The 72,089-nt window shown below is 36.5% G+C and overlaps 1 protein-coding gene across 15 annotated transcripts; it reads right to left on the reverse strand.

The window, feature by feature from the left end:
- Positions 1-2,326: 2,326 nt before the first annotated feature.
- SLC35B3 (solute carrier family 35 member B3) lies at positions 2,327-24,837 on the reverse strand. Of its 15 annotated transcripts, none has more exons than XM_003827530.5 (11): positions 24,617-24,814; positions 23,660-23,705; positions 19,101-19,394; positions 17,150-17,271; positions 11,680-11,834; positions 9,942-10,049; positions 8,810-8,907; positions 6,636-6,728; positions 6,116-6,227; positions 4,160-4,229; positions 2,327-2,958 (listed from the first exon to the last, which is right to left on the reverse strand). In XM_003827530.5, exons 2-11 carry the CDS (start codon positions 23,660-23,662, stop codon positions 2,808-2,810), a joined length of 1,206 nt encoding a protein of 401 aa, XP_003827578.1. In that variant the 5' UTR covers positions 23,663-23,705; positions 24,617-24,814; the 3' UTR covers positions 2,327-2,807. The 15 variants fall into 15 exon arrangements, with proteins under 15 accessions (XP_003827578.1, XP_003827580.1, XP_008951127.1 ...); XM_003827532.5 differs by having other exon boundaries at positions 24,713-24,804; XM_008952879.5 differs by having other exon boundaries at positions 24,483-24,708.
- Positions 24,838-72,089: the final 47,252 nt, after the last annotated feature.

Raw genomic sequence — 72,089 nt, forward strand, 5'->3', positions numbered from 1 at the left:
TGTTCTTTGATTAGTCTTGCATGACAGGTATTTAGTGAGTACCTACTGACAGGCACCTAATGTAAATACAGCTGAAGAAACAGTTTCTAGCTACATACTGCTTAAAACAAACACATCTACCTATATTTAACTAATGTCTCAATCAAATATCTCACAAATTCTTTACTTAGAAACCCTTCCTCATGCATTGTCTTAGTTTGGGCTGCTCAGGCTGATACAAGAAAGCACCACGGGCTGGGGGTCTAAGACAACAGAAACTTATTTCTCAGTTCCTGGAGACTGGATGTCCAAGATCAGGGTGCCATCATGGTTATGTTCAGGTGAGGGCTCTCTTCTGGGTTGGAGACTACTGACTTCTTGTATCATCACATGGTGTAAAGAGGGCAAGAGAGCTCTCTGGGGTCTATTTTATAAAGGCGCTAATCCCATTCACAAGGCCTCCATTCTCAGTATACTTTCAAATGTTGATTTCTTTACTACGGAAATCATTCCATATTTCAGACTATTCATTACAAATAAGTGAGGTAAAGTTTACTTCCATCTAATGGCAAATGACAAAAGAAATGGAGTTTAAAGGGTACGACTGGCAACTAGTGATTTTTAAACAGTGCTGAATTGTTTAAAATTGGAGGGTGGAATGATGTTGGTAATAGGGAGACAGAGGTAAAATATTAGGAAAGTGTAGAGGCAAAATAAGGCTTTGATAAGTCAAATTTATATTTTATCAAAGATTTGAGAAAGTTGACAAGTTTTTCTTTCAAGTACAAATCCTTTTCTTCTTAAAAGTTTAAGGCAGCATAATGAAGTATGCATTAAGATCCCGTCTATCTTAAGCCAGGAAAAATTTTAAATGATTACCACTTGGGAAAAAACAACAGCTGTATTTTAGCAAATGGGCAAATGGAAACCAGTCCGAATTCCTCATGCTGGACCCCTCCATGATACAGGCTCTGTTGTACCTGCATATGCACATAACAGGTTAAATAGCCATCAGAATACAATGGAATTTTAAGAATGAGATTAACTATTCCAAGTATATTATACTCACAAAATATAAACAGTGTCCCCAAGAGCACTAAGCTTTTTAAACCAGTATTATTTATATTGAAAACGAAGAATAACAGAATTTTTAAAAAATACAATAGAAGCAATTCTAAAAATCACTGCTAAAAATAAGTGCCCAAATCTTTGAATTTAGACTCAAAACTATGCATGCAACATTCCTGTGGTCTGAATGTTTGTGTCCCCCTGAGATTCATATGTTGAAATCCTAACTCCCAAAGTGATTGTATTAAGTGGTGGGGCCTTTTGGGAGGTGATAAGGTCATGAGGGCAGAGTCCTTGAAAATGGGATTAGCACCCAAGGGAGCTTGTTTGGCCCTTCATCATATAAGGACATAATGAGAAGGCTCCTTCTGTGAACCACAAAGCAGGCTCTCACCAAATCTGCCAGCACCTCCATCTTGGACTTCCAGACATCAGAACTGTGGGAAATAAATTTCCATTGTTTATGAGCTACCCACTTATGGTATTTTATATAGCAGCCTGAATGTGCTAAGGCGGAAAATATTGTCCAAATTTGCTAACTCTACTTGTGTTTCTTAAATTTATCCTATTTTGTCCTCAAACTTCCAAATTAAATCTTACTTTTATGGAAAAAACTAGGATAATTTTATAATTATTTTATTATAATTTTGAGACATCAATTACTTTTTCTTCAATTAAAAAAAATCCAATCATGATTCCTTTGGGATTACTCGGGCAAACTGTAGCAAATTTTTCTTACTACACATACTTACATGATGCAGAATGATGTCTGTTTTTACTACCTTGCCTATATTCTACATAAAACTTAAAGCATGTCTTCTCTAAATCAGTGGTCCCCAACCCTTTTGGCAGTAGGGACTAGTTTCGTGGAAGACAATTTTTCCATGGACTGGGACAGGGGATGGTTTCAGGATAAAACTATGAAACTGTTCCACTTCAGATCATCAGGCATTAGATTCTCAAAAGGAGTGTACAACCCAAACCCCTTGCATATGCGGTTCATAACAGGGTTCCCGCTCCTATGAGAATCTAATGCTGCTGCTGATCTGACAGGAAGTGGAGCTCAGATGGTAATGCTCACTTGTCAGCCTCTCACCTCTTGTTGCATGGTCTGGTTCCTAACAGGCCACGGACTGGTACCAGTCCACGGCCTGGGTGGTTGGGAGCTCCTGCTCTAAAGAATAATTTTAAATCAGAGAAAACTCAAGTTTTAAAGTTCATGTTAAGCCTTACTCCAACTTCCATTTCTCTCTTTATAACAAAATTCTATTAACACATCTTGAAAAAAGATCACAGAATAATTTTATTTATAATGAATGTTATTCTCTCCAGACTTCAACTCATCAGTTTACTCTTATAACAGAGAATCAATTTAAATAACACCATCAAAATGGAATGAATATAAAACAATCTGCTATTACGTATCGATTTCTTTGATAGGATATAATTATAGCCAATTAGTCTTGCAACACATGGTCCATTTCCAGTGAAATTCTCAATAAACTGCTAGGAATTACAGTCTTTCATATTGACATTTTATTGTAAAGTCTGCTAGACGTGGCTCTCTTGATTGCTTTGGAAGTCAGTCAAACAAATGCTCTGAAGAAAAGGCTGACACCGCAAAACAACTTCATATGAAATCGGTCCACAAACGGGATAGCAATGCCTCCAGATCCTTTGGTTTTTATCAGTCCCTTTGGAAAGTTAATTAATTGATGACTGTTCCCTTAAAATTCTATTTTAAATAGGACAATCACTGTCTATACAGTTTGTGCCAGCGTCCTTGACTTTCTTGCTTCCACTGATTTGTTTATCAAATCATACAGTGATGGTAGTCTTATTTTATCCATATTTTTGCTGTAAACATTGAGAAATATACCAAGGACAACTAACAAACCAGACCATACATACCTAAGAGAAAGAAATAAGGAAAAAAAATTAAAATTAGCAAAATAACAATTTACTGTTAACCACAGAATTTGGTAATATGTCCATAATAATTCTTCAGTGAAGTAAAATTCTATTAGAAGCCTACAATAATAGCATTAAAATAAAAATAGTATTCTTAGATGAGATTTGATAGAATTCTGTATCTTTTAATAATGCATTGAGTAGATATAAAGAAAGATATTTTATAAAATTTTATATGACATAGTTCATTTGAACTTTGGGGATAACAGTATATTCAAAGTACAGTCCCCTACCAAAAGTCGTAAGAGTACACTTAAAGCATTGGACATGTATATCTACCAAAGGCCATTTTGGTAATTAAACTCAGCTGTCCAACTCGTTGTCTCAGTTGGGTAGAATATAAAGGAATAAAAAAAGAAACATCCCTGAGAAAGTAGGGGAACCATTATATTTATGTATGACGTAACACTATTATGTATTATACCTAGTAGATACAGAAAGAAAAACTAGTTTATAGACAAATAATAATCTGTAATACATTGATGGAAATTAATTTTATGTTTCACTCCAAACTTATAGATTGTTAAGTTCTGGGTTTGAAACTTCACCATCCTGACCAATATAAGTTTAAATGGTGCTAATGTCAAACAAATAGTAAAGACAGTAAATATGATAGTAAACACTTTCACACACACACAAAATAAAAGCTTAGTTTAAAGTCTTTAGGATATAACTTACAGAATACTTCTCTACCTTAAATCCTTTGTGGAAACAGGCATCAAATAAACTAGTATTTTTTTAAAGCATGTGACGTAAATACATAATTTATATATTTGCAGTAGGGCAAAGGGGAATCCCTTAATCTCAACAACGTACACATCACTCATATTCACTCATAATGGAAACAGGTCACATTTGCACTGGACTCTGGTTAGGCAATTTAAGTATACAAAATGATAAATTCAAAATAATAAATTACCAACATTTCCAAAATAGCAGAAGACACACTGATAGTTAAGAGATCAAGATGAAAAGGTTTCTTTATAAAGCATAACAGGAAAAAAAACCCATTAATTTATATAAAAATAAATACACTTACTACAAAAAAGAAAAAGTAGAAAAGTTGAAATTAAGATTAAGAGGAAATGTGAAACACAGTATCTAAAAACTGAGAAAAATTGTTTAATTAAGAAGTACTTACTGAAACGTGAATGGTTTAGCAAAGAATATAAACGAAAGTACAATGGTCATTGCTTTTCTTCCTGTTGTCACTGTAGGAGCAAAAAATTAGTTTAGAATGTGCCTATTATCTTGACGATATTTTAGAAATCACTTATTCAGCAAATATTTAGACCTGACTATATGCCAGAATCTGTTGAGGTGCCAAGGTAACAATGGAAAGTAGAAACCAACCAACCAAACACACGCACAAAAATCACTGTTCCCTGTTACTATGGAGTTTAGTCTTGTAGGGAAACAGACATTAAATAATTAATACAGTTAAATGTTAAAGTACAACTGTAGTAAGCACTTGATGGAGGCTATGGTATTATGAAGCCACAGTTTAAGTCTTAGAGAAAGGCTTTCCTATGGAAGCTATGATTAGCTAGAGGCAGGGGTTATTCTTTAGAAACAGTAATCTAAAGGATATACTCATATCTTAATAGGGGTCATCTCTGGATAAGACTATGAGTAACCATTACAATCTTCTTTACACAACTGTATTAACTTTTCCCTGTCCTTTGAAGTACTACACTTTGAAGTCTGCCGTAACGCTGGAAGCCTTCCTCCCTTCTGTCCCAGGCAGAGTGGGGAGATCTGCATAGATCTCCATGACAGTACTTTCCTCCTCACTGCACTATCGGTTGCCATCTTCCCACTTGACTATGTGCTTTACTTAGTTTCTTGCCTTATTCATCTGTATATTCCAAGACTCTACAGTTCCTGGCACTTAGTAATTTATGCATGAATGAATGAATTCCAAAGGAAGAAAGTGTTCTGGAAACGTGCCAGAGTCAGATTCCCAATGTCTGTTTTTTTCTTTCTATAGTAAAAGGACCCCTATTTTGAGTTGGGTATATGTTCCCTCTTCTCCTGCTACTAGGTGTGGTCACGTGTCTAGGCTATGGTGAAATGTGAGCAGAAGTGCTGTTTCTCAGAGTATGGCTTTTAGGATTTTCATCTTCTCTTACTCCATCCCACTTCATAGCATGAGGATGAAGATGGCAGAGCAGACAGAAAGAACGTGGGTTTCTCATGACCATGGAGTCACCATACCAGCTTAGAGGCAGTATAATGTATGGTGAAGAGCACAGGTGTGCAGCCAGACTGCCATCACTGGAACCTGGCTCTGGTTGACTATGAGACAAGTCACTTAACCTCCCTGTGCCTCAGTTTATCCATCTGTAAAATGGAATAATCATAGTGCCTAATTTATAGGACTGCTGTGAGATTAAAATAATGGTGTCTGGTACATACTAGGGCTATGTATGCATTAGCTATGATTATTGCCAGCTCTGGCTTTCTTTTACGTGAGAGAGGAAAACTCCTGCCTGCACCTCTAAGGCAAAAGCTGTGCCTTAGAGTTTTGGCAGATGACACAGGTGGCACATTGACTCATCTGTTCCCCTCACTAGGCTGTACACTCCTCCAAAGCAGAACAAATACAACTGATTTTTCTACAGGGCCAAGCAAAGACCCTGCACACAGCAGGTGCATAGTGCTTATTGGTGAAGAGGGAAGCTAATCTGGTTGATGTCCTAGAAAATGTACAAATGAAAGGCCTAAAAAGCTTATTTAAAGTGTACCTCTCATACTTGAAATGCAACAAAACTGAAAGTTTCAGTTACAGGTTAAAAGCATATAAAGGCAGTACTTTCTTTGGAGGTCGTCATCTCATCATAATTTTATAGAAAGTTCTTTTAATGCGTTTAAGGGTTACTGTTCTGATAAATGTATATGTTTGATTTTAAAATTAAACCATCAAAATAAGAAACTAAGATCAAGCAACATTTTCTTTACATAAGCCAAAGAATAAATTGGTGAAATATGATAATTTTCTTTTTAATATAGAGATGTTGCCCTTATGTTTTGAAAAAGAGCATCAGAGAAAATGTAAATGCTTATTTTATAATGAAAGCAAGTAAATCCCTCCTACCTGTTACAGCAATAAGTGCACCAAAAATTTTAATCAAAGCCAGAACAAAGGAGATTCCAAAATATCCAGTGAGGGAAAAAAGGAACGCATAACCATAGGTCCGAACTGGATTCTGCAAAAAATAAAAAAGCCTGTTAGAAAAATGTAAAACAAACTCTGAGGTATTACAAATAAAATAAAACTACAGATGTTAATCAACTTCTTGAGCAATAATAAGTTGTTTGACAATGCAGTCAAGCAAAGATTCTTATTTTGATTTAATGAAAAAAAATGTTGAAATTACAGATCCTCAACTTTCCTACATTATGAACAGCTTAAAAATCAACTCATAGGGTATAGCGAGGATAGAATAAATTTAAATATCAGTCATTTCATTTCTGAAATTAATTTCTGATTGGCATGTTATATTAAAGGAGGTATCATTATATCTATGATAGCCTCTTTTGAACAAGGGAAATTAGAAATTTAGAGAAAATTATTTAACAGAAGATTTTTTTTTTTAAATGTGATTAGTGTTTACCTTTGCACAAAATGTTACTGCAGGGCCTAATCCACTAGTGCATGTCAATCCCAGTAAAATGTATACAAAACCAATTGAATACGAATACAATACCTAGAGCAGATAAAAATAAAGCAGAAAAAAGTACTATGAAACTGAAAATGGAAGATTAAGGGTTTTAACTCTATGGCTCAATTAGGTTTGCAGAACAAACATTTTAAAAGAAACATTATCATTTCAATATGGCCTAAATTTCCAGAAATGATATTTGATTCTAATGTTTTATAAGTCTATGCCTCATTTTATGTACAAAATAACACCTAGTAATATTAATCCTTTCATATATGCTTACATATTCATTTCTTTCTAGGCTTAATTATTGAAATCAAATCAGATTTTCATATTAGAGTTCTAAAAAAAATAAATGAAACAAAACAAAAAGCTTTAAAGATACTTATAAAACATAAAAAAATTAAGTTTCTAAAATACATTAAAATATAATGAAAATAAGCAGCATATGGCATATCTACTGCTTAACTTCTCTATTTTCCAACCAAACTTTTAATCCCAATTTACTATGCTTTTCATAAACAGAATCAGCAGCAGCAGCAGCAGCAGCAAACCTAAATATCTGCTGTGTGTCAGGTACTGTGTTGAAGCTCGGTACGGATTATTCCATTTACTTCTCACAACCACCCTAGATATGGGTATTCTTAGTTATCATAATCCAATTTCCAGATGAAGAAACTATAACTTAGAGATATTAAGTAATTTTCCCCAAATGAGTGCTAGTAAAGCCAGGATATGAACTGAGCTATCTTATTCCAGAGCCTACCATCATAAACACTGCATTATATTAACTTTCTAACAACCTACACTCCCTCAATTCTCTCTGTGCCCATCCTTACCTTATCTACAATGAGTAGTGATTATGATGAAGAAAATTCTTAATCAAGTTCCTGTGTTATTAGAGACTACCTAAGTCGCCCCATTCTATGTCAAGAAAATAACAGGAAAGAATAGTCCTGTCTATCCTTAATTCAGTATGCTCTTTCTGTCCAGCAAGGTGGTTGGTTATAAAATTAATGTAAACACACACACACACACACACAAACATAATTTTCCTATATAAAAACCAGTTACAAGATATACAAAAAGACACTACTTGCCAAAAAAAAAAAACAGTTACAAGAGATACAGAAAGGTATTATTTGCAATAACCACAAAAAGATGAAATAACTTTAATAAGTTATTATTAACAATACCTTTAATAAGAAATGTGGTGGATTTACATGAAGAAAACTTTAAACTCTAATGGACATTGAAAAAAAGACCACTTGAGTAAAAGAAAAGTCATACCTTATTCTTGGACTGAAATAATCAAGATGCCATTCTCCCTAAATTAATTTATAATTCAATGCCATACCAATCACAATACCAATGGAATTTTTAGTTTATTTGGGAATATAAACACCCCAGAATAACTACTGGTAGTAATATTCTGCAAAAGAAAAGGAACAATGGTAGCTAGTCCTAACAGATAATAAATGTATGATAAAGCTGCTGTCATTATATGTACTATTGCAAAAATAAATTCAAATACAATTCTGAATGCCACACAGGAGTGTGATATGATAAAGAGGGCATTTAAAATGAGCTGAAAGTGGATTATTCAATAAATGATATTAGAAAAAATGGTAGTCATTTGAAAGAAAAGTTCTTTTAAAAAAGTTTTAGATTGGATCAAGGGCTTAATAAAAAAGGAAATCACAAAACTAGTAGGCAACAGGGATGAAATGTTCTAAATCTCAGGGTTAGGAACGCTCTTTTCAACCATGATACTTAGCCAGAAGCCAGCAAGGAAAAGACAAATTGGGCCATATAAAAATTACAAACTTCTACATGGAAAAATACTACCCACTAGAAAGAGATGAGAGAAAGGACATAACAAAAGATTTTATTTTAATACATAAAAAACTAAATCAATGAGGAAAAAATTTGTCAACTATGCAACAAGCGGTTAGCACTGCTAGTTGTAGTTTTAGTTTTTACCTTCCTATAATGTTTGAATGTATTACTTTTGTAAAAATGAGTTTAAAAATGCAATGCTAGTTATAATAATTATTTCATCAAATTATGTGTATCACCATTTTTTAAATCTGTCTAATTTGAAGAAAAAACACTAGAGTATTTACCATTTCAGAATTAGAAGCATTATGAAGTTTCATAGCTTTCTCTTGAACATTTCCAATGACGGCATCTGCACATAGTGCCAGGGAAATAAGCACCACACCTTCAAGAAGGTATTAAAAAAAACAAACAAAAAAACCCTCCTTATTTAAACATATGAACTATAATCAAGCTTTATCAGAAATTTCATTGGTCTAAAAAACAAAAGCAGATCTTCAACTACATTTGTTCGGTAATCCAGAATATTCTTATTCACAATCGGTTGTAACAAGTACATATGTGATGATATTAAAAAAGATATACTAATAAACTGAGTTCTGTACATATCACATTTCACATTTCAATAGCGTATTAAATAACAGTTCCATAAATATTCTACTAGTCTAATAGTTCCACTAGTTCTGAAAGTGTAGAAGAAACTCTTAGGATATCTATCTATTGGGATTGGTGGCTATTCAGTTAATTAAAAAAAAAAGATGAAGAGAAAAGTCATTTTTGAAAAACCCTATTATTACTAAAATGTTTAATTTAAATCACATAAACGTGCACGCTGCTGTCAGGGCCTTTTTCTTTGAGCATGGGTCCTGAATAGAATTCCATATTTTCTCCTTTGTATAAACACACTCACCACACATTTTCCATGATTTCCAAGGTGTTTTTGTTTAAAAGTGCCCTGCAGAGTACAGAATCCTTTCATATGTTTATGAGCTTCCCTCCAATATTCACAGTGGTTTTACCCACACCTCATTCAATAGTGATTTTATTGCTTGTCAATCAAGTTGTGTCAGTTAACTCAGTTTTCACAAAAACAATTATTTGTTCATATTCATTTTTGAATAACTTAATACTGAGTTACGACATAATTATAATAAAGGTACAACTGACATAAACAAATCTGAGTCAACACTTCATTCCTGAGAAGCATCAAAATGCATGCACACTAAAAAACAAACAAATTGTTTTATCTACAGAGCTGTGATATTTTCACTACATCTTATATGGAAAGTCCAAAAGCTTTATGTTAGATATGAAAATTGCAGCTGTCACACTATCATTTAAAATGCTTACAAAATATTTGAAATTCGTATTCTAAACTAAAAAGCCTATAAAAGCTAGGAATATAAATAAATTACTTACCCGTCAGGTTGAAATTTGGTGCAATCGTGCTGTCAGCGAGGGTAAACCATATCAGGCCAAGGCTCATACATATGGCAGCAGACACATCTGCAACATTATAACGCTTTCCTGTATAAAACAAACGTAAGTCCACTTCATTATGCAAATACCCACCCAGCTTTATATTTGCTCTATGTGTTAAGTAGAACACGGATTTGTTTTTTTATATCCAATGCCAAAAACGTGAACACTTAGGTCAAGGCAGAAGACAGTCACAAGAGGGCTTCTGAAAACTACCAATGGGCAGCAATATGTCCCTGTAAGTTAGAAACGAGAGCTACTTTATCTGGTATAATAGTGACACTAAAATACATACTTTGGCAAAAACTGACAGCAAGAATAATGCACATCCACACACATTTTAAAAATTTCCTGGAAATTTAGTTCCTGTTTTACTTTGTGCATAATAAAAGGTTATGCATTTTCTTGTAGTTTGTAAATTTACGAAGTAACCAGAGTAATGATTCTGGTTACATAACTGTTTAAGTTTGCAAATATCATAATGTGATAACTTCCAGGCAGGTGAAAATTAAATTATTTTCATATATCATTATTTTAAAAATAAAATGTAGTATGACTTTTTTGTAAGGTTTATAACGACAATATTATATATGCCTAGTCAGTTGGGACAATAAATGTGATTTTTAATAGGGATTGAGGTCAATTATTTTTTCCTATATGAAGTTATCCTGAAATGATACGTGAAGTAGTTGACAACACTTTCATTTTTAAAGGCTTATTCTGGGATGGTATCTAATGCATAAATGATATCAGGCTGTATAAGAACTTCAGTGATATAGAAACACCCGACTATTAAAACACGAATATTCCTCGTGACAATTAATGTGAACAACAGAAGCTACTTCCACTGTTTGTTGCTATCACTGCCTCCTCTTTTACTCGTATTTCCACAAAACTTGTCACTTAGCTGGGGCTCTAAACATCACTAAAGCCAGCAGGTTGGTAAAAACGCAGTTCTGCTCAGATTAAACTTTACTTCAATATGAGAACTGCCCATGCACAATGGAAGTGAAGGGTAGACCCCTGGAGAGTAGAAGAATGAAGGAACTGAAAAAAGGGACCTTTCCACGTACTTTTGAACTAGACCTTTAATACGTAAATATAGTATTGCTGGAAATGTGGTAGATTCCAAAATAAAATAATAAAAACAAAGTATTATCTTTTCTTTTCCTTAAGTCCAAATTACTGACTTCAGAAACTAAGGCATATAAGTGTTTTTTTGTTTGTTTGTTTTGAGATGGAGTCTCGCTCTGTCGCCCAGGCTGGAGTGCAGTGGTGTGACCTCGGCTCACTGCAACCTCTGCCTCCTGGGTTCAAGCAATTCTGCCTCAGCTTCCCGAGTAGCTGGGACTACATGGATACACCACCATGCCTGGCTAATTTTTGTATTTTTAGTAGAGACAGGGTTTCACCATATTGGCCAGGCTGGTCTCGAACTCCTGACCTTGTGATCTGCCCACCTTGGCATCCCACAGTGCTGGGATTACAGGCGTGAGCCACTGTGCCTGGCCATCAGTGTTTTTAGAATACCTTATTTTGGTAAGACATAATTCAGAATTGTTACAATATCTAGAATGCTCATTGAAAATGTAATGGAAGTTTAATGTTTTTCCTAATGCTAGATGCCATAACATAGCCTATTAGTTTTAAATAGTATAAAAACATATCATTACTATACCTTGAATAAAAACTCCTCCTAGCATAACAGGAATCAATTTGCAGCACTTGAAGATGACTTGGGTAGGGTAATTCAGGTAGCCCAAGGAAGTGTTTGATAACCCCATAGTACCCACAGTTAGAAAAGCTATTATCATGTAGGTTTTTCCTGGTATTCTGTAAAAGACAATTTTTAAAACCTTCATTTTGGGACCCAATTCATACTACTAAAAGATAATGTGTTCACAATGTGTAAATGTCTAATTACTTTTCTAATTTCTGGTTACTATTTCTGGAAATATCAGTAAAAAAATCACTATTTAAAAACTGTAATGCTCTTGTATAAAAAAGTTTATAAAAATAACAATTTACCTTTATTTAGTCAATCATAAACGAGGCCACTCAATTATGTAAAAAAGAGTTTACATTTTTACTGAAGGTATAAATGTTGACAAAAGGTTTTTTTTTTTTTTTTTTTTAACAGCAGTTCTAGCCACAAATAAAAACCATCTTAACCATCTTAAGTTAGAGAAAAAGAGCTTCTTTTGTTGTTGTTTGCTTGAGATAAGGTCTCGCTCTGTTGCCTAGGCTGGAGTGCAGTGGCATGATCTCAGCTAAGTGCAACCTCTGCCTCACGGGTTCAAGAAATTCTTTTGCCTCAGCCTCCTGAGTAGCTGGGACTACAGGTGTGCGCCACCATGCCCAGCTAATGTTGGCCTCCATAATGGTAAAAGGTACCTTAACATTTTAAAACTAATTTTTAACTCTTGAATTGTTGTTCTGTTTCCTAATGTTTCCATCTAGCATTAGGAAAAATACATCTATCCATTCTGCTAAAATAACCCAAGATTTTCTCTAGGAAAAGTTCATGTGATTTAAAACCCTAGATGTAATTTTTATTATAATATCTTATAGATCATCTCTCTATATTCTATGTTATAATAATCAACTTTTAAGATGAGGTATCTGACTCTCTCCTCATGATTTCAAGTCTTTTAACTTTGGCTCTATCTAAAGTTCCTAAAGGAGATTCTTAATTTAGCATCTTCAGAATTTTGAGCCATTACTGTGAGCATATGCTCACTTTGACTAGACATTTAATGGTCTAAACTAATAATCTTGTCTGCTGGTATGACGAACACAGACACAATCAGGCACTATTCATACTGATAATGCTGGAGAGTTAGATGTAATTTCCATTTTAGAATTTGTGTTCACATTGAAATCAAGGCAACAAAATTTCTCATCTTATATATGGTTAGATATAAGGTAAAATAATTTACTGGAAAAAGTCAATTAAAATGCATCATTTACATTCGATTCTGAGGGGTTTTTTTCTACTTAACTACTAATATAGTAGTTAACCATGAAAATCCATGTGGAAACAACTTGGCATGCCCATATGCATCAGTGTAAACGCGTTCATGCCATCCATGGGGTTTGACCCTCATTGGGATATCATCAGTGATGGTGGAGCACCACTTCGCCAGGTAAAATGATACAAGTCAAGGTGGTCAGATTTTCTCAAAGATAAATGGCAAATCATTGGCAGAAAATAAAAATTCAAGTCAGAAGAATTACAAGGAATGAGTAGAAAAGTAGCACAGTACAGGTAGAAAGAAAACCAGCCTGACAGGGGAACTAAATCCAAAAGTAGTTCCAAAAGGAGCTCAAAAAATTCTGAGCAGTCCTCTAGGTCTTTGTTTTCTCATTGGTATAATGAAGAAATTAGATTTGATCAGCTTGCCTCCAGGATACTATTTCTATTTTATTTAATATGTCAATTGCTTGCTTCCTTAGAAATGGGGAGAAAAATTTTTTTTTGAGACGGAGTCTCGCTCTTTTTGCCCAGGCTGGAGTGCAGTGGCACCATCTTGGCTCACTGCAACCTCCGCCTCCCAGGTTCAAACCATTCTCCTGCCTCAGCCTCCTGACCTCCTGAGTAGCTAGGATTACAAGGGCCCGCCACCATGCCCAGCTAATTTTATATTTTTAGTAGAGACGGGGTTTCACCATGTTGGCCAGGCTGGTCTCGAACTCCTAACCTCAGGTGATCAACCTGCCTCGGCCTCCCAAAGTGCTAGGATTACAGGCGTGAGCCACTGCACCTGGCCGGGGAGAAAATTTTAACTTTAAAAACCTCTTCAAGACAAATCTGAGCACTCTCCTTAATTAGAAACTTATACTATTTAATAATAATGTTACAAGGTATTCTTTGATGAAAAATAATAAGCAGTATATTTAGGATATTACAGTTTATGATGTACTTTAGCACGCATTACCAGATATGAGCCTCAAGATAAAATTTAGAGTATTATAGAAACTTCTCTGAGGTCTTGACAGATGTAATAAGACCCAAGTGCCAAGACCCAAACCCATGTTTCTAACTCCAAATTCTCAACGAGTATTGATGTACTTATTCCAGTATGTCGGTATTCACATAAATGTAGGAAGAAGAAAAAAATAACAACAGCAAAGAGTTTAGCTAATTAAAGGTCTAACGAGTAGCAGTACCATTAAATAAATTCAGATATGGGTGTATTTGCAGAAATAAATTCAGAAAGGTTTCAATTCATAATTACATTTATTATAAATACATAAATTATTCTCCCAAATTATTTCACTTATATTTAAATCAAGTACAAATTATTTTATTTTAAAATATGTTATGGTCACGTGATTTAAAAGTTGGGATAAACATGGCTTGAGGCCCCCTCCCCTCTCATCGGGGTAGCTGATAGGGAGGTGTTTCTTTCTGAAATGTAACAGAACATGCATCATCATTGTATCATTTTTCACCTACAAAGATAGTATTAGTGTCTTTTACCTTAGAAGCAATCTTACCTTAGAAGGCCCAGTAGTTTGTAATAAGTAGTAAATCATCATCAAGCTTCCTTATATATTAGTCTTGACAGATATATTTAATTACATCCTATTCTATCACCTATGGCTATTCCCAGTACTCCTCTAGGTCTTTGTTTTCTCATTGGTAAAATGAGGAAGTTGGATTTCATCAGCTTGCTTCCATGATTCTATCATGGAGAATCATGATAGAACATAAAAATAATGAAGATGATATTCTAAGGTTCAAATATTTTTACAATTGCTACAATAATTTATTGGCAATAAAGACAGGCTGAGAGGCAAAATTAGACCCATGAAGAAACCTGTAATATAGATTTAAATATGTAAAACTGTAGTTACCTTGATACAAACTTCAACACCATTTTATGATTTAAAAAAAAGCTGCACAATTTTTGAAATCTTCACTAAAGGATTAAACATTTGTATCAAGGTATGTCAGTACTACAGTCGTTATTACATTTAAACTGCCCAATAGATACACGATATATACACACATTAGGGTACGACAGAAGGAGCACACTTCTTACATTAACCAAGAACATTTTATATTCAAATTCCTAACCACTTTCTGTTTATAATCAGAGACTAAGTTTTATTGCATATTGTTCTAGATGCCATTAAAGATATATCAAGATATTTCTCAAATCTAGATGGTTGCTACCTGAAATGATATTGTCAAACAAGCACATTTGGTCTTGATGAAAAGGAATGAGATTTGTTTCTCTAATGCTTAAGAAGGCAACCTCAGCTATCGGACATCATATGGCAATGTTAGCTGGGGCATATCCCACAAAATATAACTTCACATTCTAAAAAAGCAGAATAACAACAGATACAGACTTGGTATCCCTCATCCAAAATGCTGGCGACCAGAGTGTTTCAAATTTCGATTTTTTTCAGGTTTTGGAATATTTGCATCTGCATAGTAAGGTATCTTGGGGAATGGGACACAGGTCTTAATATGAGATTTATTTATGTTTCATATATACATTATACACATAACCTGAAGGTAATTTTATAGAACATTTTTGATACGGTTTGGCTCTGTGTCACCACTCAAATCTCATCTTGAATTGTACTCCCATAATTTTCATCTGTTGTGGGAGGGACCCAGTGGGAGGTAATTTGAATCATGGGGGTGGTTTCCCCCATATTGTTCTCATGGTAGTGAATAAGTCTCACAAGATCTGATGGTTTTATCAGGGGTTTCTGCTTTTGCATCTTCCTCATTTTCTCTTGCCACAACCATGTAAGAAGTGACTTTTGACTCCTGCCATGATTCTGAGGCCTCCCAAGCCATGTGGAACTGTAAGTTCAATTAAACTTCTTTTTCTTCCCAGTCTCAGGTATGTCTTTATCAGCAGCATGAAAACGGACTAATAACAGTAAATTGGTACCAGGAGTGAGGTGCTGCTGAAATGAGACCCAAAAATGTGGAAGCAACTTTGGAACTGGGTATCAGGCAGAGGCTGGAAGAGTTTGGAGGGCTCAGAAGAAGACAGGAAAATGTAGGACAGTTTGGAACCACCTAGAGACTTGTTGAATGGCTTTGGCAAAAAAGCTGATAGTGATATGAACAATAAGGTTCAGACTGAGGTGGTCTCAGATGGACATGAGGAACTTGTTGGGAGATAGAGCAAAGGTGACTCTTGTTATGTTTTAGCAAAGAGACTGGTGGCATTTTGCCCCTGCCCTAGAGATCTGTGGAACTTTGAGATGATTTAGTGTATCTGGTGAAAGAAATTTCTAAGCAGCAAAGCCTTCAAAAGGTAATTGGGTGCTGTTGAAAGCATTCCATTTTAAATCGGAAACAGAGGAAAAAGGTTCAGAAAACTTGCAACCTGACGATGCAGTAGAAAAGAAAAACCCATTTTTTGAGGAGAAATTCAAGCTGGGTGCAGAAATTTGCCTAACAAGGATCTGAATGTTAATCCCCAAGACAATGGGGAAAATGTCTCTAGAGCATGTCATGGGTCTTCATGGCAGCCACTCCCATCACAGGCCAGGAAGCCTAGGAGGAAAGAAAGGTTTTGTGGGCTGCGCCCAAGGTCACTATGCTGTGTGCAGCTTAAGAACTTGGTGCCCTGCATCCCAGCTGTCCCAGAGCTGGTCATGGTGCACATTTTATATCATTTTGTGCACAAAACAAAATTTGTGTTAAGTACTTATGTTTGGAAGTTTCCACTTGTGTCACATTGGCACTCAAAACTTTTCTAATTTTGGAGCATTTCTGGATTTAGGATTTTTGGATTAGGATGCTCAACCTGTACTGATATTTCATTTCACCACTGTGATGTTAGTTGTACTACAAATCAGTAACTGCACCTATTTCAGCAGAATTTATACAAATGAAGTATGTACATTGTGTTTTTTATCATGTTTTAAGAACATATAACACTAAGTTGAGCCTAAAGCTAATATTTTTTTATTTTGTAATACTGCATTTAAGACTTTATTTTTTTCAGTGTATAAATGAATAAAATGTATTTAGTATTAAGTTAGTTACACTAAGAGTTCGTGCCTATCACGTTTTGTTAATAGAAGTATAAATTTCATGCATATTCAGTATGCCAAAAAAATTCAACTAATATAAGTGAAATATCAAAAAATAAAAACAAACCACATACCTCCTCCTTTTGTCCTGAATAAGCTGAAGTTCTATTAGGCCAAATATGGAGTAAAAGGCAAACTGCACTAAAGTAAGGTACCAGCCATAGGACTTAAAACCCTCCACTGAAAATATTAATTCCTGTCAAAAGACACATGAACACTGTTAAGTCCAAGGCAGCACACTAATTTCCTAAAAATAAATTCTTAGAAACACAACATTTTTAAAGAAACCAAGCCCCACCTCCAACAACAACAAAATGTAAATTAGAGAGGTTAGAAGCTCTTTCATATTGGTAATGTTATTTTTTGAAATTCTTGTGCCATAGATGATATAAACCTTCTTCTTTTAGAGGAAATGGTTAATTTGCCTAAACATGTTATATTATAAAGCAATATTTATATCAGTTATTAATAAGCCATTCTTAACAAGTCACTAAGAGTTATTCTAATAGTTATCTGGTTTAATTTTAATTGAATAAGTCAAATTGATCAATAAATCAAATTGAATAAATGAAGTGTATGTATGAATATGCATACATCTATAAAAAACACTTCATTACCAAACCCCAACCATTTTCTCTGAACTATTTTGATATGTAATTATAAGTAATAGTAGCAATGTCAGTTTTTACAAAATCAAAGTGGTTAAGTTATAAATACAATTAGCAGGGGTTTGTGTAATTTAAAAAACTTTGCATAAACCAATTATAAACTAAAATATTATTAATTAGAGAAAATTTATTTAATGACACTTACAGGGTGAATTTCAAATTCATTTTCCATTGCAATGGCTAACTCTGTTCCCAAGCTATTTGGTAACAGTGGTATGCTGAAGAAAAAAATGTTTCTAAAATGTTTCTCAACAAGAAATTCTAATCTCTATTTTTAATTGTTCTTCATTGTGGCATCTCAAGTTTTATATCACCTACTAGTGGAATATCAGTTATTATAAATATTAAAATTTTTAATTCATTTTTGTTTTACATTAATATTGTTCATAGCATTCTTGCAAGCTAACTAAAAAACAGTCACAATTCCATGTTCACTTACATTTCCCTTGATGATCATCTCTACAGGACAATGAAAAAGAATACAACAATTTTTAAATTCACTTAACTTTTTAGTACTAAAGAATACTGGAAATATCTGTGTTTTAAGAAAATACATCATTTTCCTTTCCTTGAATTACAAAGGCTTTCTCAAGTTATGGGAAAATATCCACTAATTAAATGACCATTCATAAAATTAGAACCCATTCCAACATCCTGTTTTCACTAGCCTGGATCCTCACCCATCCAGCCCATGTCTTTGAAGGTCAGAAATCTGCTCCTAGCCAGAGGTATATAACTTTTCCAAATATAATGTAAATATGAGACAAATTGTTGCAGTATCAGAAATGTTTTGTGCCAGCAAAAAATCACAGAACAGTAAGATTCTGGCAAAGTTAGAAGACAAAACCAGTAAGAATGAGAATATAAGAGGTGTTTAAAGAAGAAAGAATTCAAATATTATAGGATTAAAGAGATACCTTTAGAAAACCATAAAATATCCTGATACATTTTTGCAAAAATGATCTTTTATTATTGAGCTCCAAGAATCAAGTAAACTGCACTATCATTCAATAATGTTCCAAGATACCAATCAATACGTGAATCATTGCTTTCTCTTGGAAACACATGGTTGCAATTATTACCTACATTTTGTTAAATATTTAAAACTTAATTTTCATAATGAAAATTTTTCAAGATAGTCTCTACATATGCCTCCTCCCCACTTAAATTATTTAACTCTTGAATTTTGATCTGTTTTCTGTTTTAAGAAGCTCTTTTCTACTCTATACTAAAAAATTCAAATTTATGAATCAGCCAGTATCCCCTAAGTGACTATCTTGGGCAAAACTAGTAAATGCCCATACTGACTGCAATTATTATAAATAATTAACATATTACAAACATATAACTTTTTTACCTGTAAATACCCATAAATTAGGTAAAATACAAAAACTCCAGCAACACATATGAAAAACTGAGTAAGTTTGTTAAACTTGCTGAGATTCATGCCAAGTACCACAACGTAGTCAACTGACTTGATGTGTGGTGACATTGTTTGGGTTTTGGATGGCACAGTGATAGAAATATATTTCCTGGAATTGTTGAACTTGAGATCCATTGTTATTTTGCTGCATTCAATGCTTTCAGAGTTATTTTTGTTGGTTTCCTGGACTGTTATGTTCTGTATGTCTTTTGCTTGCTGTGTCAAGTCCTAGAGAAGGAAATAAGCAATTAAAACATTTACATGATAAAGTTTAATCCTCCAAATAATATTCCAAATCATACTTTAAAGTTATACAAATGTCTGCTTCTCTCTGGATATTAGTATATTAATTCCTGTATTCTAGGTTCCAAATCACCAAAAACAATATGCCTGCAATCTTTAAACAATTTGTCTACAGCTGATAAAGATTAGTACATCATTAAACTGAATATAAACCGTACTTATTTCCACAGCAACAAAAGCTAGTATTTCATCAAAGAACTAAACATGTCTTTGTGTCTATATATAGTTGATGCATAACATTCTCAACATTAAAGTCAATCTTCACTTGTAGAGGAGTAAAAAATAAGTAATTCTCCTTTAAATACTAAGACAATTCTAAGATATATTTGCTAATGACATTTACAAAATAAACTAAAAAAATGAAGGCCAGGTGTGGTGGCTCATGCCTGTAATCCCAACATTTTGGGAGGCTGAAGCAGAGAGGTTGCTTGAGACCAGGAGTTCAAGACCAGCCTGGGCAACATAGCAAGACTGTCTCTCTACCAAATAAAATAATAAAATAAAATAAAATAAAATAAAATAAAATAAAATAAAATAAAATAATTAGCTGGACATGGTGGTGCATGCCTGTAGTCCTAGCTACTTGGGAGGCTGAGGCAGGATGATCACTTGAGTCCAGGAGTTTGAGGCTGCAGTAATCTATGATTGCACCCCTGCACTCCAGCCTGGGCGACAGAGCCAGACCCTGTCTCTAGAAAATAAATGAAAAAAACAAAACAAAACAAAGAAACCCCAAACCTAAGGTCCTTAAAAAGCTAGATTTATCAGAGACTACAGAAAGCACAATATGCTTCAGCAGTAGCATCTCTTAGGTTAAAAAATGTTTTCTTCCTCTGGAACAAATCATTTTAATTTAATTTACATTCTTCTGGGATGTAAAAGGCTGGAGAAAACATGTCATTTTTTTGTCAGTCTAAAAAAAAATTATGAAGCCATCAATTTCTCTTTGGATTTATATAAACTGAAAAAATGAACTCCATGTAAAGACTGAGGAAAGACTGAAGAATTATGACAAAGTATAGAACAAACCTATGTAAAAGAAAAAGTTATTTTCTTAGAAACGACTCATCTGTTTTTAATTCCAGTGGGAACAAAAATTTAAACTCTGTGGCACGAAGAGAAATAAGAATAATTTTGACAGTGAGTTTTCCTTTGGTAATGTTTTTTTAAACTGTTACAAGATGGCTTAAAATGGCCAAAATTAGAGTCGCCTCTTCATGATCACTTCTAGTTTGCTGATTTACAGAGGTTAACCAGGTCATCCTTAGGAATTAAAGGAGGGGTCAAGGATCTGAATACCACTTGTAACTAAAAATATGCAGCCACCACAACATTTTATAGGGCACCTGCCATATTTCTAAATAGAAAAGTTGTTTCATGAAGTTTACTGTGTTCCTTTTGTCTATTCTTCGCTTTCCTTTGTTCTTGCTTCCCACATTATGTTTCAATCACTGTCATTTGTAAGACTTTTTATGTAATCTTGCAGGGTATCTTTGAGATGTGACTTTCTTTTAAAACCATGCTTTAAATTATCTCTCCTAAATATTTGGTCAAACCTGTGCTTGAATGTAGAAGAGACGAAAACCTTAACAATTTACTCTTTTCTATGTGTGAGCATGGATATAGTGCACCATTCAAATAAACCCGGCCTTACATAGGTTTCTAAGTTTGCTCTCCCTCCACTCTCAATAAAGCCCTAAACCACCCATGTTTCATTCCTGAAATACACCAGGGACTTTAAAACACCGCTGCCTTCTGTTCATGATGTCCTTTCAGCCTGAGGTCTTCTTTCTCAAGGTCAGGTTTGGAAGTTCAGCTTTAATATCCCCTCCTTTGTGACACCATCACTAATCCCCCCAGTTATTAGAAAAGAGAACTTGAAAGGCAAGATTCAAATCTTATTTGTCTCTGTGTCCTTGGTACCTGGCATATACTCTGACCTGATATTCAGATGAACCAAATAAACTGATCCTTCCTCTTGATACCCTCAAACTTCAGCTTGCAATCACTCACCTTCTGCTTGGATACGATTTTTGAAATGGATGGTGGTACTGGCAAACTTTATGAGCAAAACTGAAAATCTTATAGAAAAAGAGTGGGGAAAATTTACAAATAATGCTTACATATTTACACATACATACAGAATAAATAAAACTTCTAGAAAATATCTTTCTTTCCTGCTTTTATTGGCATCAAAACATTTCTCCAGAAGGTCACGCTTTCCCAAAGTCACCTTCTTCTGAGATGTTTGTAATTTAGTAAACTGCCAAGCATATTGTAATGACTCAATACAATTATAGGTAATAGTATAAGAAAGCAGTATAGCATAATGCTTTCCCCATGCTTTGGAATTTTGACAGATATGAGTTCAAGATCTGGCTTTACTACTTATTAGCTGAGGAGCCTTGGGCAAATCGTTTAACTTTTCTGAGCTTTAGGTTCTGTACCTTCAAAAGTGGGAGGAGTTAAAAATGTGCCTATCACAGGATTTTGGTTAGGACTATATGAAATAAATGTAAAATTGCCTGGCATATGACAGTCCATAAGTGTGTTAGCTGTCATCCTTCAACTTTTTAGAAATATTGCTAGGGTGATATGGTGTGCTCAAGCTGACTCACCCCTTTGATGTGCAGCTGGAAATACAGACCTGAATTTCCAACGCTGCCTTCTCTCCTGAGATCCAGAGCTCTACGTCTAAATGCTTCTTTGATACCTCTACTCATAAGCTCTGCTGGCACTTCATATTTAAAATGGCCAAAGCTGATTATTTTCCCCTCAAAACAAATCTACTGTTTGTTCCTATATTCCCAATCTCACTTAACAGTACCTAGTATGAAACACAAGCTAAAAATCTGGGAGTCATCTTAAGAATCTTTCCTTTTCCTCACATTCTATATTTTGCCAAGATTCCTGTTAACTCTACATCTATAACTATATCTAATATCTGTTTCGGACCCTACTCCATCAGGCAGCCATTTTCTCTTGCCTAGATTACTAGACTGTTTATAATCAATTCTTCCCTTTCTGACCTATCTGTCACATGGCTCAACGTGAAGTCTGATCATGCTGCATCCATGAATAAGGCCTCGAAGTTAAAAACGAGTTGATGTCCTGGACTCAATCATATTATACATATTTTTCAAATTCCTAAATTATAATGGTATAGCTTTTTCGTTTTTATGCTTGTTTCTCCTAAAAGCCTATGAAATCCTTAAGGCAGGAGATATCTTCCTATGATGTTCTGGCACATAACAAAAATGTAAGATTAAATGAAGGACTCTACCGCAGTTTAGCAAGCACCATTTATTTAATCAACGTTATTCAGCTCCTTTCCAACACTTTACCACTTCTAATACACTTCTTGGCAACTTTATGTGCTGCAGATCTAGGCCATATGTGCAGAATGAAATCTCTCTAGCACTGTCTTTTCTACATGTATGCCAAAATACCGACATTGCTACTGAAACTCCCCACAAAACATCTGAAATGAACATGAAAATAAATTTGTTTCCTCTGCCTGAGGCATCAGTCTCATAAAACTTGCCCACCAAAGCCTTGCATTTAGAATGCTGTTTTATTAATAAGAACATCACTGGTGAGAAAGTGTGACTGATAAAGACTTCTGATACCTAATAACTGTGATCATTGGGGAATGTCTGCCATATCCCTTCCACTTCAAACATTAATGACTGATACTAACCATCATCTAAAAAAAAAAAAAATGGGCCAAACTCCTTGTGATGCAAGGAGCAAAAATGAAGCATGGAATTAAAATTAGTTTTCAGACTAAATGATCAACATTGTGCTTTGCTTTTGAAGCTCACAGTAATCAGTGAAACTAAAATATATATATATTTAAAAAATCACAGGTGTGTATAATTGCCTGAGGCCTCTTCCTAAATTCAACACAGATATTCAACTTCAACTGCTAAAATGGAATAAAAAGGTAGCATTTCCGGCATACAATGTATATTTAAAAATTAAAATTAGTGATAATGTTGAGTTACAATGACCTATTGAAGTCACAATTATTTCAGTTTATTTTTGAGTTTTCCGACCTGAAGGACAAAAGTCCCACACCAAAAAAAGGTAGAATATGAAAAAAAAGTCATTACGGTGTCATTAACCTGAAAAAACGTGATTTTAACTATACTTTGCCACACTCAACGTTACAAATAAAAGAATCTTACCATGCCATTATGCCTTGATTAACTGCGCTCCGGAATCAATCATGGCCTATGGTGTACGATTATAAAACAGAAAAAACAAAGTTCCATCTCATTTCTTTGTACACACATCATTACACAAAGGTGGAGAAACCCTGTGCTAATGTTTGAAGACTATTCTTTTTTTTTTCAAGAGAAAAAGTTAACACTAGGACTTTATATATTAAGTAATTAAGTAAAAATAACGCTGTCTAAATTATTTTGAAATGCTGCCTCTCTTCCAAGTTCCAAACTATCTCAATTCACTTAGAAAAACGTTTAATCAAAAAACAATTCTAGGCTTCTGATATCCTAATGTAGAAAAAATGCAGATACTCAACACTTAAGATTCTGTTAGCGCACCAAATCATTCCATCTTTTACTTTCAATATTCCTTAAATAATAAAAAGACGGGAGAGATAATTCAGTTGCAAAGACTGGAGGAAACTTGCAGAACTTCTAGTGGAAGTTTATGCCATAAACTTAATAGCCCAGCCAGAACAATCACATTCTACTGCAAGCCAAATGGAGAAAAGAGTACCTTGGAGTGCCCCTATTTAATAAACACGGAACGAGGAAACAGTTAACTGTAAATACAGTCTAGAGGTATGCAGGTGGCTGACAGTTCTCCAGAGACCCCGAGAACAGCGTAAAAGACCCCTTGAGGTCACCTCACCCCTGCGAGTCCAAGGATTGGGACCTGAGGGAGTTCTCGCCAGCCCGAGGGCGAAAAACGGGCGAGGAGGAACAGATGCTCCTCCCTGGAAACGGCCCGGCCGGTTTCCGCTCTTTAAAAAAAGGGAATCACCCGTTTCTTCCATCCCGACCTCATCCATTCCTCGAACGCTCCTTCTGGATGAGGAAGATGGGCAGTGTCAAGGTTTTCTGGAGGAGAGGAGATCTGGGTCCCAAACACAGGAAAGGCCCCGAAGGCACGCGTACCCCAAGGCCGGTATGTCACCCGGAAGGGTGACGGCAGCCTGCGTGGCCTCTGAGCTAGACGGAGCATCTCCCCCTCCCCTGGTCCGTCGCCATCACCTCCTCTTCCTCCTCCTCCTCGCCCACTCCTGCACTTTCCACCGCGGCGGTCGCCTCCCCGGAAAGCACTCTCAACTCCGGCGCCCGCAGGCCACTTCCGCCTATGTGTCCCTGCGCGCGTGCGCAGACGCGTGGCCCCGCTTCCCGACAGGCCTGTGCCGCCGTTGGCGGGCGGGCCGTTACCTCCCGCGCATGCTCTATGGGGTAGAGACGCTAGGCCGGCACTGCCAAGGTGGGCCCGGCGGTGCGAGGGTCGCCTTTCAGCCTTTACCTCTACCCACTGAAATGGAGTAGGTCGGTGAGCGCCGATCTGCTGGAGAATCTCATTATCCCATCGGCGCTCTGCCTGCTCCTGGCCTCCAAGCCTCTGAAGCCCCTCGGGTTTCAGCTGCCGGCTACCCCCGAGCCCGTGGTGCCCACGAGAGAGGCGACTTTACGTCAGCGGCCTTGGGCTGAGATTTGAGAACGCGACCAAGTGGAGAATGTTGGAGCCAGATTTTAAAATCCTTGTCTTCCTTCTGCTTGCTACTTGATCTAAATGAGATACGGCAAAGTCACAGAACCTGTTTTTATGTTTTTGCCTGATTCATACGGGCTTCTCCGGTGAAGATGGGCTGAAGTAACGCTGGGGTTGCTTCTGACGTTGTAACTCATCCTGTAGCTGCAGCAACCGTGGTCCTTGCAACCTCATAAAAATGTTGCCAGCATTGTTTCGATGGTGCTGCTTAATTCTTGGAAGGTAAATCTCAAAGCTTGAGGACCAGCCATCAAAACTTTTGTAAAAGGTTTTGCCCGCGTTTAGGGCCTCATCCATCACCACTGAGATGTAATAACGTAAAAACCAAGACGGTTTGGGGATGAGCTGTTTTCAGAGAATAATTAAGGAAAATATTACTGTAACGAAGATGGACAATTTTTGAAAGCATGCCTTGAATACCAGAAAGGGATGAGTTGGATTAATATGTATGTTAGAATCCAGTCAGTTCTGGACAACTTTTAAAATTTTACAGGCACTCTTCAGAAAGGGTAGCATTTGTGTCTTGTATTGGGATTGAGGGTTTGTAAGAAAGCAAGGCACCTACTTTGGTGGTGAGAAAAAAGGTCTGGGTAGACATTTTCGTTTAATACTTGCCACCGTTGTTAGGCTGGTGTTAGCAACACTTAGGAATGTTGGAATTAAGGCTTAGAGAACTTAAATTTCCTAAAGAGATAGTAAATGACAAAACCTTTCAGTGATGCCATATCGTCACTGTATAATGTGAATTTAGTACTACTGTTAGCCATTTATATGGTGGTTATTTATCAAGTATCTATTAAATGGGCATATGTATAGCTCATATCATAAACTATGCGTATGAGCTCCCTGTCCTGAAGAAATTAGGGGTTTCCATGAGAAAGTAAATGGCAGTATAAAACAACTTAAGGTACAAGAGGTGTTACAAGGTACCATCTGCTCATGCCTGGACAGTTGCAGTAGCCGTGAGCATAGCTTTCTGCATTCCCTTTATTTCTCTACATAGTTGCATTCAGCAGCTAGAGTGATCCCATTAGAACCTGAATATGCCACTCCTCTGTGCAGAACCTTTTAGCGGTTTACCATTTTACTCAGATTAAAGTTCAAAATTCTTACCCTGACTTTTAAGACTGAACTTATTCTTGATGGATCACATCCAAGCTACACTTCAGAGCTTTTCTAATTGCCCCCAAGCACAGCAAGCATCAGTGCTTTGTCGCTGTTGTTCCTTCTGCATGGAACACTGCCCTCTCAGATGTCCACAGAGCTTGCTTCCTCATTTTTTTCCAGTCACTGCTCAAATGTCACCTGGCTCTTCTCTGACTACCATGTCAGTGAAATATTTTTACATGTCAAATGTGAAATGTAGGAGAGACTATCTGGAGTAGTACTTATTATAGAGTAGGTGTTTAATAAATATCGACTCTCTTACAATACTTCCCATTTACTCCTGTGATAACCACGTGGTAAACAAAATTAAAGACTTGCAGCTATGAATTGTTTTTTATTGGCTGATTGACTGATTGAGGCAGAGGCTCACTCTGTCGCTCAGGCTGGAGTGCAGTGGCACATCTCAGCTCACTGCAACCTCTGCCTCCTGGGTTCAAGCCATTCTCCTGTCTCAGCCTCCCAAGTAGCTGGGATTATAGGCGCCTGTCACCATGCCCAGCTAATTTTTGTATTTTTAGTAGAGATGGGGTTTCACCTTATTGGCCAGGCTGGTCTCGAACTCCTGACCCCAAGTGATCCACCCACCTCAGCCTCCCAAAGTGCTAGGATTATAAGCGTGAGCCACTGCGCCTGGTCCTATGAATTGGTTTTAAATTTTTAAGAAATTAATAATTCTGTAGTATCAGAAACCTTTGGTGTCTTGATTCACATCTTCTGAGCATCACCTCTCATTTCTGACTTGGTTGTGGGGGGCAGTTTCATGCAATCTTCCACATTCTTCTCCCTGACAGCTTCTCCTCTCCCACATTTACCAGGCCTCTTTGCTTTCTTCCCTGAGGTTCTTCGGACTTCACACATTCCAGCAGTAGCTCTCTCAGCTCCTGTCCTGCACAGCTTTGAAGTGCTGGTAAGTCAACACATCTGGGGCCCTTCAACCAAGGGGTGACAGTCACTGATGGATAAATGCTCTTGCTTCTTACACTTGAGCAAGATAGTTTTGTAGGCCATTCTGTGTGTTTTTCAAAAAGTCCCAGTGAAATTGGGTTCTGGTTTCTCACAACAGCAACTTCAGCAACACATTCTTGTATTATGTCTATATTCTCCCTTCCATTCTCTCATTGTTTCTCACTAGGATCACATCCCAAATTACCTGTCCCCACATAAGTAGTTGTCTCAGGTTTTGAGGGAAACCAATCTAAGAAATTTGATGTAAGAAGAAAGTCTAGAATGCAGCTCCTCAGAACTCTGGAAGTGGGTCACTTTGCAGTCAGATGACAACAAGGACTTTCTTAGTGATATTAAGGGGAGGACACGTGCATGGCCCAACAATTAAGGCTCTTTCTTACTAAAGCCGATATGACTACTGCCTCTTTGGATGTCCAGCCCATCAGCAGCAAAGATTGATGGTAAATTCCATAAGGAGAGCAATTACACAAAAGTCCTTCCTTCCTGGAGAGAGCCGTGGTTTGTACTTACGGAACTGACACTTCCCTTGATATGACTGGTCTTGTTCATGGTGCCTCTGCCAGTACCATTATATAACAGAGTTACAAACACATGATTGATTGACTTCCTTCCTTTCTTTCTTTTCTTTCTTTCTTTCCTTCCTTCTTTCTTTTTCTTTCTTCCTTCCTTCCTTTTTCTTTTTCTTTCTTTCTCTTTCTCTTCCTTCCTTTTTCTTTCTCTTTTCTTTCTTTCTTTCCTTTCTCTCTCTTTTCCTTTCTTTTCTTTTTTCTTCCTTCCTTCCTTTCTTTTTTCTTTCTTTCCCTTCCTTCCTTCCTTCCATCTCCTCCCTCCCTCCCTCCCTTCCTTCCTTCCTCTTTCTTTCTCTCTTTCCCTCCCTCCCTCCCTCCCTTCCTTCCTTCCTTTCTTCCTTCTTTGACACAGAGTCTCACTCTGTTGCCCAGGCTGGAATGCAGTGGCACAACCTCTGCCTCCCAGGTTCAAGCCATTCTCCTGCCTCAGCCTCCCCAGTAGTTGGGATTACAGGTGCCTGCCACTACACCTGGCTAATTTTTTTGCATTTTTGGTAGAGACACGGTTTCACCATGTTGGCCAGGCTGGTTGTGAACTCCTGACCTCAAGTGATCTGCCCACCTCAGCCTCCTAAAGTGGTGCAATTACAAGCGTGAGCCACCACACCCAGCCCAAACACATGATTTTCTGAAGTATTGCCTCCAACTAAAGGACACACTTTATGGTAAAAGAGGTGTGACAATGACACACGACCATGGAATTCCACTGGTCCTACCATATATTGTATCAACTGGAGGAAATTGGCCTGATAGAACACTGACATTGTTTTGTGAACATCAGCAAGTATCCTTTTCAGGAACAGTGCTCAGATAGGGTTGAGATGCCATCACTCCTGACACACACACACACACACACACACACACACACACACACACACACACCTGGCCCTTGGGAAGTTTGGTGGCGTTAACACCCCCAGACAATGATCCATCAATGGGGAATGGGCACCTATGGATAAATGCCTTCCATTTCCCAGGGGCAATTTTTGGGAGGTGTTTTTATGTATTTTAGGATGTCCTAGATAATCAAGTCATGTGACTTGGGGGAGCGAGAAAGAGAAACCAGCAGTGGAGACTTAGAAGAAGCAGCTATTGACATAGGATGGGTCCAGGAACGTACAGTCTTCTAAAAGCCAGGTGAAGACAATGTTTAAAGGAGGAAGGAGTGATCAACAATGTCAGTTCGTGTCAATTGGTGTTACTTAGTCATGTGTCTGTGAAGAATCATCTTGCATAGTTAAGTCTCAGGTTCTAGTGTCAGATTAAATTTAAATCCTTGCACCACCCCTTGCTCTTTGAGTGTCTTTGTGCAAATTGCTTAAATTCTCTAAGTCTCAATCTCCCCATCTGTGAAATGGGAATGACAGTAGTACCTACGTGGTAAATTGTGGTGATGAGTAAGTGAAAGATGTTTAAAGATGGTTAAATGGTTAGCACAACACCTATTACCTGACAAACACTTAGTAAAAGTTAGCTATTAATATTCTTATTAATATAGCCTACTATCATTAGAATAATCCATTTATATATAGTCACCAGTTGTCACTTTTCTAGCTCTTCCATAAGGAATAGGTTATATAGCATTTCCAAACTAGGAAGTTCATTGATAGATACATGGTTCCAGATGCACTGAGCAGAAAAACTAGTTAATTTGATTTTCATTAAATATCCATTTAATAAATACTTATTGAGCACTTACTCTGCATGCTACTGGGTATTGTGGATATGTGGATGACAAGACAGACATGGATCCCTGCCCTCACAAAGCTCACAGCCTTGTGTGGTGGAGATAATTAATTACACAAGTAATTATAGTGTGATTTGTGTTGATAAGGGTATTAACTACAGGATGCAATGGGAGCTATAGGCTATGCTAATGAGGCTGTGGTTATAGATTCAGTTCCCCTGTAGGTTGCTTGACTTCCAGGGCTATCAGCTTTTCTCTGCTGTCTCCTAAATGGATAGAGGTTCACAGAACTGGGCCACCTGGACACCAGCCATGACTCCTCTTCTTTCCCAGTACTGATAATTGGCATGGGGCAAAATTCTTCATAAAGAGGTAGCATGTGTAATGAGATGGAGAAATATTTTGCTCGTTTAACACCTGGCTTTTGAATCCCTTTTTGGTCAAAGTTTCTGTGTTTTGTTTTCTTTTTGTAAGAAGTAATTCGATTAGCCTCTTAGAAGATTATTCTTAAACTGCCTTCCATGGAGGGTTAGTCTTATTAACATGAAGTTCTTTTTATTTCCAGAACAGTGCTGTCCAATAGGAATATAATATAAGCCATGGAAGCTACTTTAAATTTTCTGCTAGTTACATTAAAAAGGTGAAATGAGGCCGGGTGTGGTGGCTCATGCCTCTAATCCCAGCACTTTGGGAGGCCAAGGCAGGCGAATCACTTGAGGTCAGGAGTTCAAGACCAGCCTGGCCAACATGGTGAAACCCCATCTCTACTAAAAATAAAAAAAAAATTAGCAGGGCGTGGTGGCGGACACCTGTAATCCCAGCTGCTCAGGAGGCTGAGGCAGGAGAATGGCTTGAACCAGCGAGGCAGAGGTTCCAGTGAGCTGAGATCATGCCACTGCAGCCCAGCCTGGGCAACAGAGTGAGTCTCTGTCTCAAAAAAAAAAAAAAAGGTGATATTAATTTTAATAATATATTTATTTAACTCAATATAACCAAAATATTATCATTTCAACATGCAATCAATATAAAAAGTTGTTAATGAAATACTTTTAACATCTGTTTTTTTTATACAAAATCTTGGAAATCCAGTGTGTATTTCACGCTTCCAGCATATTTTGGTTTGGACCAGCCACATTTCAAGTGCTCAGTAGCACATATGACTACTATCTACCACTCGGGACAATGGAATTTTAGAGCACTTTAATTCTTGTTCACCACTTGGAAGGTGATGAAGTTTAAAGTGCTAGAGAAAATCCAGGCTGGGCGCAGTGGCTCACATTGCCTGTAATCCCAGCACTTTGGAAGGTCAAGGCAGGCAGATCTCTTGATTCCAGGAGTTCAAGACCAGTCTGGGTAACATGGCAAAACCCTGCCTCTAGAAAACAAACAAACAAACAAAACAAAAATAAAATCAGCTGAGTGTGGTGATGCATGCCCATAGTCCCAGATACTCAGGAGGCTGAGGTGGGAGGATCCCTTGAGCTTGGGAGGCGGAGGTTGCAGTGATCCCAGATCACACCACTGCACTCCAGCCTGGGTGACAGAGTGAGACCCTGTCTCAAAAAAAAAAAAAAAAGAAAAGGAAAAAGAAGGAAAGAAAGAAAGAACAAACAAATGAAGGAGGGAGAGAATAAAGAGAATCACCAGTGTGGTATGGCTGAGAAGGGAGCTTTTGGGAGACTATAGGTTCTGTATCTAACTGGAGTATTTAAGTTGTTTTATGGAGGCTGTGATTTATAATTCCACCACTTCATATTCTTAAAAAGCTTCAGTAAATCTGCATTGTTCATTAATGCCCTGCATAGGTGCATTATTTCAGATGAATTTAAAGAAGGCTAAATTCTGTGGCCAGGTGGGTGTGGAGTAAAAATAAAGATGGCTCCCAGGGATGTAGGAGCAAGTGGGTGGGAACTGCTAAAGCTTGTTTTTACATAAGATAAGCATTTAACTTCCTCCACTCCTCTACTGTGAAGTCTTGAAGAGTTTATGTCACTAATTGTTCAACCTAAATAAACATTTATTAGGCCTGTTCTCTACAGCTGCAATTAGAACTTTTGAGAACCAGCTGCATTTTGCAACTTCCTTTCTTGACTTCTGTATTACTGCACTGACTGGTTCTCCTACCTCACTGTTCCTTGTCCTGTCCTCAAAATGTTCATGTTTCAGTCTCTGTTTTCCTGATCTTTTGTATAAACTCCTCTTCAGGAAATCAATTTAATTTAAGATTACGGACTTGTCCTCTATGTTTATATCTGTGTAATATAACTGCTCACCTATGCTTTATTCTCATTTTTCAAACTGCTTGTTAGACATTGGATGCAGTGATATAACCCTGTAGTCATCCTAAGTGTGAACTCAGTTTCTTTCACAAATCAGTATTTTCCCTCCTCCTTTCTTTTCCTTTCAATAAAACTCTAATTATTTGTTATCACTATTTCTTTTTCTCCGTCCTTTCTAGAGGTTGAGTATCCCTTATGTGAAATGCGTGGGACCAGAAGTGTTTCACAGATTTTAGATTTTTTAAAAATTTTGGAATATTTGCATATACATAATAAGATATCTTGAGGCTGGGGCACAAGTCTAAACACAAAATTCATTTATGCCTTATAAATACCTTATACACACAGCCTGAAGGTAATTTTAAACAATATTGTTAATAACTTTGTACATGAAACGAAGTTTGTGTTAAGTACTTATGTGTGGAATTTCCCACTTGTGATATTATGTCAGTGCTCAAAAGTTTTGGATTTTGGAGCATTTCAGATTTCAGATTTTCAGATTAGGGATGTTTAATTGTATTAGTTCACTTTGGTCCGTCTTGTGTATATAAGTAACTGTATTAGCTTTCTATTGCTGCTATAACAAATTACCACAAGCTTAGTGGCTTGAAAACCACACAGTTTTTTTATTTTACAGTTCTATAGGACAGAATTTCAAAGTGGGTTTTGGGTGGGTACAGTGGCTCATGCCTATAATCGTAGAGCTTTGGGAGGCTGAGGTGGGAGGATAGCTTGAGGACAATAGTTTGAGATCAGCCTGAGTAGCATAGAGAGTAGAGTAGAATAACATCTCTACTAAATACATACATACATACATACATACATACATACATTACATACAAACATAATGAGCCTCACTGGGATGTAATCAAATGGTCAACAGTGCTGCATTCCTTTTGAAGCGGCTATGTTGTCTGGGGTATATACCTGGGGTTCGTAGTCTTGCACCAGGAAAACTTAGGACACAGACACACATGAAGAGTTTAGGGGTGGAGGCTTAATAGGCAGAAGAAAAGAGAAAGAAAAACAGCCCTCTCTATAGAGAGGGGTCTTCTGAGCAGAAAAGACCAGCTGGCAGTGAATGTGCCAGATTTTATAGTCCCGTTTGAGGAGGTGGTGTCTGATTTAGTGGGGCTTACAGATTGGTTCAATCAGGTATGATGTTTACATAGCACAAGGGGAAGACTGGTTGCCCCACCGTAATCTTATGCAAATGAACTCTCCCCTTGGCCAGTGCCATCTTGTCTGCTCCTTACTGTACACGTAAGGCAGAGAAGGGTAGATGGAGCCGCCATCTTGAACATGGTACTAGTCCCTAGTTCCTGCCGTCATTCACCCAGGGAAGCTCCCAGCTTGCTTATCTATTCTGTGTCTATGGCTCGACTTTACAGGCTGCTCTTTGTTAGGAAATGATTTGGGGCTGCTTTTCATTAAAAAGAAAGGCCTTACTGAGGATTCCCATACCTTTACTATCTGCCTAAGTGATATCTTCTTAACTCCTATATCACTTTCTAGGGGCTCTAGGGGAGAGTTCATATTCTTTCTTTCTCCATCTTCTAGAGGTTATCCCTATTCCTTGGCTTGTTGTCCCCTTCCATTTTCAAAGCCAGCAAAGCCATTTGAGTCTTTCTCACATGGCTTCAGTGTGTACTGACTCTTCCGCCTCCTCTTATACATTTTAAAGATCCTTGTGATTACACTGGGCTCACTCAGATAATCCAGGATAATCTCCTTTTTTTTTTTTTTATTATACTTTAAGTTCTAGGGTACATGTGCACAACGTGCAGGTTTGTTACATAGGTATACATGTGCCCTGTTGGTTTGCCGCACCCATTAACTCGTCATTTACATTAGGTATTTCTCCTAATGCTCCCCCTCCCCAATCCCCCACCCCAGGACAGGCCCCAGTGTGTGATGTTCCTAGCCCTATGTCCAAGTGTTCTCATTGTTCAGTTCCCACCTGTGAGTGAGAACATGTGGTGTTTGGTTTTCTGTCCTTGTGATGGTTTGTTCAGAATGATGGTTTCCAGCTTCATCCATGTTGCTACAAAGGACATGAACTCATCCTTTTTTATGGCTGCATAGTATTCCATGGTGTATATGTGCCACGTTTTCTTAATCCAGTCTCTCATTGATGGACATTTGGGTTGGTTTCAAGTATTTGCTATTGTGAATAGTGCTGCAATAAACATATGTGTGCATGTGTCTTTATAGTAGCATAATTTATAATCCTTTGGGTATATACCCAGTAATGGGATTGCTGGGTTAAATGGTATTTCTAGTTCTAGATCCCTGAGGAATCGCCACACTGACTTCCACAATGGTTGAACTAGTTTACATTTCTTTTACATTTGCTGAGGAGTGCTTTACTTCCAACTATGTGCTCAATTTTGGAATAAGTGCAATGTGTTGCTGAGAAGAATTTATATTCTGTTGATTTGGGGTGGAGAGTTCTGTAGATGTCTATTAGGTCTGCTTGGTGCAGAGCTGAGTTCAATTCCTGGATATCCTTGTGAATTTTCTGTCTCGTTGATCTGCCTAATGTTGACAGTGGGGTGTTAAAATTTCCCATTATAATAGTGTGGTAGTCTAAGTCTCTTTTTAGGTCTCTCAGGACTTGCTTTATGAATCTGGGTGCTCCTGTATTGGGTGCATATATATTTAGGATAGTTAGCTCTTGTTGAATTGATCCCTTTACCATTATGTAATGCCCTTCTTTGTCTCTTTTGATCTTTGTTGGTTTAAAGTCTGTTTTATCAGAGACTAGGATTGCAACCCCTGCTTTTTTTTGCTTTCCATTCACTTGGTAGATTTTCCTCCATCCCTTTATTTTGAGCCTATGTGTGTCTCTGCATGTGATATGGGTCTCCTGAATACAGCACACTGATGGGTCTTGACTTTTTATCCAATATGCCAGTCTATGTCTTTTAATTGGGGCATTTAGCCCATTTACATTTAAGGTTAATATTGTTATGTGTGAATTTGATCCTGTCATTATGATGTTAGCTGGTTATTTTGCCCATTAGTTGATGCAGTTTCTTCCTAGCATCGATGGACTTTACAATCTGGCATGTTTTTGCAGTGGCTGGTACCAATTATTCCTTTCCATGTTTAGTGCTTCCTTCAGGAGCTCTTGTAAGGCAGGCCTGGTGGTGACAAAATCTCTCAGCATTTGCTTGTCTGTAAAGGATTTTATTTCTTCTTTACTTATGAAGCTTAGTTTGGCTAGATATGAAATTCTGGGTTGAAAATTCTTTTCTTTAAGAATGTTGAATATTGGACCCCACTCTCTTCTGGCTTGTAGGGTTTCTGCCGAGATATCCGCTGTTAGTCTGATGGGCTTCCCTTTGTGTGTAACCCAACCTTTCTCTCTGGCTGCTGTTAGTGATAATCTCCTTTTTTTTTAAGGTCAGTTTGTTCCGGGACCAAACCCAGGGCTGGGCTGCTTATTCCTGTGGGCCAGTAATGGGATGCAGATGAACTGGGAAAGACGGGAGTTTATTCCTGTAACCAGGTACAGGGAGAAGGCCTGTAAAAATATCACCAAACTCAAAATTATAAAGTTTTCCAGATCTTATATACCTTCTAAGCTATATGTATACGTGTAAGTGTACATTCATCTAAAGTGATAAGTGATTAACTTCTTCTAATCTATAACTAAGATCTGAGTTCAGAAGACCTTCCTCTGGAGCCTCAGTACACTTACCTAATCTAAATGGGTCCAGGTGCGGGGATGATTCCCTTATCTTCTCCCCTGCCAAATCATGGAGGTGTGGGGAGTTCCTTCAGACCCAATAAACTTGTTTGCAGAGGCCTGGGGAATTTCTTCAGACCCCCAGTAAAAGTTGTTTAATCTTAAACAGGTCACGTTAAGAATTCCTTCATTATCTCGTCATGCTTCAAGGCCCAGGAGAGGCCTAGGCAAAATTCTTGATGGGCTTTTGTTACATTCCAGCCTTTGTATAAGGGCACTGGCTGTCTCAGCTTTTAATATTTAACTTCATCACTCGGTCAGTGCTAAAACAATTGTTGTGGAGCCCTGCCTGTTCAGCCTTTATGAAGACCTGGCCTGCAGAAGTTGATTGAAGCCCATCCATACATTTTGAGGCCCCGTTCCATTGGAGATCTCTGAGTTATCTCCCTTAAGGGGTGAGGAAGCTTGGAGATTTATCCTCCACCTCCTCCCATTGAATGAGGACTTTTTGTAAGTCTGTTAACTCCCCAACAGTTTATTTCTACCCTTCCCCATGCCAGTAAGCAAATCTAGGAGAAAGCACCCAGGCAGAGGGTAAGTAGGATACCAAGAGCCCTCCTGTGGTTGAAGAACTCTCTGTTGATTGATTCATCACAGTGAGTGAGAGTGCATGCTGTGGAGGAACTGTGGAGCATCTCAGTAAGCAAGTATTAGAAAGGATTTACAGGATTTGGTCTCATGTCAGGTAACAAGGAAGAGGTTCTAGGAGGTGGAGATTTGCTCTGGGATTTTCTGTTGCCACAAAACATAGATCATCCTATGTCTGGATATCTTTAGAATTCTTTTTTTTTTTTTTTTTTTTGAGATGGAGTCTCGCTCTGTCACCCAGGCTAGAGTGCAGAGGCACGATCTCGGCTCACTACAACCTCTGCTTCCCAGGTTCAAGTGATTTTCCTGCCTCACCCTCCTGAGTAGCTGGGATTACAGGCACGTGCCACCATGCTCGGCTAATTTTTGCATTTTTAGTAGAGATGGGGGTTTCACCATGTTGGTCAGGCTGGTCTCGAACTCCTGACATCATGATCTGCCCACCTTGTCCTCCCAAAGTGCTGGGATTACAGGCTTGAGCCACTGCTCCCGGCCTAGAATTCTTAGCTTGAAGGAGAGAAGAACAAAAGCAAGCTACAGCTGTAATTGGTAAAGAAGTAATTCTCACTTATATTAGCCCACATAGAGAGACGTTTGTTCATTTTGGGAGTTTAGACAATGTTCTTGTTTTTGTCTGAGTTCAGACATGGTCACCAAGTGGTCTTGTGTTCATTTTGATCCGTCACTGTCATGGAGTAGACTTGTCCACTATTGGTGTTCTGTGAAACTGGTTATGATCAACAGAAGGACACTGTGTCTTATTGGATAGTACCAGTCAATCTCCCAGCTATCAGGAGCTGCTTTTCTTTTTCTCACTACTATGGTCATGTACTGGCATGGTGAGTGCCAAGACAAGTGAGACTCTTACAGCATCCACTACTTTTCACTTTCTTCCATTCTATAGATTGCTGCTGGGTAGGTATTGATATTTTTACAATATTTCTTTTACCATAGTTTTACCATGTGTATTAGTTTCCTTTAGTGCAAAACAAGTTACTGCAAACTTAGCAGCTTAAAACAACACCTATTTATGAGCTCATAGTTTTGTAGATGAGAAGTCTGGGTATGGGTTGACTGGATTCTCTGCTCTGGGTCCCATAAAACCAGAATCAAGGTGTTGATTAGGACTGTCGTCTTATCTAGAGCTGAAAGTCTTTCTTCAAGCTCATTCAGGTTGTTAGCCAAATCCAATTCTTTGCACTTATTGGACTGAAGTCCCTGTTTCCTTGCTGGCTGTCAGCTGACGGGCCTCTCTCCGCTTCTGGAGGCTGCCTGTGATTCTTAGCCAGCTGGTTCACTCCATGTACAAAGTCAGGTGTGTCAAAACCTTCTTGTGTTTCAAAACCCTGATTTTCTCTGTCTCTGACTGCTAGACCCAAATCTAAAGGGCTCATGAGATTAAGTTATGTCTATAAGGATAATCTCCCTTTTGATTAAGTCAGATCAACTGATTAGTAACCTTAATGATGTTGGAAAAATCCCTTTTGCCAATATGATATCACATTTTTAACTCAGATTATTTCAAGAGTCATTCACGTTTTTGCATTCTTCAATAAAGCATTTATTGTTATTGCTGAAGTAAAATTCCATTTCATGAAATATTATTTATCATTTCACTGTTAATGAAAATTTAGGCCATTTCCAGGTTTTGGCTGTTACTTGTCAGGATGCTGTTGAGCATTCATGTTACAAGTGTTTGTGTGGACCTATGTTGCCATTTCTCTTGGGTAAATATTAATACCTAGAAGTGGACTAGTTTTGTCACATAGCTGTGTATTTAACTTTTTAAGAAACTGCTGGCCAGGCACGGTGACTGACACCTGTAATCCCACCACTTTGGGAGGCCGAGGTGGGTGGATCACCTGAGGTCAGGAGTTCGAGACCAGCCTGGTCAACATGGTGAAAACCCGTCTCTACTAAAAATACCAAAATTAGCCGGGCATGGTGGCAGGTGCCTGTAATCCCAGCTACTAGGGAGGCTGAGGCAGGAGAATCGCTTGAACTCAGGTAGCAGAGGTTGCAGTGAGCCGAGATCATGCCATTGCACTCCAACCTGCGGGACAAGAGCGAGACTTCGTCTCAAAAAAAAAAAGAAAAGAAAAAGAAACTGCTAAACTGTTTTCCAAAATGCTTATACCATTTTACATTCCCAAGAACAGTAGATGAGAATTCTATTCACTTCCCATCCTAGCCAGAAGACTGGTCCAGTCTTTTTCATTTTAGCCATTTTAAAAGGCTTAGTAGTATCACACTGTGGTTTTAATTTGCAATTCTATAATGTCTAATAATATTAAATACTTCTCATATGCTTATTGACTTATTGAGCGTCTTTTCATATGCTTTATTGACTTCTGTAGATCTTCTTTGGTGAAGCATTTATTCACATTTTTTGCCCATTAAAAAAAATTTTTTTTTAACCTTTAAAATTTTTTCAACTGTTTTATTTCTTTTTAAAATTTTTCTATAGTTAGGATGTAAAACCTAATGTTTTCATATACATTTACATAGTGAAATGATTACTACAGTCATGCAAATTAACATATTTGTAACCTCCCATAGTAAGCTTTTCTTATTATCACATTTTGAGAATTCTTTATATATTCTAGATCCAAGCCATTTTATCAGAAATGCAGCTTGCAAATATTTTACCCCATGGTGATGCTTGTTTTATCATTCTTTTCATGATGTCTTTTGAAGAGAAGTTCTTAATTTTGTTGTGTATAATATTAATTAATTTATTTATTTTTGATGGGTTGTGCTTTTTGTGTCATAGCTATTAGGTTGGGGCAAAAGTAATTGTGGTTTTGGCCATTAGTTTCCATGGGAAAAACTGCAATTACTTTTGCAGAAACCTAATAATGTATCTTTGCCTCAGTGTCACAAAGATATTTCCTATTTTACTTTAGAGGTTTTCAGTTTTAGGTTCTACATCTAGGTCTGTGATCCATTTTGAGTTAATTTTCACATATATTTTGAGGTCTTTATTTCATCTTTGTTTTTGAAAGTTATTTTCACTGGATTTTAACTTCTAGGATGATGGATGTTTTTCTTTCAATACTTTTGTGATGTTGCTGCACTCTCCTTGCTTGCATTGTTTCCAATGAGAAATCTGCTTCTCGGGACACACTAAAGATGAAAATTACTCTTTTGGAGTTTTGTTGTTGTTCATCTATTTTCTGGACACAGATTGTGACCATTTACCAACTGGAAGTACATTATTTTAAAACAAGTGAAATGTAAATTCCTGTCTAAAAGTGATTGTTTGATATTTCCAGAGGAATTCAATAGATACGGTCTTCCAGATATATAAAGAACTTTCAATTTTCGTTATAGTGGTTGATCCAGGACAATGTATCATAAATTCTAGAAGCTTCATGTTGGTGTCCTAGGAGACAATATTGCAGCAGAGGTTAGATAGCCACTCTGCATCTTTGGAATAAAACAATTGCTACTTAGCAGAACCCAGGGTTAGACAAATCAGTCTTGTACCTATTTGAAAGGAAGAAGTATTAAAAGAAAATAAATCTTTATCAACAAATTTCATCTCAAATGCTATTATGGAAATGCAAGTTTCAATTCATTTATATAATTGAATAAAGTAAAATTTATAGTTGTTTTCAAAGCTTTCATTTGGCTATAACATATGTTAAATTTTTTATTTTAGATCTTTTAAAAATTGACTTAGTAATCAATAAATTAAAATATTTTATTATAATATTAGTCTGATATGTGGAAATCATACTAATTTTTGTTGAGTTGTAATTGCAGTTAAAGGCAGTTTGCTACGTTTAGTACTAGAAAGTATGCAAAAATCTAAAATCAACATGTGAAATGCATTCTATTGTTTTTGTGAAGAAATTAATAGCATAACATATACCTACATTAAATATACATAACATATATAAATAAATATATGAAATAATATTTATATAATCGATATAAAAACTGCTTTCAAAATATATTGTATTTTTGCATTTTAAAGAAACAAAGAGTCAAAGAACTTGTAAAGAATTTGTTCAATTTCTGTTTATAGCTAATACTGGACTAATTCATGACAGAAAGATAGGTGGAAATAATTATTTCTGTGTCCTCTGTACGCCAGAAGAAAAGTTTCTATAGTTGAATAAATATAATTAAATGAAGTCCAAAGAGGTATATGTTGCAGCTATTTCTTTTAATCTTTTAAAATATTTGAATGTAATATTTAAAGACATAATTACTTCTTTAAGCTTTAAGGCTAAAGTTCTTAAACAGAAAGACAATAATCAACGACCAGAAAAGCAATCCAAAAAACCATCATGATAAATGCGTAACTCTAGATGAATATTAGTTCACTTTTTCATGAGTCACTTATGTTACTAATGACTTAGCAATCCTAGTTTACTTTATTGTATTATTATGCGTGCTAAGATTCTTGTTATTTCTGTACAGAGAAAGAGGAAAATACAAGAATTTTCTTTGTATTTTCTGAGAATGAGGTTTGATGTGATGAGGGTTTTTCATGGCTTTTTGAATTAGTTTTTTAAAAAAACTTTTGTCTTATAAGAAATTTGTACTCAGCTTATGTTTATTATGAATTGTTTCTTCTTTGAGTCATGTTTATTACATCTTTGAATTGCCAATATGATTATCCCGTATCATAAAAATATACTGTCTTTCTTTTGGAGTTGTTACTGAGTTATTGTTCATTTCAAAGGTATAATCAAGTTCATAAATTGCTAATATGACTATTGAGTTTAAAGAAACAGTCTTGTCTCTTTTCTCAATAATCCTTTTACCAACTCCTTTCCCCACCTCTGAAGTTCTTTGAATCAATTTTCATCACAACAAAATAATTTGTGACCATGGTTCAGTTGCCTTTAGTTTGCTTTCATCACAATAGTCTTTCATAAAATAAGCTCTTTTGTGTGTATGTATATATATATGTGTGTGTGTGTATGCACACACACACACACGTATACTGTTTTTCTATTTGTACTCTGTGTGATTATTTTGATGTGATTTAGGTCTTAACAGTAATCTAACTTCTTTTGGAAATAGAATGGCCAGCTTTCATTCGTTTGGACATTTAGGATTATATAACTCATATGGAAAAGAAATATTACTTTAGATGTCTTCTTATAACAATAGCCTATTGGATTCATCAGGGAGGAATAAAAGGCGGTCAGGAGCAGCATAGCTTGAGGAAAAATAATAGCATTTTGGTTTCTTCCATCTTAGCGTGTCATGATGTAGAAAGAAGATGGTGTTATTTTTTACTCTTTAAAAAAACTTGTGTGGTCTTAAGTTGATAAAAATAATGGAATAATAACAGTGTATTTTCCAGGCTTGTGACATAATAGGAGAAGTTTTAGTTACATGTGTGGCAGCATAAATAGCTAAGGGACTGGGGAATGAGCCTGGCTGGCACCACTTAAACGTTAGACATAAGCTCTATTTCTAAGAGCATGCTGCTGAATATAACCTCTGTGAAGAATACCTGATTCTGGGAGGATAGATGCTTCACTTTAACAAAAATTTTCATGTTATCTTAAAGGCCATTCTTTTTTTTTTCTTTTTTTTGAGACTGATCTCACTCTGTCGCCCAGGCTGGCATGCAGTGGCACGATGTCGACTCACTGCAACCTCCACCTCCTGGGCTTAAGGGATTCTCCTGCCTCAGCCTCCTGAGTGGCTGAGACTACAGGCATGTGCCACCATGCCTGGCTAATTTTTGTATTTTTAGTAGAGATGAGGTTTCACCATGTTGGCCAGGCTGCTCTCAAACTCTTGACCTCAAATGATCCACCCTCCTCAGCCTCCCAAAATGCTGGGATTACAGGTGGGAGCCACCACACCCTGTTAAAGGAGCTTGATGGAGCTTTGAGAATACCAAGACTTGGGCACAAGCTGCATCTTCTTATTTTAGATTGGGTAGCACTGTCCACTGATCTTTAACTATTATTATTGCTATTATCTCTGACCCTGAATACTGTGCCATTCTTTCTTTAAAGCCGATTTGAAGCTTTAAATTACTACAGTATTTTCAGTTTTGTGGAAGAGTAAGAGTTATCCACTGTAGGGCCAAACTTAGTCTTTTGCCACCTGATGGGAATTGACATTTGGTGTGCTCTAGTACTTACTTCTTACCTGTCACGCATAGCATCAGAGGTTTTAATTGCTTTCTTTGCATACATTTAATGAGGGTAGTATAGTTGGATAATCTAAGTAACCAAGTTAGTTATGTATTGAATTAGCCAATTAAGCCAGGTAATCCCTCTGAAATGTTTTTTGTTAATAAGAAAGAAGATGATAATGAAACGATTCATCTTTGGTTCCAATCCAAGTATAGTATCCTGCTGGGATAATGGCTTTGGGGCAGCGCAGTCTAACAGCTGGTTAGTTAATAAGCTTTCAGCACCAAAGTGATTGTAAATAAACAGAATTGGACTCTAGCTTTGAAATAATACTTATCACTAGCTATTGATCTCTGTTAAGTTCTGTGTGAAACTATATGTACACACACATATGCATATCACAGTATGGATGTGTATGAGTGTTAAGTGCTTTAGGTATAAAGTTTGAGTTGTTGAAAAGGTCTTCATTCTGTGTAGTAGGTAATTGTTAGCAAGACACTACTTAAAACACTGCTTAAATTAAATCTCACTCACATGCGTGTGTGCTGTAGCTAATAGTATCTGTGATCTTTGATCAGTTTGTTAGGGAACAGTGTAGCAAAATGAATACTACCTGGAAATCCAGAGATCTAAATTGGAATGAAGGCTCTGCCACTGTCAAGCTTTATTACTGTGAGAGGTAGCATCTTCCTAAAGATCCCTCCCCATTCCCCTTTGCCAAGTAGATTAACAGTTCCCTCTCTTGGGCCACCACAAAATTTTTGTACTCACGTCTGTTTGCTTCTATTAGAGCAGTAATTTTGGTGTTTTGCAGTGTTGGTACATTTTTCTCTCTCCCTCCTTTACTGGGATAGGAACTCTTCGAAGGCAGTGACCATGTTTTCTGTTTGTTTTCACTGTCTTGCCATATAGAGGGCAGTCAGTGAGTATATGCTAAATGAACAGATTTGTATATGAGAGCTAGAATAGAGTATCTTTAATGATTCGATGATTTCTGCTTATAACTTGATATTTAGTAGGGGCAGTTATTTGATACAATTGGTCTGTCATGTATTTAGTTGAAAGAATTACTTCTAAACCTGTCATTGGATTATGCTAGGTTACAAATTCCTAACATGACTGTGCTTGCAATGCACATCTGTGTGTTATTCCCTTAGTTTTTGACTTACTGAAAAATGATTCAGTCACATTCTGAATCTCAACAATGGAAGAAAGTGTATTTGTTCATGGCTTTATGAAACAAATGCTACAATTTGAAGGTAATTTTCTTATACCTTTAAAAATATATTTCTGATTATCTTATCAAACCATTGATCATGTTAGTTACTGACATTGCTAAAATGAGCAATGATATCATCATTTTAAATTGTTTGAAACTTTCAACCAAGATGTACATGCACAATCCAATATGTGATGAAATATTTAAAGGCATGAAAATTAAAAAATAATTATATTTAATATAGAACTGTAATTTTGAAACTTGAACACGAGGATTACTTTACATCCTCCATGTCTGTGTATATATAAGGATGAATCTTGGTCTGGATGTGAACCTTGGAAGACAGCAATTTGGGGACTGAATTCAATACTTGGATTATTTCATTTTCCCATGTGCTTAATTAATAGGCCATGCATCATACTACTGGTGAGAGAAAATGCACCAGACATGTTTTATTCTGGCATTTGTGTGATTCTTTGTTTAATTACTGTATATTTTTATTTATTGTCTTATTTAAGTTTTAATGTTACTTATGATTATGAAATATATCCACACAATTAAGAATTCAAAAGTTGCAAAAGCTTCTGTAAAGTTGATTACACACCCTTGGCCTTATTCATTCACCAACTTCCCCTCTTCTCAGGCAACTAATGTTGTTACCAGTATCTTAATATATTTCCAGCAATATTCTATCCATAGTAATTGCATCCACACAGAAACATATATTTTCTTTTAAAAAACTTAAAATAGTAACATAATACATGATTTTCTGCATCTGCCTTTTTAAATCTAATGATATATAATAGAGATTTCTTAGATTTTATAGTTGAAAAAACTAGATTCAGCCAAAACAGGGGCTTAGGCTGTATAAAATATACAACTTTTTGGTGGTCTATTCATATATATTTGTATTTGTAGCTGTTATTCTTACATTTATATTTTATTCACATACATTTATATCTGTATATTTTTTGGTCTATTTAATCATCATGCATTTAGTCATGACATATTCAGTATAATCAACTTTTCCTTTCAAATTGATTGTGGGGAAGGGAAGCAAAGGCCAAGTGTTTGTAGGCATGGTATAAGTTTAAACTTTAGGCTTCCAAACCCAAATTTCTATTCAGAACAGAATGACTATGTTATTCTAGAATCCAGAAACTATAATGTAATGAAGAATCATTGAAAGAAATGAGCATGCAATTATTGTCCTCAAGTAATTTAATGTCTATTAGATAAAAAGGAATTAGACTTATGTGCCTTTGGAAGGCATAGCTAGAACTAAACTGAGGTATAGAATATATAATTTCTTGTTCCCCTGACTTTAAGCATAGTAATTTTCCAAAATGGAATGGGTTGTCTTGTGAAGTACAGAGCAGACATGAGAATAGTCACTTTTCTGAGACATTATTGTACAAGGGATCCCTGTATCATAGAAATGAACTAGATAACCATTTAGGGTTCTCAACCCTCAGACACCCTACTCCAGACCAGTGCTGCTTATCAGGCCTTGCCAAACCTTGGGGCTATTAATGGCTAAAACTTCTCCTTCTTTGTCACGCAATTCCCTATAGAAGGAGCAATACAGAGTGAGCACCCATGTCAATAGCTACTTACACCTGTAGGCTGAGGTGAATGGTTACATACCAACAAATAAGTAGAATAGAAATAAAGTGGATAAAATATTTCAGACCCAAACAGCGCTATTTCATGCAGAAGGAAATAGTCCAAGCAGAAACACTTTTCCCCATTAAGATCACATAGCTGTGTATGTCAATCTTAATGCATATATAGTGAGTAGTAGGACAAGAAAGCCTTTGTCGGGTATGACTAGTTTCTTTTCAGCTTTTATTTTAGATACAGGGGGTACATGTGCAGTTTTGTTACCTGGGTATATTGTACCCAGGTAGTGAGCATAGTACCCAAGAGGTAGTTTTTCAATCCACATCCCCTCCCCCACTCTAGTAATCTGCAGTTTGCATTGTTCCCATGTTTATGATGTGCTCAATATTTAGCTCCCACGTACAAGTGACAACACATGGTATTTGGTTTTCTGTTCCAGCATTAATTGGCTTAGGATTATGGCCTCCAGCTCCATCTATGTTGCTGCAAAGGATATGATTTTGTTCTTTCTTATGTCTACATGAAATTCCATGATGTATATCATATGTATATCATATACCACATTTTCTTTAACCCACCATTGATGGGCGCCTGGGTTGATTCCATGTCTTTGCTATTGTGGAGAGCGTGACTATGAACATACAAGTGCGTATGTCTTTTTGGTATAATGATCTAATTTTCCTTGGGTTTATGCTCAGTAATGGGATTGCTGGGTCGGATGGTAGCTCTATTTTAAGTTGTTTGAGAAATCTCCAAGCTGCTTCCCACAGTGGTTGAACGAATCTACATCCCCACTAACAGTGTGTAAGCATTCCCTTTTCTCCACAGCCATGCCAGCATGTGTTGTTTTTTAACTTTTTAATAATAACAATTCTGACTGGTGTGAGTAGGTATCTCATTGTGGTTTTAGTTTGTACTTGTCTGATGATTGGTGATGATGAGCATTTTTTCATCTGTTTGTGGTTGCTTATATGTTTCTTTTGAGAAGTGTCTGTTGCGTCCTTTGCCCATTTTTTTAAATGGGGCTATTTTGTTTTTGCTTGTTGATTTGTTTAAGTTTCTTATAGATTCTTATTATTAGACCTTTGTTGGATATGTAGTTTGTGAATGTTTTCTACCATTCTGTAGGTTGTCTCTTTACTCTGTTGATAGTTTCTTTTGGCTGTACAGAAGCTCTTTAGTTCAATTAAGTCCCACTTATCAATTTTTTTTTTTTGCAATCACTTTTGGGGACTTAGTCAAAAGTTCTTTGCTAAGTCCTGTGCCGAGAAGGGTATTTCCTAGGTTTCCTTCTAGGGTTTTAATAGTTTGAGGTCTTATATTTAAATCTTTAATAAATTTTGAGTTAATTTTTGTATACAGTGAAATGTATGGGTCCAGTTTCATTCTTCTGCATATTTCTAGCCAGTTATTCCAGCACCATTTATTAAATACAGATTCCTTTCCATATTGCTTGTTTCAGTTGGCCTTGTTGAAGATCAGATGGTTATAGGTGTGCAGCTTTATTTCTGAGTTCCCTATTCTGTTCCATTGGTCTGTGGGTCTGTTTTTGTACAAGTACCATGCCGTTTGGTTACTGTAGCTTTATAGTATAGTTTGAAGTCAGGTAGTGTGATGCCTTTGGCTTTGTTCTTTTTGCTTAGGATTGCTTTGGCTATTCAGCCTCGTTTTTGTTTCCATTTTGGAATAGTTTTTTCTAATTCTATGAAGAATGACGTTGGTAGTTTAATGGAAATAGCATTGAATCTGTAAACTGCTTTGGGCAGTATGGCTATTTTAACAATATTGATTCTTCCAGTCTATGAGCATGCAATGTTTTTACATTTATCTGTGTTGTCTCTGATTTCTATCAGCAATATTTTGTAGTTCTCCTTGTAGAGATCTTTCACTTCCTTGGTTAGCTGTATTCCTAGGTATTTCATTTTCTTAGTGGCCATTGTTAAGTGGGATTGTGTTCTTGATTTGACTCTTTGCCTGGACATTATTGGTGTATAGAAATGCTACTGATTTTTCTACATTGATTTTGTATCCTGAAACTTTATTAAAGTTGTTTGTCAGTTCTAGGACTCTTTTGATGGAGTATTCAGAGTTTTCCAAGTATAGAATCATGTTGTCAGTGAACAGAGATAGTTTGATGACTTCTTTTCCTACTTGGATGCCTTTTATTTCTTTATCTTGCTTGATTGCTCTGACTAGGACTTCCAGTACTATGTTGAATGGGAGTAGAGAGAGTGGGCATATTTGTCTTGTTCCAGTTCTCAAGGGGAATGATTCCAGCTTTTTCCCATTCAGTATGATGCTGGCTGTGGGTTTGTCATAGTTGGCTCTTATTATTTTGAGGTATGTTCCTTCAATGCCTAGTCTGTGGAGGGTTTTTATAATGAAGGGATGTTGAGTTTTATCAAAAGCTTTTAATATATCTATTGAGATGATCATAGGGTTTCTGCTTTTCTGTTTATGTGGTGAATCACATTTATTGATTTGTATATGTTAAACCAACCTTGCAAACCAGAAATAAAGCCTACTTGATCCTGGTGAAGTCACATTTTTTTTTTTTTTGGAAACAGGGTCTTGCTCTGTCGCCCATCCTGGAGCACAGTGGTGCAATCTCGGCTCACCTCAACCTCTGCCTCTTGGGCTCAAGCAATCCTCCCACCTCAGCCTCCTGAGTAGCTGGGTTAACAGGCACACACCACCACCCCCAGCTAATTTTTTGTATTTTTAGTAGAGACAGGGTTTCATCATGTTGGCCAAGCTCGTCTTGAACACCTGACCTCAAGTGATCTGCCCACCTTGGCCTCCCAAAGTACTGGGATTACAGGTGTGAGCCACCACGCCTGGTTGTGAATTAGCTTTTTGATGTGCTGCTAGATTCAGTTTGCTAGTGTTGTGTTGAGGTTTTTCGCATCTATGTTTGTCAGGGATATTGGCTTCAAGTTTTTTTTTTTTTTTCACTGACAGATGAAAAGACAGATTGAAATTTGATGAAATTTCAGATGAAATTTTAGATTTTCAGATGAAAATTGACAGATTTTGGCATGAGGATGATACTGGCTTCATAGAATGAGTTAGGGAGGAGCCCCTCCTATTTGATTTTTTGGAATAGTTTTAGTAGGATTGGTACCAGTTATGTGTATGTCTTGTAGAATTTGGCTGTGAATCCATCTGTTCTAGGGCTTTTGTTGGCTGTTAGGTTTTTATTACTGATTCAGTTTTGGAGTTTGTTATTGTTCTGTTCATGTTTTCACTTTCTCCCTTGTTCAATCTTTGAAGGTTGTATGTTTTCAAGAATTTATCCATTTCCCCTAGATTTCTAATTTGTGTGAGTAGAGATGTTCATAATAGTCTCTGAAGGTCTTTTGTATTTCTGTGGGATCAGTCTTGTCATTTCTGATTGCACTTATTTGGATGTTCTCTGTTTTTTTCTTAGTTTATCTAGCTAACAGTCTTTAAATTTTGTTTATTCTTTTGAATTACAAACTTAGTTTCATTGATCTTTTGTATGGACTTTTGCATCTCAATTTTGTGTAGTTCTTTTCTGATTCTGATTTTAGTTATTTCTTTTTATCTACTAGTATTGGAATTGGTTTTTTCTTTTTTTTTTTTCCAGTTCCTTTAGATGTGATTTTAGATCATTAATTTGAGATCTTTCTAACTTCTTCTTTTTTTTTTTTGAGAGACAGTCTCCCTCTCTTGCCCAGGCTGGAGTGGAGTGGCATGCTCTTGGCTCACTGCAACCTCTGCCTCTCGGATTCAAGTGATTCGCCTTCCTCAGCCTGCCAAGTAGCTGCAATTACAGGCACCTGCTGCCATGCGCAGGTAATTTTTGTATTTCTAGTAGAGATGGGGTTTCACTATGTTGGCCAGGCTGGTCTTGATCTCCTGACCTCAAGTGATCAACCTGCCTCGGCCTCCCAAAGTGCTGGGATTACAGGCCTGAGCCACCATGCCCAGCCTCTTTCTACTTCTTGATGAAGGTGTTTAGCACTAAATTTTCCTCTGAACACTGCTTTAGCTGTACCCCAAAGATAATGGTAAGTTCTGTCTTGGTTTTCATTAATTTTAAATAATGTTTTTTATTTCTGCCTTGATTTCATTGTTCATCCAAGAGTTATTCAGGAGAAGTTTGTTTAACTTTCATGTTTTTGTGTAGTTTTGAGAGATCTTCTTGGTATTGATTTCTATTTTTATTGCACTAATCCGAGAGTGTGCTTGGTATGATTTCAATTTTTTTGGAAGTCAAGACTTGCTTTATGACCAAGCATGTTGTCAGTCTTAGAATATGTTCTGTGTGCAGTTGAGAAGAATATATATTCTGTGGTTTGGGGGTGGAGTATTCTGTAGATGTCTATTAGGTCCAGTTGTTCAAGTGTCAGGTTTATGACCAGAATTTCTTTGTTAGTTTTCTGCCTCAATGATCTGTCCAATGCTGTCAAATAGTGTTAAAATCCCCTATTATTATTCTGTGACTGGTCAAGTCTTTTTGTAGGTCAAGAAGATCTTTTTTTTTATGAATCTTGGTGCTCAAGTGTTTGGTGGATATATATTTAGGATAGTTAAGTCTTCTTTTTGAATGGAACCCTTTATCATTTTGTAATGCCCTTCTTTGTGCTTCCTGATTGTTATTGATTTAAAGTCTGTTTTATATGACATAAACATAGTGATTCCTGCTCTTTTTTGTTTTCTGTTTGCATGGTAGATCTTTCTCTCTTTACTTTGGGCCTTGTGTTTTTATCTACTTTGCCACCCTGTGCCTTTGAAGTGGGACATTTAAACCATTTACATTCAGGATTAATATTGATATGTAAGGTTATGATTCTGTCATCATGTTGTTATCTGGTTGTTTTGTAGACTTGGTTGTATAATTGCTTTGTATTTTCTGTGGGCTATGTACTTGAGTGTGTTTTTGTGCTGGCAGGTATCAATCTTTCATTTCTATGTTTAGCACTCCCTTAAGGATCTCTCGTAAGGTTGGTCTGGTGGCAATGAATTCCCTTAATGTTTGCTTTTCTGAGAAGAATTTTATTTCTCCTTTTCTTATGAAGCTTAGTTTGGAGGGATATGAAATTCTTTTGGCTGGAATTTCTTTTCTTTGAGGATGTTTCCTTTCTGGCTTATAAGGCTTCTGCTGAGATGCCTGCTGATGGTTTCCTGAGATTCTTTTTTTGTTTGTTTGTTTTGAGACAGAGTCTTGCTTTGTCACCCATGCTGGGGTGTAGTGACATGATCTTGGCTCACTGAAAACTTTGCCTCCTGGGTTCAAGCAATTCTCCTGCCTCAGCCTCCCAAGCAGCTGGGATTACAGGGATGTGCCACCATACCCATCTAATTTTTGTATTTTTAGTAGAGACGGGGTTTTGTCATGTTGCCCAGGCTGGTCTCAAACCCCTGAGCTCAGGCAATCCACCCGCCTCAGCCTCCCAAAGTGCTGGGATTACAGGCATAAGCCACTGTGCCCGGCCGAGATTCTCTTTATAAGTGACCTGACCTTTCTCTCTAGATGCCTTTAAGGTTTTCCCTTTTGCATTGACCTTGGTGAATCTTATGAGTATGTATCTTGGAGATGGTCATCTTGTACAGTAGCTCACAGGGGTTCTCTGTATTTCTTGGATTTGCGTGTCCACCCCTCTAGTGAGACTGAGGAAGTTTTCATGGACTATATCCTTAAATATGTTTGTCAAGTTGTTTACTCCCTCTTCTCTCTCAGAAATGTCAATGAGTCGTAGATTTGGTCTCTTTATATAATCTCATATTTATTGGAGGTTTTGTTCATTTTTTGAAATTCCTTTTTCTGTATTTTTGTCTGACTGGGTTGACTTGAAGAGCTTGCTTTTGAGCTCTGAGATTCTTTTGTCAGCTTGGTCTATTCTGTCATTAATGTTTCTGACTATATTATGAAATTTTTATAGTGAATTCTTTAATTCCAGAAGTTCAGTTCTGAATTCTATCTCTGTCATTACAATAATTTTAGTCTGGTTAAGAACTATTGCCTGGGGACTAGTGCATTTGTTTGGAGGTAAGGGGACACTCTGGCTTTTTCAGTTGCCGGAAAAAGCCAGAGTGTCTTGCATTTATTCTTTCTCATCTGAGAGAGCTGGTGTTCCTTTAACTGTGATGTAAGATAAATATAGTCAGTTGGCTTCATTTCTAGGTACTTTCAGAGTGCAAGACTCTATATAGGATCTTTATTTGTGGCTGGATTTTTGCCTAGGGTTTCAGAGACACTGTGTACTGGCAAAATATTTTTGGCATTGTAATTTGGACTGTGATCCAGTAGATGGCACTTAATAGTGAAGGCTGGCAGATAGGTTCTTTCTCAGTCATGTGGCTCTTTTGTATTTTAGCACGTTCTCGGTAGTGCTGTATGATGGGGGGGGGAGAGAGATGACATCTTTACAGGTTTGCTCCAGAGCCTTGGAGGAGCCTCCTCTGATAACTGGTGCCACACTCACGTTTCTTTCCCTCAGGGAGAGGCCATGGTTGGCAGACAGGCCATACGTTTTCCTGACTGGCCCTGCAGAAGGAGGCATATCTTGTTCCCCCATCGGCCCATGAATTCACGTGTCTCACTCCTCTCAGTGTTCTGGGAGTGGGGGCTCCTCCCCTGCTTGGGTGCCACCCATACCAATAAGTCTTGTCTGGCTAGGAGCAGCAGGGGTGGATGAAATAGCATGGACTGTTGTCCAGGTGTTTCCCAGAAGAACACAGAACTGTGTCACCTGGCAGAGTTCAGGTAGGAGTGGGGCTGCTGTGCTGACACCTAAGCCAGAAAGTTCTGCCTGACTAGCAGTAGTGGGGGTTGGTAGAGTTGTGCAGTCTGCTGTCCAAATGTTTACCCTACTTCCTTGATTTACTCTTTGTTTTATGAAATCATGAATTCTCATCTTTATGACTTTGAAGAGTGGCAACACATGCCATCCAGCAAGCCTTTGGAGGGCAGAATTGATGACTAGGAACATCTGGAAACGTTGTGACCCTATCACAGTGTCTTGGTCAATTAAATTATTTTTTGAATTCATAATAAATCACAAGCCCAATCAAGGCCAATTTCTTCAGTGTCATATATGAATATTTATAATATTCATTATTATTGATAGAAGTACCCCTACTAGTAGTGTTTCCCCTTTTGTGCCTTTCTTTGTTTTGTTTCAGTAGCTTAGATTGTATCTTTTTTTTGTTTTTTTTTTTTCTCCAAATTCTACAATCCTTCAAAGTTTGGATCAACTATTTTACACCTAATTATTGCCTCTTTCTCTGCCTGATTCAAATACCTTAGTACTTGTTTCTTACAATTTGTACTTAAATATCACTGCAATGATTTATATATGTAATAAAATATATATATTGCATATATATATATAATATGGAACCTGTGTAGTGATTTGCACAAAGTGTGAGCAGAAAGTACAGAGTTCCCATATACTGATCCATTATTATTAACTAAAGTTTATGTTAGAGTCCACTCTTTTACATTATAAGTTTGGACAAATGTGTAGTGACATGTATTCATCAGTACACTATCGTACAAGTAGTTTTGTTGCCCTAAAAATTTCTTGTGCCCCACCTATTTATCCCTCCTTCCCCTGAACCCTTGACAACAACTGATCTTTTTACTGTCTCCATAGTTTTGGCTTGTTCAGAAGGTCATATAGTTGGAATCATACAGTATATATCCTTTTTAGATAGGCTTTTTTTTTTTTTTGCTTAGCAATATGCATTTAAAATTCCTACATGTCTTTTGCTGGCTTGATTGTTCATTCCTTTTTATTGTTGAATAAAATTCCATGGCATGGCATGGATGTGCCACTGTTTGTGTATTCACCTATTAAAGGATATTTCTGTTATTTCTTAAAGAATAATCTTTTTTTTTTTAATGCAGGGTTTAAAAATTGCTTTAGTGCAGGGGTAGAAACTAAAACTTATGTAGTTTATTATTTCTAGAAACCAGAGAAATCAGAAAATATGCCTTATAGTTAAGCATTCAGTTAAAATTTCTTTAGCTCTTCTGAGGTCAATGCCTATATTACATCAATATATGACAATATTTACATTTTAAAAATAAATACATTATTATAATAATTAGAAATAGAAGCATTAAAATTTTTTTTTTGTTTTCTGCATAAACAAGATTTCCCAAAGCATGACAGTATAGAGAGAAGTCTTCTTTTTTCCTTAAATGTTTCTTGAATGTTTATCTCTTTGTTATGTTCCCCAAGTTGTTAGAACTTTTAAAATATGCTATGGTTTGAATGTTTTGTCCCACCCAGGATTTCTGTGTTGAAACTGAATCCCCAATATGACAGTATTAAAAGATGAGAGTCTTTGGGAAGTGATTAATTCACAAAGGTGTAGCCTTTATGAATGGATTAATGCCGTTGTAAAAGAGGCTTCAGAGAGCTACCTGACTGCCTTTCCCTTCCATCTTCCCCCATGTGAGAATGCAGTAGCAAAGTGTCATCAATGAGGAATGGTGCCTCACCAGATACTGATTTTGCGAGTGCCTTGATCTTGGACTTCTCAGCCTCTAGAACTATGATAAAATAAACTTCTATTATTATAAATTACCCAGTCTTTAGCATTCTGTTATAAAACCACAAATGAACTGAGATAAATGTATATTTTGTTAAGGCTTGTATTACAGAATCCTAGAATGCAAAAAAAAAAAAAAAAGGGAGGGTCCAAGGGCCATCTGGTCCATTTGGTATCCAATATCTGAATTTCTTCTCTGACATGGTATGCAGGTGGTCTTATAATATATGTTTGGACATTTCCAATGATAGGAAAATTACTATCTTGTAAGTCAACTGGCTTCAGTTTTTTAGATAACTCTAATTGTTAGAAAGGTCTTTCTTTTATTCAACTAAACTGTTTTCCCATAATTTCTAACCATTCATTCTAATTCTACTCCATGAATAATAAAGGATAAATTTAATCTTTTCCCCAATGATAGCCCTTTAAATATTCAAAAGATAGCTAGAATGTCACTTTCCATATTAAACTTCTTAAGCACCTTATCATGTTAGACATTTTCACCTGAATGATTTTGCTGAATGGTTTTTGCAGCTCTCTAAAAACATTTTGTGGATGCATACTTATATTCTTTTTTCATTCATTCATTCAGTAACTATTTTTTGAGTGCCTGCTACCTGCCAGACACTGTGTTAAGAATTGGGCATATAATGGTAAACTAGACAACAGCTGGCCCTTCCATCATGCAACATGCAGGGGACAAGGATAGAGATTAATGGGGTGGCGAAAGCAAGGTATTCAGGGAAGGTCAGCCAGGAGGGAAACCTCCCAGACAGATGTATGGACATGTGAAAGAACTTGGAGGTAAAAAGGAGTTTAGCAAATTCTAGGAACTGAAAGAAGATGACTGGGACTAGAATGCAGTGAGAAAAGGTGTATGTGGTGGCTTTGAAATAATTCCACTATACATTATATGTATTGAAACATCGCTGTATACCTCATAAGTATGTATGCACAATTATTTTTCAATTAAAAAATAAAAAGAAATTGTAAAAACGTCTGCAAATTCTTTCCTAAGATGGCACCTAATGTCCTCTCTTATATCTGGGCTGGACTCAGTGGTTCTTTCCTAGTGAATAGAATGTGGTAGAAGTGATGCTATGTGATTTCTGAGGTTAGGCCATTAAAAAGAACAGCTTCAGCTTCTACGTGACTCGCTTGCTGTTGGATCTCTCATTCTGGGAAAAGTCGGCTGCTATGTTGTGGGGACTTGCAGCAGCCTGCAGAGAATCCCATGTGCAAGGAGCTTGAGGCCTCTGCCAACAGCAAACATTAATTTGTGAATGTGAATGAACCGTTGTGGAAGTGGATCCACCTGCTCCAGTTAAGCCTTCCATTGACTGTAGCCCCAGTCGACATCACATCTACAACTTCATGAGACACCCCCCAAACCAGGACCACCCAGCTAAGCCACTTCTGAATTCCTGACCCAAAGGAACTGGGAGATATTTATTGTCATTTTAAACCACTAAATATTGAGGTAATTTGTTATGCAGATAAATGATACAGAAGAGAAGTGGCACTTAGTTTGCTTCTGGCTTCAAATAACACAAGACCCAACTAAAGTTATGAGGAGTTTATTTTGTCCCATAATAAGAGGTGCACAGGTAGTATACCCGCAGCACTGGTCAAGTCAGTGGCCCAGTCAATACCCAGGTCCTCACCATCTTTCTGCTCTGTTATTCTTGCCATGTCGGTGATGTCTCCTCACAGAACCACAAAGCAGCAGCAGCTTCAGCCATCCCCTGGGCCAGACAGGCATTTCCTCCTGTGTCTTTTCATAGATGAAGAAAATCTTCCCCTCATTCCTGGTGGTCAGAGCTGGATAAAATATCCACCCTTCAACCAATATCAGACAAATGACACAGATCAGAATAAACAGAACATGCTGACGAATTGGATGTGAAGCATGAGAAGAAATGGAGAGGACCAAGATGACCTGGATTTCTGGCTTATGCAACTGCATAGAATGGAGTATCTTTTTTTGTTTTGTTTTGGTGGGAAGACCAGAGTTGTGTGGAAAAATTAAGAGTTCTATTCTATTTATTATTATTATTTTCAGACACAGTCTATCTCATTTGAGACAGTGCAGTCTCATTGCACTGCACCAGGCTGGAGTGCAATGGCACAATCTCGGCTCACTGCAACCTCTGCCTCCTGGGTTCAAGCGATTCTCTTGCCTTAGCCTCCCAAGTAGCTGGGGTTACAGGCGCCCACCACCATGCCTGGCTAATTTTTGTATTTTTAGTAGAGATGGGGTTTTGCCACGTTGGCCAGGCTGGTCTCGAACTCCTAACCTCAGGTGATCCACCTGCCTTGGCTTCCCAAAGTGCTGGGATTACAGGCATAGGCCACCACCCCCAGTCAAGAGTTCTATTCTATATGTTAAAGCTGAGAGGTCTGTCAGACATCTAGATTGAGATGTCAGGGAGCAGTTGGATATTTACATTTGGAATGAAAAGAGGAGGTAAAGACATAAGCATAATGAGCCAAAAGATGAGTTTTGAATCCATGTAGCAGATTAGTCAACTGTGGGGGAGTGGATGAAAAGTGGCAGAGGAGGCCCAGAGCCAGGCTCTGAAGAACCCCCATACCCTAGCTTGGGGAAAGGAGGAGGTGGCAGCAAAGGGAGACCAGAAAAGTGGTCAGGAGGAAGAAAGGCAGAAAGTAATGTTGCCAGGGAAGCCACAAAGGGAGCAATTTCCAAGAAGGAGGGAGTGGTAATTGTTTCCCATTTGCCAAAAGGTTGAACAGAATGAAGATATAAAAGTGACCTTTGGATTTAGCACAGTAGTTTCTGTGGGGTGGTGGGGGAAGAGGCAGATTCCTAAGGGGCTTATGAGTGAATAGGACATGAGGAAGTAGAGACAGTGTGTAAATACAACTGCTTGGAGAAGTTGTCCTGGGAAGGAGCAAGGGTTGCTACAGTGGGGTGTTGGATCAAGGAGATGGAAGTAAGAGTAGGAGAGATTAGAGCACATCTTATGCCAGTGGGAACATTCCCATACAGAGAGAATGATTGATAATGCAGGAGGAACGAGGGACAGCGGAAGGAGTAAAATCCCTGCAAACAACGTGCACACACGCGTCTATGCATAGTCATACCTAACTTTAAGATGAATTAGTAGAATACAAATATAATATTTGTTTGTTGGGTCTGTTAACTATTTTTTTGGCAAGGCAATTTTGCAAAGTGGCTAAGAACCCAGACCCCTAGACAGATTTTTAAATCGGCTGTGTGAACTTGGGGTATTTGGGTTATTTACTTAACCTCTCTGTGCTCCAGTTTCCGCATCAATAAAATGAAGATAGTAATTACAATACCTGCCTCATAGAGTTGTCAAAGTGACCTAAGTTAATGTACGTAAAGTATTCAGAGCAGCGCTGGTACAGGGAAAATGCTGTATGTCCGAGGCACCTACACTTGCTAGTGTTTGCTGGGTTTGATTCTCCTAAGTAACTTAGGCCGAAGTGTTATCTTCAGAAAGAAATTATTGATTTAAATTTTATTGTTATTTATACATGCTTTTTGGATTATGTGTGGACCTTTATAAAAGTGCCATATATTGAGATGCAACCTCAAGAGATGAAGTGAAATTTACAGTTTCAAAGATAGTTATCTGACCATTAGTAAAAAACATGGGTTAGTATTTGATATTTATTATCTTCTGCCTGTTGGAGCTCTTACATTGAAATAGAAAAATATTAAAAATGTGATATCTAGACATTCATCAGAAAGCATGCGAAGATTATTTGGGTGGAGTAGCCCAGGTGCTAAATTAAACAACATAGTACGAGCTGGATAATGGATATGAACCTTGTACTACATATGCAGCACTTTCTTCCTCTCTCACTGAATGTTAATTTCCACCCAAGACTGTATAGCCATTTTCAGGAGTGTGCAAAGGTAGAACATTTGTAGGAATTAATGCTCTGTGGGTATACAACGCGGAGACCCTGAAGAACTAAAAAAGCATGAATAAATGTATTCCAATTATAGGCTAATGCAGGTAATGGGTTTATAGTACTTAGAGGTCTGGATCTGCTCTCTGACAGCCTGCAGACATTAGGGGCCCCTCATGGCTCTGCTGCAATGTAGGCATTATGGAGTGATTTTTACTTTACTGCCTTTTCCATCAGATCATCCCCTTTCTTTCACACACAAGGTTAATTCACTTCTTGATCACATTATTTCCTCGCTGCTCTTTGACAATATAAAAATTCTGAGTGGACAGCTCAATCCCTCTTCCATCTCAGATTTGATTGTTATGGTATTGCCTGGCGTCCCTCAGAGGCCTCCAGCAGCCTTTGCTGCACTTTATGACACTTAAATGGCTCGGCTACAATTTCTCCATCTATTCACGAAATGCTGTTAATAACTCATTTCCAAAGAGGCCCTTCTTTATGTCTTGGCATTAAAGGAATTTTTATTAGGTGCCAGGATAGGTGACACACAGTCCCAGTAACCAAAGAGTTAATTAATCTGTTGAAATTTATTGCCTTTTATACTGCACTCAGTGTGACAGTCCCTAAGAGAAACAGATACTATATTTACAGCCCGAGTTGAAATATTCAGTAATATAGTCTGCATACTGACCTGCTCCATCAGTGTATGCCTTCTGCTGGAACATCCATTAATCACAGAAGATGAATTTGTGTAATCTATCTTCTTTCTTATTCTGAGATTCCAATAAATATTGAAATAATAATTTATTGATTACCTTGCAATATAAATGTGTAGTAAAGGCACCCAAGACATTTGCATGGTAATGCATTTTGAAAGTTTTTGGCATTCTATGGGAATGAAAGGAAAAACTGTGAGGAGTGGCATGAAATACTCTTGTGGGTGAAACTCCAAACTGATTTCTTAACGTGTGGAGAGAAATGAGAAGAGCTTTTGAACTACCAAAAGTCATAATCATAGCCATGATCATTACATTCTTCAAAGCAAACATGAATATTTACTGAGTCTTATGTTCTTTGAGCATTATCCTCATAATATTTTAGATCAAAAATAATTTTCTTGTGCCACAATTTCAGTTGTAAAGCCACCTCCTGCCTGCACTTAATCCAGGCAAAGATGAAAAGGGTGTAGGCATGGGGATGCTAGCTTCTATGTAATACCAATGAAACCTTCTGGGACTATTCTATAAATTCCTCAGGCTAAAATATATATTTCCTAAGACCATACTTTGAATAGTGTTTTAGGCTCTTGGCATAAATCTAAATTCGGTCCTAAATTTTCATGAGTTCTGTTACTTATGGAGGTGTTAGTTTTGTCACTATGCTAGAATCATAATAATTTTTGCATCAAATCTGTCTTGTTTCAGAAACAGAGAAGAGTATGAGAAGTGTTACAGAACATGAAGATACCCTTGTGGCTCAAACATACTTATTTTTAAAAACTCTAAAAGTCTAAATGTGTCTGTATCTGGATATATTTTCAGTCAACTTATGCTGTGTTGGGTAAAGGTAAACCAGCATTTTCTAATCTATATTTGTGCCACTATCACCAGCATTACATGATAAGATTTGTTATAGGTTCAGTTCTTCTAGTTGAATCCAATCATGCACAGTTAATGTAGCCCATTTCTGGTCTCCATAATAATTTATCTTAGTTTTGGGCAACTCTTTATAGTCAGGATAACTCTGCAGAGTGGATGAAATTCTAATGAGTGGAATTTGTTTTCTAGTGCTTTACTGATAAGGTTAACCAGATGGTGAAATGTAATAGCTTGGAAGATGTAGTTTTGATATACAGTACATCATTTCTGGAATGAGCATGAAAAAGCAAAATCAACAGAGCTTTTTAGATTCTCTTTTTTGGTCATGAAATTGAAAATATACCTTTTTAGAGAGAAATATCTCATCATAGTTCTCCTGACATTTAAACTGCTTGGCTATATATTTTTAAAAGAAGACAAACTGTTTTGAAAATGTTGCTATAAATTTTTATATATTGTAGATTTTAAAAATCTCATTTAAAAAATGAAAGATTATGAAATTTTTTATGTCACCTGAAGGAATGTCTATGATGTGAATTTCAAATAAAATAGATTTTCTTCAATATTTTTAGTAATGATATCAATTAATTCACTAAGAAACTCACATTTCTTCCAAGACATTGAATTTTGATGAAACCACAAATCAGTGATTATCAAAATATTAGAATTAAGCAACCCTGAACATTATTTTGCTATAACATTTGCTAATTTGGCACAGATATTCTTTGAAGATGGACAATATACATTTTTTCATCTGTTTTGATTTTTGCTGATATGGATTATGTTAATTATGGAAATCTACAAGTATCTCACAAATAAATTATGTGGATGCATTTAACTATAGATTTTTCTTTTGTGATTTTTCTATGAGATAGCACATTACTGCATAATTGCTGTACTTTTTTGGTGCTTTTTCCTTATTCCTTTCAATATTAATCATCGCTGCTTGTTCTCATATAAAGGTACATTCTGATGGAAGTTCTCCCTGGTGTTTGGCTAATTGGACTATTCGCTTAAAGCATACTCTGTTTTATGTCTTTATCTTCCATGGTATTTTACATTTTGGAATGACTGATTCTAATTCCTCTTCCACAGTGGCATAAGTTCACAGTAGCATAACCTTGGGAATCCATTATATTTGGCCTTTAAAACACTGCTTTGTTTTTCTCCACACAGTAGTGAAAAGCGGTGGCATTTTCCAACACCCACAATGACTCTTCTCCTTTTTTTAGTAATGCTACTTTTTCTTTGCTTAGTTCAAATCAACACAAAGTCTATTTCTTGAGCATCTATTACGTGGCAAATTTTGTGTTAGGTACTGAATATGTGAAGTTGAATAGGCATAATTGCTACTCTCAAGCTGTTCAAAGTCAAAGTCAGTTGCTTGAGACAGAGAAGTAACCAATAATGATTTTTAAAAGCCTTTTTTACCTCTTACCACATTAAGTCCGTAACTTTGGAAACTTACTGTTAAATAAGGTTGAGAGCTAGCCATTTATTGAGTATTTGTCCAAGGGCAGGCGCTTCTTTAAATACTAGAAGTGGATTGCTTCACTTAATCTTAACAAGGCCATGAGGCAAGGACTATCATTCTATCACCCCCATTTTACTGCTGAGTGAAGTGAGTCACAGGGAGGTGAAGGGACCCAGGCCCTTACTCTCGGTACCTGGAAGAGGGATTGAAATACAACCCCCTGACCCCAAGGATGGGGCATTCATCAGTAACTCTCTGCTCTCTGGGAAGACACATATGTTATTCCAAATAAGAATTAACCATTCTGTTTGTGTATTTATTGTCTGAGTACCATTTATTGAGTCATTTCCCCAGAGATTTGCAATGTCCCTCTATCACATAACAAGTTCCACACATACATGGGAATGTTTTTAGGCTATGTTTGTTCTTAGATAATCTGTTTTAGTTTTTTTGTCTATTCCTACCCTATTTCCACAGTTTTCATTGTTAGGATTTTATAGAAGTTTTAGTCTGATTGGGTGACACACACACACACACACACACACACACACACACACACACATATAACATATATACATAAACACACATACATACACACACTATTGTTTTCTTATTGAAAATATGTATTCTGTTTTGGGCTTTTTACTTTTGGTTTATTTTTTATTGTGAAATTTATTGTGCATACAAAAGAATACACAAAAGTTTATGTCCAGTGCAAAGAGTAATAATAAAAAGAGCAACCACAAATTGATTACCCAGGTCAAGACATAAAATATTGCCTTGATGTTACTTTTGTAACCGACCCTTCTTGAATTCATTCTCCTCCCAACCTCTCCTTTCCTCCCAATGGTCACAGGAAAATGGTTGTTGTGTTCACTTTTTCCTTGCTTTTCTTTATCTTTATAGTTTTCCTATTATGTGAATAATATATGATTTAGGCTTATCCATTGATGATATTTATTTATTTATTTATTTATTTATTTATTTATTTATTTTGACACGGAGTCTCGCTCTGTCAACCAGGCTGGAGTACAGTGGCACAATATTGGTTCAAGCGATTCTTGTGCCTCAACCTCCCGAGTAGCTGGGACTACAGACACATGCCCCTGCACCTGGCTAATTTTTGTATTTTTGGCAGAGATGAGATTTCACCATGTTGGCCAGGCTGGTCTGGAACTCCTGACCTCAAGTGATTTACCTGCCTCGGCCTCCCAAAATGCTGGGATTACAGGTGTGAACCACCACGCCTGGCCTCCATTGATGATATTTACATAATGAAAACAAATTGCACAAATTTTCTCTAACTTATTTTGTTCAATGTTATGTTTTTGATTCATCTATGTTGGTGTAAATATATGTAACTAATTTATTTTCACTGCTGCGTACTATTTCATTGTGTGAATATAATAAATTATTTTTCCATTGTACTGTTGATTGGTATTATAGCTATTTCAGGTTTTACAGTTATGAGCAAGGCTGCTATGACTATGTTTGTATGAATACTGTAGTATGCATGTGCAAGAGTTTCTAAGTATACTCTTAGGGGTTGACTCGCTGAATCGTAAGGTAGGCATATGTTCAAATTTATTAGGTAATGTCAAACTGTTTTCCAAAGATGTTGTACCAATTTATATGACCTCCAGCAGCATATATTATATATCTACACTTTGTTAACACTGTGTTGTCTGATTTTAGTTTTTTCAATTCATTGGTACAAAACAATGTTGCACTGTGATTAATTTTTATTTCTCTGATTACTATTGATATAGTGAGGTTGAGCACTTTTTGGTGTATATACATATGTACGTGTAAAATCACACACACACGTTTTTTGTCTTCTATGAAGAGCTAAGTCATTTTAATTTGGGGTTGTCTTTTTTCCTTGATTCTTAGTTTTTGTTGTTGTTGTTGTTGTTCGTTTGTTTGTTTTTTTGAGACATGGTCTTGCTCCGTTGTCCAGATTGGAGTGCAATGGCATGATCATGGCTCACTGCAGTCTTGACCTCCAAGGCTCAAGTGGTCCTCCTGCCTTAACGTTCTGAGTAGCTGAACCACAGGTGTACGCCACCACACCTGGCTATAAATAACTGCACGAGACTGGGTAACTTATAAAGGAAAGAGGTTTAATTGACTCATAATTCAGCATGGCTGGGGAGGCCTCAGGAAACTTACAGTCATGGTGGAATGCGAAGGAAAAGAAAGGCGCCTTCTTCACAAGTCAGTAGGAAGAAGTGCCGAGTGAAGGGGGAAGAGCCCCTTATAAACCCGTTAGATCTTGTGAGAACTCAGTCGCTATCACGAGAACAGCATGGGGGAAATTGCCCCCATGATTCAATTACCACCACCTGGTCTCTCTCTTCACATGTAGGGATTATGGGGCTTATGGGGATTACAATTCAAGATAAGATTTGGGTGGGGACACAAAGCTTAACCGTATCACCTGGCTAATTAAAAAAATATTTGTAGAGATGGTATTTTGCCATAATGGCCAGGCTGGTCTCAAACTCCTGGCCTCAAGTAATCCTTCCATCTTGGCCTCCCAAAGTTGTGGGATTACAGGCATGAGCCACCACGCCTGGCCCACAGGATTCTTTATATATTCTCTATATAAGATTTTTTCAATAATGTGTCACAAATATCTTCTTTTAGCTTGGAGTTTATGTTTTTACTCTATGGTAACTTTTAATGACCCGACATCTTTCTTTTTAATGTAGCTGAATTTATCAATATTTTCTTTATAGATTCATGTTGTGTCTTGCTTAAGAAATACTTTCTACCTTAGGTCATAAGGATGCTTTCTTATATTATCTTTTAAAGACTTTATGTTTTTGCCTTTCATATTGATTGTCAATCAACCAGTAACTATTTGTTTCTTTTTGATATATGCATGGTGTGATGTAGGAATCAGATAACAGTTTTTGACAAGGGTAATTAAAATGCCTAGTAGCTTTGGAATACCTCATCTTTTTCCCAGTGATCTGAAGTTTCCTATGTATTATATGTCATTACAAACCATTTTTGCATGCATTTGTTTCTGGGCTTTCTATTCCATTCATGGGTCTATTTATCTGTGCATATATATAGACTACAGTTCTTAATTATATAGCTTTATAGTAAATCTTAAAATCCATTTGCTTAACATTCCTCTCCAACTTGGTGGCTATTTGGGGGCTTTTGTTCTTACAAATAAATTATGAAATCAACTTTAATTTCAAAAATAATAATAACAATGGCACATCCTGTTGGGATTCAAATTGAATTCTCTACAGATTAATTTTGGGAGAATATGCATATTCATGATAGGGTCTACTCAACAACAGGGGATATCTGTCTATTTGCTTAGGAATCTTTAATGTCTCTCAATAAAACCTTATAATTTAATCCATAAAGGCATGCCTGTATTTTGTTGAATTTATTTCTTGATACATGTTATTTTAATTTCTATTGTACACATTAAAAAGTTATGTTTTTGATTGTTGCTGGTGTAAACATTTGCATTTGAATTTTTTGCACTGATTTTTTGTCCCCAAATTGTTTGTGCCATCACCAATATAAAACTTATTTGTAGATGTCTTTGGATTTTCTTGAAGAAAATAAAACAGTCATGAGTAATTATAAGTTTTTTTTCTGTTTTTCCAATTCCTTTCATCTTTTGCTCTTTTCTTTTTATCTTACTGCACTGGCTAGGACAGCCATGAAAGTGTGAAAATCAATGGTAATGGCAGGTATCTTTAGATTACTTTTAACATTTTATTATTAAATATAATGCTTACTCTCTGATTTTTAAAATATACCTTTACCAGGTTTAGAAAGTTCTATTCTGTCCCTCATTGACTAAGTTTTCTCTTTCTTTTTTATTTACTTTAGTAGTCACAAGTGGATGTTGAATTTTATTACTTTTTCTGCATACACAAAGATTTATCTCCTTTAATTTATTAATATGAATGATTTATAATAATCAATTTTCTGATATGAAACTTGCTTTGTAGTCCTAGGATAAACTCTGTTAGATATATGAATTGCAAATATTTTCTCCCATTCTGTGGCTTTTTTCATTTCTTGATCTTGTCTTTAAAATTTAAAAGCAGTTTTAAATTTTGATAAAGTTCAATGTGTTAATTTTAATTTTTATTTTTTTGAGACAGAGTCTCTATGTTCCCCCAGTCTGGAGTTCAGTGGCAAAATCTTGGCTCACTGCAACCTCTGCCTCCTGGTTTGAAGCGATTCTCATGCCTCAGCCTCCTGAGTAGTAGGAACTATAGGCATCACCATGCTAATTTTTTTTATTTTTTGGTAAAGATGGGGTTTTGCCATGTTGGCCAGGCTGGTCTCGAACTCCTAGCCTCAAGGGATCTACCTGCCTTGGCCTCCCATAATGCTGGGATTACAGGCATGAGCCACCACACCTGGCCTCAATGTGTTATTTTTTAAATGGTTAATACTTTCTATATCTCTCACCCTAAGAAAAAAATTTGCTTAACCTAAGTTCACAAAATTTTTCTCCCATATGCATTCTTCTAGACTTTTGATAGTTTTAGCTTATATATTAGATTATATGAGTTCATTTTTGTGAGGTAAGGGTCCTTCCTTCCTTCTGCATATGGTTATCCAATAATTCTAGTATTTGATGTTGAAGAAACTTTTCTTTCCCCATTTAATTGCCTTGAAACCTTTATTGAAAATCAGTTGACCATACATATTTAAGATTATTTTCTCAAACTTTGTTAAAGATTTTTGCATATACATTTATGAGGGGTGGTGATGTGCACTGTTCTACTAATGTTGTTACCTGGAGTTAGTCAAACTTTGAGGTTTGAGGGCATATGCCTCCTGACCCCAAAGTCTTCCCAAGATTTCTAACACCAACAGCAAGTTCAAGGGTTTCCCCAAATCACTTTCAGATTTGACAATCACTAGGACTCACAGAACTCACTGAAAGTGATTGTACTCACAGTTGCAGTTTATTACAGGGAAAGGATACATTAAAATCATCCAACGGAAGAGACATGCAGGGCACAGTCTGGGAGAATTCCAAACATGAAGCTTCTATTGTCCTCAGGATGCCTAATCTTCCCAGATCAATGTGTTACAATACACGTGAAGTATTGACAACCAGGAAAATTCACCCGAGTTTCTATGTCCAGAATTCATTATGTAGGCATGATTGATTGATTTAGCCCCACTGTCCTTAGAGACCGGGCTGATATGCAGTCTGATGGATCCACTATGAGTCATCTTATTAACATAAGCTATTAGGTGTGGTCTGAGGGGCCAATCATGGAAAACAAAGACAATTTTATCACTTGGTAAATTCTAAGGGTTTAGAGGTTACTCCTAGGAGCTGTGGACAAAGCTAGACCTCTCTTAGGGCAAGACAAAATTCTTTACCACATAGTCATCTTATAGTTTTGATATTAATTATGGTCTCATAAAATGATTTTGAGGGTGTAGTATTTGTGCTATTACTTTCTTATATTTGTGAGATTCACTACTAAGCCAGCTGATCCTGGAATTTTTTTGAGGTAAAGATTTTTTTCTACAAAGTAAATTTCTTTAATAGATATAGGGAGATTCGTTCTTGAGGAAGCTTTGACAGTTTGTGTTTTTGAGGGAATTTTTATTGTATCTAAGTTGTGGAATTTTCAGAACACACATTTATAATATTTATTACTTGTTTGAATGTCTGTAGGATCTGTGGTGATGCTCTCTCTTGCCTTCAGCTTTTGGTTTTACTATTTCTTTGTTTCTGTTTGCTTTTGGTTTAATTTGTTCTTTTTAATCTTTTCTAGTTTCCTAAGGTGGAAGCTTAGATCATCGATTTGAGACTTTTCTCCTTTTATAAGTATTTAATACTTTGAACATCTCTGCAAGCACTATTTTGTTTCAGACAAATTATGATGTTCTGTGTTGTCTTTTTAATTCAGTTTAAAATATGTTATAAGTTTGGGTGTGGTGGTTTATGCCATAATCTAAGCATTTTGGGAGGCTGAAGTGGGTGTATCCCTTGAGCCCAAGAGTTCCAGACCAGCCTGGGTAATATGACAAAAACCCATCTCTACAAAAAAATACAAAAATTAGCTGGGTGTGATGTGATGGTGCACACCTGTGGTCTCAGCTACTGGGGAGGCTGAGGTGGGAGGATCACTTGAGCCTGGGAGGTCGAGGCTGCAGTGAGCCGAGATTGTGCCACAGCACCCCAGCCTGGGAGACAGAGTGAGACCCTGTCTCAAAAAAAAAATTTCCCTTGTGATGTCTTCTTTGGTTCATTAGTTATTTATAAGTACGTGGTTTATTTTCCAAATATGCTAGATACCTTTTGTGCATTGGTTTGTATTTTAATTCTGTTTTGACCAGAGAACATATTTTTCTGTGATTTTAATCATTTTACAGTATTTGTGACCTGTTTTATGACCTAGAATATGGTGTATCTTGATGAATTTTTTATTTATGCTTAGAAAGAATGTGTATTCAGCTTTAGGGTGGAATATCCTATTAATATTAATTAAGTCAAATTTATTGACAGTATTGATTAACTTTTTAATACCTTTACTGATTTTCTTTCTGCTTGTTTATCAGTTATTAAGAAAAGAGTGTCAAAATCTCCAACTATAGTTGTGGGTTTTTCTATTTCTCTTTTCAGGTCTATCAATTTTGCTTCATGTATTATGAAGCTGTTTTTTTAGGTGCATACAAATTTAAGATTGTTCTGGTCTCTTTACTAATTGACCTCTTTACTATTAAAAAAACAAACAAACAACCCTATTTTTCCCTGGAATTAATCTTTGTTCCAAAATTTTCTTTGTTATTGATATCAAGTATTATTTATATAATGTTTTATGGTATGTAATATTTCCCCTCCTTTTGTTTTATTTATTTGTATTCTTTATATTTAAAATGACTTTCTTGTAGACATTGCACAATTGGGTCTTGTTTTTTAAAATCTAACCTAATAATCTCTCCCTCTTATTTGGAATGTTCAGACCATTTTTATTTATTGCATCATTTTTGTTGGATTTGTTTTCTGTTTAATACATCTATTATTATTCTGCTCCTTTGTTCTCTTTTTCTGTCTTCTTTCGAGTTAACAGATTTTTTTATATTACATTTATTTAATATTAGCTTATTAAATATATATTTTTCTTTTTTTTGTGGTTGCTTTTGAGTTTACAGTATACATTTTTAACTTACCCCCTTCTACCCATATCACTTTACACATATTCTAAGAATCTTAAAACACTACTTCATTTGTACTTTCTAGTCTTTGGACTATTCTTATTATTTATATTATTTCTACGTACAAATTTCATAATTCATTTTTATTTTTCTTTAAAATATGAATTATATTAACATGAATCAATAATATTAATTATATCAACATAAAACATGAATTATATATACTTATTTGTTTATTTTTAATTTTTGTGGGTACATAATTGGCACATATGGTCATGGGGTACATGAGATATTTTGATACAGGCATACAATGCATAATAATCACATCAGGGTAAAGGGGGTATTCACTACCTCAAGCATTTATCCTTTCTTTGTGTTACAAATAATCCAATTGTACTCTTTTAGTTATTTAAAAATGTACAATAAGTTATTGTTGACTGTAGTCACCCTGTTGTGCTATCAAATACTAGATCTTATTCATTCTCACTATTGTTTTAAACTCATTAGCCATAGTCATTCTCTCAACCATGAATTATTATTTAAAGAGATTTTAAAAAATGAGTAAATGGGCTGGGTGCCATGGCTTATTCCTGTAATCCCAGCACTTTGGGAGGCCGAGGCAGGTGGATCACCTGAGGTCAGGAGTTTGAGACGAGCCTGGCCAAAATGGCAAAACCCTGTTGCTACTAAAAATACAAAAAATAGCAGGGCTTGGTAGCATGTTCATGTAACCCCAGCTACTCAGGAGGCTGAGGCAGGAGAATCGCATGAACCCGGGAGGTGGAGGTTGCGGTGAGCCCAGATGGCGCCATTGCACTCCAGCCTGGGTGACAAGAGCGAAACTCCATCTAAAAATAAAAAAAAAAAGAGTAAATGTATTTTATATTCATTTATCACATATTTATCATTTCCATTGTTCTTCATTCCTCTATTTAGATCCAAATTTCCAGGTGGCAGCAGCTGCTGCTGCTGCTTCTCCTTCTCCTTCTTTTTCTTTTTTTGCTTGAAGAAATTTCCTTAACATTTTTGTAGTGCAGTACTGCTAGTGATGATTTCACTCTGTTGCTGTTAGTCTGAAAAGTTATTTATTTCACCTTTATTTTTGAAAAGTATTTTCTTTGTGTTTATAATTCTAGGCTGGCAGTTTTTCTAGTATTTTAAAGATATCTCTCCATTGCTTTCCAACTTGCATAGTTTCTGATGAGAGGTCTATTTACGTTCTTCTAATTGTTCCTCTCTATGTAGTGCACCTTTTTTCTCTGCCTGCTTTTAAGATTTTTTTTATTACTTGTTTTCAAAATTTGATTATTTTGGTGTGATGTTTCTTACATTTCTTTTGCTTAGACATCACTGAACTTCTTAGATATGTTGGTTTACAATTTTAATCACATTCAAATATTTTTTATTTATTAATATTATTTCTTGAGAAATATTATCTGCCTCCCTGTCTTTTCTTGGTTTTTGTTTTAACATATGTAACACAGCTCAATATTGTTTCACAGGTCATTGATGCTCTGTTAATTTTTTTCATTCTTTTTTCTCTGTGTGTTTTACTTTTGATAGTTTTTACTGCTATGTGTTCAAGTTCACTAATATTTTCTTCTCCAGTGTCTAATGTGCTGTTAATCCCATTGAGTATATTTTCCATTTTAGATATTGTATTCCTTTTCTCTAGAAGTTCCATCTGGGTCTTTAAAAATATCTTTTAACTCTCTCTTCATCCTATTGTGTACTTTCTTGCACATATGAAGTATATATATAATATTTATTTTATTATTATTATAGTTTAAGTTTTAGGGTATATGAAGTATATTTATGATACCTGTTTTAAAATACTCTTTTACTAATTCTATCATCTGTGTCATTTCTGGGTCTGTTTCTATTGGTTAAATTTTTATTTGTATATGAGTGATATTTTTGTTCTTCTTTACATACATGATAATTTATTAATAAAAGTTCAAACAAATTTATTTTAATATGATTTAATTTTTAAAACATCATGAAATTATGAAAGGGCAAGGAATATCAGTAGAATGTCCCAACTTTGCAAATGTGGAAATCATTGTTGTATATCAAATTGATGTTAACATTTTTAGGTAGAAAATGAACATAAATGTTTTTGCTCAAATAATTCCCTTTCCCATGTAGCCTTCACTAATGCCATGAGGGAAGAGGGGCTTATTACTGCTGGGCAGTGATGATATTTCTGAGTCCTGACTCAGAAACGAGGACCAGCTTGGCCTCATTACAGTCAAGTGAAGGTAGAAGTCTAAGCTCCCTACTCAGCATTTTCTGAGGGAGGGCGTGGGGCTGATGTCTTTTTTCATAGTGTTTGACTAGAATACGGTGGTAGTTGTCTACAAGTTTCCTGCCTTGCTTGACTGCCACTCTCCAGGTCCTTTGGCTAGATAAAATGAGCAGGCTTTTCTTGGGGCTTTTGTTTGTCTGCATCTGTTGGTATTTTTGGTTTGCTGGCTTCTCCAGCACCTAAACTGGTATATATTAAGCAAAAAGAAAATCCACATAATTAACCAACTGTTGTGTTGTTTTTTGGATCCCAAGAAAGTCTACCTTCTTCTTTTCACATTTCAGTCTTCTTATGCTTGATTTACAAATAATGCCCAGGGTTTCAAGCTGTATCCCGTTGGAATAATAGGAAGAAGTGTGTTTATACCATCTTTTCCTGGAAAGAGAGAGCATGCCTGGTAATTTTTGAATGGATACTAGACAATATGAATTTAGTGTTCTTTGCTGTTGATTTTTTATATTCCATCAACTATTACTGGGATTGATTCTGGGATGAAATTAAGTAACTTTGAACTAGTTTTATTCTTTGTGGTCTAGCTTTTAAGCTTTGTTAGGGCTGTGCCAGAGAAGTCTTTGGTCTAGAGTGAATTTGACTTCACTCCTAATGCAACACCTTCTTTAGTAATTAACCTAAAGCCCTGTATACTAGGACATCTTCCCAGATTAGCTTCTTTGAAAATGAATTATTCCCAGACTTTTTTGAGCTTCATAGGGTTATTCCTCTTACTCTTTACAGGTAGCTCTTTCTTTGGCCTTGTGTATATCCTCTTATCAGTTCTTAGCCACAGTCTTTAGGGATTCCTCTTAAGATCTCTAGAGGGAGCTCTTTCCTCGTCTAGTTCCCTCTCATGTTTTACCTACCCTCTCAACCCCAAATTTCAGCACTTCTGGTCTCCCATCTGTCTCCTAGGTTTTGGGGTCCTGCTTGGGTTTCTTTTTCTTGTGCTGCAACTTGGAAATTCTCTTCAGGCAGTAACCTGGGACAATTGTAGCACTGACCTCCCGTGTTTCCCTGCCATTCAGTGTTAAAAATTGTTGCATCAAACATTTTGTCTGGTTTTCTAGTTATTTAAGGCAGAAGGTAAATGCTCTCATTCTTAATCCATCCTGGTTGGAAGTAGAAGTCCTTCTTTGCTTCTTGCATTGTCACTTTTCCCCTTTTGGTTTCAATTTCCTCCAATTAACTTCTCATTTCAATTACCTTTCAATTACTTGTAGTAGGTTTACTGTTTATCTATCTATCTATCTATCTATCTATCTATCTATCTATCTATCTATCTATCTGTCTTTCCTTAAATGTTTTGCTTCTGTTTTGCCAGAGTGAACTGTTCTGTTTTCAGTTGTCTGATAATATCTTTATTAGGTTACCACTTGAGTGATATTTTAGGTGAGTATACATTCTAGGGTTTCAGTTATTTTGTTTCATCACTTGAAATCATTTCATTCCCTGGCATTATAAGCAGACATCTGCTTATATGATGTCTACTGTCAGTCTAACTAGTTTTTTTCTTGGTGTAAGTTATTTATTTTGTTCAGTTGCTTGTAATAATTGTTTTCTTAATTTTAATGTTTTATAGTTTTATTATCACAAATCTAGGTGTGGACTTTATTTATTTTGTTCAAGACTGAATTATTTTTTAAATCTAGATCTAGGAGACTTTTGTTTTTCGTTAGCATTGTAGAATACTTAATCATGTTTAAAAATATGGTGTCCTCTTATTTTATCCTTTCTTTCTTCTAGTGGTCCCATTGAATATATGCTGAATTTTCTCATTCTATCTTCCATGCTTCTAAACATTTTTTTCTTCACATTTTTCTACTTCCTTTAAAAAATCTGTATTACATTTTGTGGTTATCATTTCAAGTCTATTTTTCAGTTCATCTGAAAAATGTATCTTCAGCTGT

Source organism: Pan paniscus, chromosome 5, assembly GCF_029289425.2.
Source record: "Pan paniscus chromosome 5, NHGRI_mPanPan1-v2.0_pri, whole genome shotgun sequence".
Classification (NCBI taxonomy): Eukaryota; Metazoa; Chordata; class Mammalia; order Primates; family Hominidae; genus Pan; species Pan paniscus.

Bases quoted from the DNA above. Each gene is read 5' to 3' on its own strand.
- SLC35B3 (XM_008952878.5), bottom strand. The intron at 11,835-17,149 runs GTATGTGGTTTG...TGTCTTTTACAG, and splicing joins ATTCAGGACAAAAGGAGGAG to AATACCAGGAAAAACCTACA. The intron at 6,228-6,635 runs GTAAACACTAAT...TATTTTTTGCAG, and splicing joins CAGTAACATTTTGTGCAAAG to AATCCAGTTCGGACCTATGG.